This window comes from Schistocerca cancellata, chromosome 8, assembly GCF_023864275.1.
Source record: "Schistocerca cancellata isolate TAMUIC-IGC-003103 chromosome 8, iqSchCanc2.1, whole genome shotgun sequence".
In the NCBI taxonomy this organism is placed as follows: Eukaryota; Metazoa; Arthropoda; class Insecta; order Orthoptera; family Acrididae; genus Schistocerca; species Schistocerca cancellata.
Window position 1 is genome coordinate 567,042,815 of NC_064633.1, and position 72,089 is coordinate 567,114,903.

The window sequence follows — 72,089 nt, forward strand, 5'->3', positions numbered from 1 at the left end:
CTCCATTCCTGAACCGTGGTCTACGGGTGACGTACTTAATTACTAATCTAACGTGCCCGGTTCCGGATTCGAAACCTGCTACCGCTTAAATTTTTCATTAATAATTAGCATTGGTGGCTGAAAACTTCCGGCATGAGAAGTCACCATTATGCCAACGGCCTTGTGCAACACAGCGGAGGAGCGGACAGAGGTTAAGGTACTCTCTTGTCTTTGGGGTGGGAAACCACTGCACTGAAGGCAAATTGGAGGAAAGGGTCGCCTTGCGCGTCGAGCGAGCAGGCCCTATCTAACTTCCGTCTGTGCCGCAGCGCCGCTTGTGTCGAAGCTACTCAGTCTTGTTGGTGTATCGGCTGGAGTCATCGTAATAGCATAACGGAGTTTGTTGTTGTTTTTCTATTGGCAGCTGTGTTTTCTGCTCGCGCCGTGGTGTCTGTCGAGTCTCCTAAGTCTGTTCCTCGTCGAGCTACTGTTCGTTTCAGTTTTGACAAGAGTACCCGTCTTGTTCAACCTGGCTCTTTAGAAATTCACCCTTGGTTGGCTGATGTTATCCTGTTACACCTGATCAGGTAGATACTTCTTACTTTGATTCTGATATGTATGTGTTCTTTATGAAGTTTTATGATCCCGTTCAAGTAGAACGGCTTCTCTCTCGGGTTGGTTCTAAAGTGTTGTTTACACATCGAGATGGTTCCGTTAGTCAAGTTTTCCTAGAAACTGCGGCACTCGAGTGTACTCCCGTTAGTCTTTAAACGTTCCTCCTGAAGTGGACGATTTATTTCTGAAAACAGCTTTGCTTCCGTTTGGAGTCATACGGCATATCCGTTGGGATCGCTGGTCAGCACAACATCGCTTCCAGTGTTGTAATGGCCCGCCAGAGTGGCTGAGCGGTTCTAGGCGCTACAGTCTGGAACCGCGCGACTGCTACGGTCGCAGGTTCGAATCCTGCCTCGGGCATGGGTGTGTGTGATGTCTTTAGGTTAGTTAGGTCTAAGTAGTTCTAAGTTCTACGGGACTGATGACCTCAGAAGCTAAGTCCCATAGTGCTCAGAGGCATTTGAACCATTTGAACCAGTGTTATAATGGTATCCGGACTGTGGACATGTGCGTTATAAAGAATATTCCTTTTCCACTTAACTACACTCCTGGAAATGGAAAAAAGAACACATTGACACCGCTGTGTCAGACCCACCATACTTGCTCCGGACACTGCGAGAGGGCTGTACAAGCAATGATCACACGCACGGCACAGCGGACACACCAGGAACCGCGGTGTTGGCCGTCGAATGGCGATAGCTGCGCAGCATTTGTGCACCGCCGCCGTCAGTGGCAGCCAGTTTGCCGTGGCATACGGAGCTCCATCGCAGTCTTTAACACTGGTAGCATGCCGCGACAGCGTGGACGTGAACCGTATGTGCAGTTGACGGACTTTGAGCGAGGGCGGATAGTGGGCATGCGGGAGGCCGGGTGGACGTACCGCCGAATTGCTCAACACGTGGGGCGTGAGGTCTCCACAGTACATCGATGTTGTCGCCAGAGGTCGGCGGAAGGTGCACGTGCCTTCGACCTGGGACCGGACCGCAGCGACGCACGGATGCATGCCAAGACCGTAGGATCCTACGCTGTGCCGTAGGGGACCGCACCGCCACTTTCCAGCAAATTAGGGACACTGTTACTCCTGGGGTATCGGCGAGGACCATTCGCAACCGTCTCCATGAAGCTGGGCTACGGTCCCGCACACCGTTAGGCCGTCTTCCGCTCACGCCCCAACATCGTGCAGCCCGCCTCCAGTGGCGTCGCGACAGGCGTGAATGGAGGGACGAATGGAGACGTGTCGTCTTCAGCGATGAGAGTCGCTTCTGCCTTGGTGCCAATGATGGTCGTATGCGTGTTTGGCGCCGTGCAGGTGAGCGCCACAATCAGGACTGCATACGACCGAGGCACACAGGGCCAAAACCCGGCATCATGGTGTGGGGAGCGATCTCCTACACTGGCCGTACACCACTGGTGATCGTCGAGGGGACACTGAATAGTGCACGGTACATCCAAACCGTCATCGAACCCATCGTTCTACCATTCCTAGACCGGCAAGGGAACTTGCTGTTCCAACAGGACAATGCACGTCCGCATGTGTCTCGTGCCACCCAACGTGCTCTAGAAGGTGTAAGTCAACTACCCTGGCCAGCAGGATCTCCGGATCTGTCCCCCATTGAGCATGTTTGGGACTGGATGAAGCGTCGTCTCACGCGGTCTGCACTTCCAGCACGAACGCTGGTCCAACTGAGGCGCCAGGTGGAAATGGCATGGCAAGCCGTTCCACAGGACTACATCCAGCATCTCTACGATCGTCTCCATGGGAGAATAGCAGCCTGCATTGCTGCGAAAGGTGGATATACTCTGTACTAGTGCCGACATTGTGCATGCTCTGTTGCCTGTGTCTATGTGCCTGTGGTTCTGTCAGTGTGATCATGTGATGTATCTGACCCCAGGAATGTGTCAATAAAGTTTCCCCTTCCTGGGACAATGAATTCACGGTGTTCTTATTTCAATTTCCAGGAGTGTATATAGGCTTTAAAAGAGGGCAACAGCGCCACAGTTTCTGCTGTAGTGCGCAGATAAAGTGTTGCCTACTGCAGATGTCAGAACTGTGCAGGCGATCAGCGTTACAGAACTGCAGCATCAAGGCAGAAAGTGTGGCTCAGTCTAACTGTTTCATAAGATATAGTGGTTAGAGCAGTGAAACCAAGTCTGCCATCACTAACTGTGGCTCTAGTTTTTATTTCCGTTGAAAAAATGTGGATTTAACTTTTGAATGACTTAACTTTGTGTAGAAAGTGGTGTTCGTTTACTTGTAGGGGTAGTGCATTCGTACCCATTGTGTGAGGCCCTAATATCAGTGCACCTCTGGCCAACTGCATTTTTCAAATTATGTTTGGTTTCGGGAATATGCGAAGTGGCAGAGTTAGGCGGAACATCCTGAATTACAACCCCAAAGCATCGCTCCCCAAGAAGCTCGAAGACGAGTGTGGACTATATACAGCAATTATTCTTCGTGCAATCCACATGGGATGTCGTAAACAGAATGAAAGCGATTGGGCAGCACATAGTCAGAAAGCCACTCGTTTTGTTGTACGAGTGTTGATGAGTAAATTGAATATTACCCTGCGTATGCGGATATCCGTTTCATGAATGATACGGTTAACGGCAATGCACGGAGACTGCAGGCTTGTACCAAGAAAAATACCCTGCCCGAAATCAGCCCGAGAATTGATCGTTTACAAAGGAGCATCAGCACTAGAGAGAAACTGAGAGCTTTCCACATGCTTCGTGAACGTTTGGTCGGCACGAATTATTTTCCTTGAAGAAGGAGTGCTGGGAACAGTACAATACTATACAGGAATCTCAACAAGGAGACTTGCAACACAAATTCCTGGAATGAGCCATTGCTGTGTTTGGAGAATAATGCATCACCATGCAGCGTGCCCGTACCAACTGCAACAAGTCAGAGTCTTTGCGAAGCGGATTTTGGTCCTACATTAGCGTTATGACAGTGGATGGAACAAGAAGCATTAGGTAATCTTAAATTTGGCAATCAAATTTTATTTTGATATGAAGCAAGATTCACCTTTGATGGTGTGTTTAGCTATTACATTTCTTAGGTTACGACTCACCTAGGCTCAAACAGTGACATTTCATTCGATGTGGGTTTAGTACTAGTTGATGCTCTTACTGGGCCTACATGTTACCAGACAAAGTCAACGGACGAATTAGCTTCGGTTTCTGCTGCGTTTTCTGCTCTGTTGCTTGAGGATACTCCCTAAGAGCAACGCGACACGTGTAAGTAGGCTGTTTAGGTTCTTATTGGTAACGCCACGTAGCGCTATGTATGAAAATCACTGGCTGTGCTGTGTGCAGTCTGTGGCTAGTTTGCATTGTTGTCTGCCATTGTAGTGTTGGGCAGCTGGACGTGAACAGCGCGTAGCGTTGCGCAGTTGGAGGTGAGCCGCCAGCAGTGGTGGATGTGGGGAGAGAGATGGCGGAGTTTTGAAATTTGTAATACTGGATGGCATGAACTGCTATATATATTATGATTATTAAGGTAAATACATTGTTTGTTCTCTATTAAAATCTTTCATTTGCTAACTATTCCTATCAGTAGTTAGGCCCTTCCGTAGTTTGAATCTTTTATTTAGCTGGCAGTAGTGGCACTCGCTGTATTGCAGTAGTTCGAGTAACGAAGATTTTTGGTGAGGTAAGTGATTTGTGAAACGTATAGGTTAATGTTAGTCAGGGCCATTCTTTTGTAGGGATTTTTGAAAGTCAGATTGCGTTGCGCTAAAAATATTGTGTGTCAGTTTAAGTACAGTCTTGTATAATTTTTCAAAGGGGACGTTTCACACGATGTGGTGCACACGTGATGGAGAACCGGCACATTTCGCTGCTGCGATGAGACGACATCTGTCGCGCTGATATGGCCAAAGATGGACTGGGAAAGGAGGACCTGTACCATTGCCTCGAAGATCATCTGATCTGAATCCCATAGATTCCTGTCTTAGGATCCACCTCAAAGATGTAGCGTACGACTCACCGGTTAACAAAACTGTGGAGCTGGGACAGGGCCTTTTCACTTCTTGTTAAGAGCTTAGAAATGACGCAGGTGATTTTGAAAGGATTCGAAACTCATTGCGGCGAGGGGTGCGGGCCTGCATCCGGGTGACACAACTCTCTCAATTACTAATACAAGATCGTAACTGTTCCCGCGGTCATTCAAAACACGTGCACCTCCATCAATCATCTCTGATGACTTTTTTAAAAATATTTTACAGTATTGTTACCTTTTCATAACTGGGTTAACGTTTAAATACAATCAAGTCATTGGTGGCTGTTAACCACTAACTCGCTAATATCTCGCAAACGGCTCTTTTGTGAACACGCGTTTACCGAGACATTTTTGCTTCTAATATCGTGTATCTAGAACTGTATGCGTTTACACTGTTAATTATGACACACCCCGTAGGCCTAGATGCACGGAAACGAGGCAGCCAGCGTGTGCCTAGGAGAGCCTAACCAGCTATACAGTGCCGTACTGTAGTGTAAATCGCTTTAGGTGGAAGGTGCTAAAGTTCCTGTTGATGCTTTATTGCAATGTTGTTCGATTGCTGTGAAGAACTGGATGGGAATATTTTTAGAAAAGTGTACCGTATTCGCAAAAAATGGAAAGCTCTGTTGCTCTCGTACATTCGAACATGAATTATTGTCAAGAGAAGTGTCCCTTCTGCTGAGAAACAGCAGTAATATTACAAAACTAAACTGTCCTTCTTCTCTAAACGTGTTTAGCGACATTAAATAAGTAAAATAAACAAATAAATAAATAATAGTTTGAATTTAATTGCAGAATAAGATTAGTCTCACCACATGTGTGTGATTAACAATTACCAAATGTAAAGGGCAACTGATTACTTCCATTGAAGGACCTTCAGAATATACGCGAGTTGTTTTCGCGTGTGTGATACGTTACTGGGAACTGAGTATTTATGAGTAGTGCTTAGAGGGCGGCACCCGTTTTTAAATTTGTAGTCTTCGGGAAAGTGTAACTCAACATTTATTTTTTATGAACGGTGAACTTTAATGAATATTTATTTATGAAGAACAACGAACTTTAATTGTTAGAAAGTGTGCAGTAGCGTGATTATTTGCTAAAGACGGAACGCGCAATGTACCTTGTAATGGTCGCCTGGTCGTAGATATTGCTAATTGCTATAATCGCACTATTTCACTCCCATTTACGGAGCTTGTTAGCACTTGATGTTAGGTTGGCGCCATTAAAATGCATTGTAGTAATCACTGCTGCTTGCTGGATCGCTGCTGTGTCTCGATGTTGATGCTGGCTCGACATCTGGTTGTCTAGGGTTAAAAACATGAGGTCCAGTGTTTTTATGTGTTTTTGATGATAAAGTACGAGCGAAACCAACAAATATGTAAACTTCAAATATTTATTACTCTGGTGGCCATCTTAATTCCACAGTCCACCCAAGACCATGACACAACACAAAGTAGTACTTTCTTTTACATGTTATTTGCATTGTTTATCCACCTCAAACAATAACACACAAACACACTTTACCAAAGTGACATTCCGACTGCCTCTCGACACTTCTTGCTGCTGGTATTTATAGCATTGTCAAAGAACTACTAAAAAGAGATATAGTTTACAAGTCACATGTACATCTGTTATAATTTGTGCAGAAAAGTTATTAATTTGCATCGAGTGACATAATTTAACATGTTATTAAAATGACAGACAGATTTGTTGACTTGACAGAATAAGTCTTTGTTACAAAAAGGCTGTTTTTTATAAGTTTGTCAATTGACTTCTCTAATTTACATAAATAAGTAAATAACATGAATTATTAAGAATTGCATTGGTTTTAGTCTAAAATAGGATTGATTTTGTGAATACTGAGTGAAACACTCCTAGTGAACAAAGAGGTTTCACTGGGTGATTTTTATTTAAGGAGATCCAAAATACCTAAGTTGGCCACTATTTTTCGTACTTCATATTAATTATTTAAGATGAACTTAGTCTTTTTACATGATGACATTTGCTGAATCAGTGATCAAGTGATATAAACTTTTGTGTGGGTCAGTTATTCAGTATAATTTAATGGGTTGACTGTTTATGCAGACATGTTATGCAATCATTGTTAACATACACAATAACTTTTCTATAATCATAAATACTCGTTAAACTGGTTGAATTTGGAGGGTATGGCATACTTCGGTAAAGTAAAGCCTTTAATATGTTCCGTTACAACCTGCACTACAGGCTTCCGTGAACTAATCCAAAGTTTGCTGAGTAATCGTTCTGGACTACTAGTACGCGGTGTTTGTCCGCAACAAACGGAATGCAGTACAGGTGGTGGAACAGACTTCGTCTACCTGGAAAATAAGACTTCAGAATAAGTATCACTGTCCAACCAGGCTAAGATTAGGTGACAACCCACCTCGCATAAGAATACACTCCTGGAAATTGAAATAAGAACACCGTGAATTCATTGTCCTAGGAAGCGGAAACTTTATTGAGACATTCCTGGGGTCAGATACATCACATGATCACACTGACAGAACCACAGGCACATAGACACAGGCAACAGAGCATGCACAATGTCGGCACTAGTACAGTGTATATCCAACTTTCGCAGCAATGCAGGCTGCTATTCTCCCATGGAGACGATCGTAGAAATGCTGGATGTAGTCCTGTGGAACGGCTTGCCATGCCATTTCCACCTGGCGCCTCAGTTGGACCAGCGTTCGTGCTGGACGTGCAGACCGCGTGAGACGACGCTTCATCCAGTCCCAAACATGCTCAATGGGGGACAGATCCGGAGATCTTGCTGGCCAGGGTAGTTGACGTACACCTTCTAGAGCACGTTGGGTGACACGGGATACATGCGGACGTGCATTGTCCTGTTGGAACAGCAAGTTCCCTTGCCGGTCTAGGAATGGTAGAACGATGGGTTCGATGACGGTTTGGATGTACCGTGCACTATTCAGTGTCCCCTCGACGATCACCAGTGGTGTACGGCCAGTGTAGGAAATCGCTCCCCACACCATGATGCCGGGTGTTGGCCCTGTGTGCCTCGGTCGTATGCAGTCCTGATTGTGGCGCTCACCTGCACGGCGCCAAATACGCATACGACCATCAGTGGCACCAAGGCAGAAGCCACTCTCATCGCTGAAGACGACGCGTCTCCATTCGTCCCTCCATTCACGCCTGTCGCGACACCACTGGAGGCGGGCTGCACGATGTTGGGGCGTGAGCGGAAGACGGCCTAACGGTGTGCGGGACCGTAGCCCAGCTTCATGGAGACGGTTGCGAATGGTCCTCGCCGATACCCCAGGAGCAACAGTGTCCCTAATTTGCTGGGAAGTGGCGGTGCGGTCCCCTACGGCACTGCGTAGGATCCTACGGTCTTGGCGTGCATCCGTGCGTCGCTGCGGTCCGGTCCCAGGTCGACGGGCACGTGCACCTTCCGCCGACCACTGGCGACAACATCGATGTACTGTGGAGACCTGACGCCCCACGTGTTGAGCAATTCGGCGGTACGTCCACCCGGCCTCCCGCATGCCCACTATCCGCCCTCGCTCAAAGTCCGTCAACTGCACATACGGTTCACGTCCACGCTGTCGCGGCATGCTACCAGTGTTAAAGACTGCGATGGAGCTCCGTATGCCACGGCAAACTGGCTGACACTGACGGCGGCGGTGCACAAATGCTGCGCAGCTAGCGCCATTCGACGGCCAACACCGCGGTTCCTGGTGTGTCCGCTGTGCCGTGCGTGTGATCATTGCTTGTACAGCCCTCTCGCAGTGTCCGGAGCAAGTATGGTGGGTCTGACACACCGGTGTCAATGTGTTCTTTTTTCCATTTCCAGGAGTGTACATGAGAGTGCTTAACTGTAATGAACAATAATTGTACTAAATGACTACATGGGAGTTACCCGCTCATGAATTATCGGATAAAGTAATTCAGTTCGTGTTTCCCAATCATACGAAATGTTCAATTTAATGCGTGTATTTTTTTAGGAAGTAGACTTCATTGTCAGTCGCATTACGCGTATTGTGAATGCACTTTATAAATCAGTGCAAGCAACTTGTGATCTATGTTTTTCTATTCTAGTAATACCAGTATTCTATCAGCATTCTTCATGGCATTGTATTACGCTACTTATTTTGTGTGTAGCCGTGTTTGTTACTAAAACTTGATACTCTGCTCCGCGATAGGAGTCTCCCATTCGAAGTCTACAGTTTGATAGACTATTTTAACGTTTCTTACGTTTTCAAGCAGTTGTCATACTGTTGATGTGTGTTTAAAATACGACATTGCTGTCGACGTGTAAGCAGGCTAATTTCAAGGGATATTTTACCACCATTTCGTATAATTTGTGTCTGCACTGCTAATAGCTTAACAGTGGAAATGTTGTAGATCTTGATTAGGAGGACACATGAATGTCACATAGAGAAGATCGAAAAACAACAGATTCAGTTATTAGTGAGTGCAGTGTCTTTGCTAACTTTCGGAGCTCTTTGGGAGAATATTCACCTTGAATCATCAAAAACAGTTATGTCAAGACTAAGACAAAGATGATATACTAGGTATACTACTTGCACTAGTAATCGAGAGTTCTGAGAGTACCAAGTAGTTAGAGAAAATATTTGATGACCATGGTGAGAGGTTCGACGAAATGTTTGATAAAGACAACGAAAAATTGAACCAACAGAACAAAATTCTCAATAAAATTAATTCACCAGTTTCCAGTTTGAAGCGTTGTTGGAGGACACCAGTTTGCTGAACGATGAGACAAACAAGTGGAACAATTGATTACGAATCTCGATAATGTCTGTACTAGGTGATGCCAGATGCCACAAGACAATGCAGAACATCAGTAAAGCGAAACATCATGTCAACTCACTTATAGATGTCACCATCAGGATAAAGGGGAGTTACAAACCGAATTAAAAATGTCTGTAAGCAACAAGAGACAGCTGTAGAGGATGTGCCCAACTATGCTCACATAACTAAAACTGAACACAGCAGCTGCGTATATAAACTGAGCTAAGGCAAACGTATCAGTAGTTGGCGATGTTCAGCAAGATGTTTCAAATGGTTCTAAACACTATGGGACTTAACATCTGAGGTCATCAGTCCGCTAGACTTAGAACTACTTAAACCTAACTAACCTAAGGACATCACACACATCCATGCCCGAGGCAGGATTCGAACCTGCGACCGTAGCAGCAGCGGTTCAGCAAGAGCTTGTTAATTTTGTGAAATAAGTCAACAACAAAGGTAAATCGATTCTTTTGATTTCGAATACACTCTTTTCCCAGAACTGCATGGCATCCTGTATCAGTAACATATAAAATCTTTCCTGCGATAGTGAACTTAAAATTATTACCTGTCTAAACCCATGTGCGGATTGCATCCTGGTTTCCATAACATACTCGAACGCAAGAATTAGCTAATCTCTGAGGTCATATAACTGTGAACTAACAGCTTCATCAAAACTGCTGTATTAGATTGCACACGTTAAATGCTGTCTTGGTTTCCTACATCCATAGTGTGGGATATTATTAAAATTAAAATGTATCGGAAACTTAACACCTTGCACTTTGTGCATTAATTTGAATCGGCGTCTAACAAGTTGTAACTTTAAAATAAGAGAGACAGCCGCCAAATATTTTAACCGCTACTAGAAGGCCATTGAACAGGGATTTACTTGGTATCAGATGGGGTGAAAATCTACACCTTTATAAAGAAGATAACTGTGGCTCGTAACAGCTTCCCTGCAACCTCTGTTGATCTTAGTGTGTGGAAGTAATTCAGCGACTCTCACTGCGGCCGCGGACAGATCGCTGAAACTATCATGAGGCTTTATTTCTTAAGCAAGGCCGGCGGACTAGCGGGCAAAAGACATTATTCATCCAGGAAATCTGCTAAGATCTATTTTTCGTCCACTACTCCACCACCACATATAATCCACAAATCCATTAGACGTAAACGGGTCTCAATGAAGTCCAACAGCTGTGAGGAGATTGTTAAAAGAGAATAAATAAACAGCTTAAAGCTGTTTTTTATTATGTGTTTTCATCGGAGTGTCTTATGAATTTTAGAAATAACCCGAAAAGCTGTTTATTCGTTTGAGAAGATTGCAAAGCCGAACTATTCACACGTCACGTCATCTATATGAGTCGAATTTTAGAAATAACCCGAAAAGCTATTTATTCGTTTGAGAAGACTGCAAAGCGGAACTATTCACACGTCACGTCATCTGTATGAATCTAATTACCTCAGATTTATTTTGAAGGGAATCATATGGTTTAAATGGCTCTAACCACTATGGGACTTAACATCTATGGTCATCAGTCCCCTAGAACTTAGAACTACTTAAACCTAACTAACCTAAGGACAGCACACAACACCCAGCCATCACGAAGCAGAGAAAATCCCTGACCCCGCCGGGAATCGAACCCGGGAACCCGGGCGTGGGAGAAGGGAATTATATAAAAACACGTAGTGAACACGGTCAAGGTTGCCATTTGTTCAGTATTCAATAATATTCAATTTCAGTGCTACTTCTGTGATGCTATCAGCTCGTATCATCCTTGTGCCTTCGACCTTCCACAGCATTAAAGTCTTTTCCAGAGAATCATGTCTTCTCATGATGTGCCCAAAGTATATTAGTTTTGGTTTTAGTATCAGACATTACAAGGAGCAGTCTGGTTTTATAAGCTGTATTATCAACCTATTCGGTCTCTTTGCAGTTCATGGAAAGCTAAGGAGTATCCTCCAGCACCATGACTCATTAATTACTTTTAGTCTTTCTTATGGTCCAGGTATCACATTCGTACGTCACTAATGGAAAGACCATTCCCTTACTACAGGCATCGATTTTTGTTGCTAATGCTACGCTACTTCTCAGCGTTGGGAAATGCCTTTCTACCAAGTAACAAGCGTCTGTTGGTAGCGTGGCACCAGTCACCGTAAGTTATCTAGAAGCTGACATACCTGAATATTAGGAATTACCTCTTTTATTTCTCCAGTTCCTAACCAACAAACGACAGGTGTGGCTGACATAATTTTCGTTGACATTTAAAATTGATCCAGCCTTTGCAACTTCAGTAGGAGGATCTTAAACTTCCTTCACTCTCTCCCATCGGGATGGTATCATCGGCGTGCCTGAGGTTATTTATATTTCTGTCAGCCATTTTAATCCCGACTTTCGTAACTGGCAGGTATAAATACGACAGTCGCCAGATACGGAATCTTGGTGTGTGGCAATAATCCAGGCAGTCTCCAACATGGAGGCAGTTCAGTATGGCACATACCACGTGACAGAGGTGTCACACCATGAATATTTTAATTAAATTGCTGCGGGTGAAACGAGCTGTTCAGTTACCTCCCAACCTAAGCAAGCCCTCGTAATTTTTGACATATTCGGAGAAGACGGTAAAATATTTGCTCGTTTCACTCACAGCAGTTTAGACACTACTGTTAGATCCTAACCTAACCACTACCTCAGTTACGTATCTTGTTCTGTGATTGGTAGATGGCTGGCTGTATTATTTGTTCTACGTCATGAGGAGTTGACGGAACCCAGCTGAGCAACCGTCACCTTGATTTCACTGTTTGGGAGGCTATCATAAAGTTTTGGGTGGTTTAGCATTTGTATTTGCACATTACGAAAACAATCGAGTTCCAATGATACATCGCCTTAAAGACTTCCCCAAAATGCGTCATTTTGGTACGATATAAGCTGCTAAAGTGTTGGGAAATGTGAAATCGGTTTATAAAACCTTTAATTGGAATATAATGAGATTCATATGCTAAATAATCTCTTCCATCATGACTAGAGAACTTCAAAACCTTTAATAATTTGTCACTGAGAGAAAAAAACCCTAATTATACTACTGGCCACTAAAATTGCTACACCAAGAAGAAATGCAGATGATAAACGGGTATTGATTGGACAAATATATTATACTACAACTGACACGTGATTACATTTCCACGCAATTTGGGTGCATAGATCCTGAGAAATCAGTAAGAACAACCACCTCTGGCCGTAATAACGGACTTGATAGCCCAGGGCATTGAGCCAAACAGAGCTTGGATGGCGAGTACAGGTACAACTGCCCATGCAGCTTCAAAACGATACCACAGTTCATCAAGAGCAGTGACTGGCGTATTGTGACGAGCCTGTTCCTCGGCCACTATTGAACAGACGTTTTGAATTTGTGAGAGATCTGGAGAATGTGCTGGCCAGGGCAACAGTCAAACATTTTCTGTATCCAGAATGGCCCGTACAGGACCTGCAACATGCGGTCGTGCATTATCCTGCTGAAATGTAGGGTTTCAAAGGGATCGAATGAAGGGTACACCCACGGGTCGTAACACACCTGTTCGACGTTCCGTCAATGCGAACAAGAGGTGACCGAGACGTGTAACCAATGGCACCAAAAACCATCACGCTGGGTGATACGCCAGTATGGCGATGACGAATACACGTTTGCAATGTGCGTTCACCGCGATGTCGCCAAACACGGATGCGACCGTCATGATGCTGTAAACAGAACCTGGATTCATCCGAAATAATGACGTTCTGCGTTTCGTGCACCCAGGTTCGTCGTTGAGTACACCATCGCTGGCGCTCCTGTCTGTGATGCAGCGTGAAGTGTAACCGCAGCCAAGGTCTCCGAGCTGATATTCCATGCTGCTGCAAACGTCGTCGAACTGTTCGTGCAGATGGTTGTTGCCTTGCAAACGTCCCCATCTGTTGACTCAGGGATCGAGACGTGGCTGCACGATCCGTTTCAGCCATGCGGATAAGATGCCTGTCATCTTGACTGCTAGTGATACGAGGCCGTTGGGATCCAGCACGGCGTTCTCTATTACCATCCTGTACCCACCGATTCCATATTCTGCTAACAGTAATTGGATATCGACCAACGCGGGCAGCAATGTTGTGATACGATAAACCGCAATCGCGATAGGCTACAATCCAGCCCTTATCAAAGTCGGAAACGTGATGGTACGATTTTCTCCTCCATACACGAGGCATCACAACAACGTTTAACCAGGCAAAGGTGGTCAACTGCTGTTTGTGTATGAGAAATCGGTTGGAAACTTTTCTGATGTCAGCATGTTGTAGGTGTCGCCACCGGCACCAACCTTGTGTGAATGTTCTGAAAAGCTAATCATTTACGTATCACAGCATCTTCTTCCTGTCGGTTAAATTTCGCGTTAGTAGCACGTCATCGTCATGGTGTAGCAATTTTAAGGGCCAGTAGTGTATAATTACGCTTAAGGAACGGTTAATTTTGTCGTAGCTATTTAAGGCTTAAGTCTATCTTCACACGTGTACACTGACGGGAAAAAAAATCACAACAGGAAAATGCAGCTTTGCGACGTAGAAGGAAGTTGGTAGGCGTGTTTCTACATCTGAAAGGTTAAGTTTATTGAGATACCTCGCCAGTTGCATAAGAGCTGCGTTGGTAGCGCTACTGTGGGGGTGCAAGTGAGGTTTGTTTTTAATACGCTTTGTAATGATCGTCCACGTAAGTTTGAGATTGGACGCGTTGAGTTCGTGTTTCTAAAAAATACGTTTAAGACAACGAAGACGCCTTTGTCAATACATCCTTGAGTTGGAACGAGGTCGTGCAATTTGGCTACGAGGAGCTCGATGTTGATTCTGCCGTACTGCTGAAAGAATTAGCAAGAATGTAGTCACTGTACATGACTGCTGGCAGCGGTGATCACGACGATGTAGGCTCGCCAGCTCACCAGGCACCGGAGGACCATACGGGACTACCGAGAGGAAAGACCACCGTGCTCGGCGTCTGGTTGTGGCGCATCTTACTGCAGCTGCTGCAGTGATTTGAGCAGCAGTTGGCACCACAGCGACACAACGTATCTGTTACTTCAAGGACAGCTTCGAGACAGAAGGCCTGTAGCGTGCTCTCCACTGATCCGAAACCACAGCCATTTGTGACTTCAGTGGTGTTATACAAGAGCATATTGGAGGGCACGGTGGAGGTCCGTTATGCTTTCTGGTGAAAGCTGGTTCTGCCTCGTTGCCAGAGATGGATGTGTAGTGGTTACATGGAGGCCAGATGAGGGCCTGCAAATGACCTGCCCGCTTGCTAGACAGACTGGAACTATACCTGGAGTAATGGTCTGGGGCGCGATTTCTAACGACTGCAGGAACACTCTCGTGGTGGCTCCACGCACCCTGACAACAAAATTTGTAAGCTGTAACGGAACATATTAAAGGCTTTACTGTACCGAAGTATGCGATACCCTCCAAATTCAACCAGTTTAACGAGTATTTATGATTATAGAAAAGTTATTGTGTATGTTAACAATGATTGCATAACATGTCTCCATAAACAGTCAAACCATTAAATTATACTGAATAACTGATCCACACAAAAGTTTATATCACTTGATCACTGATACAGCAAATGTCATCATGTAAAAACACTAAGTTCATCTTAAATAATTAATATGAAGTACGAAAAATAGTGGCCAACTTAGGTATTTTGGATCTCCTTAAATAAAAATCACCCAGTGAAACCTCTTTGTTCACTAGGAGCGTTTTTACTCAGTATTCACGAAATCAATCCTATTTTAGATGAAAACCAATGTAATTCTTAATAATTCATGTTATTTACATATTTATGCAAATTAGAGAAGTCAATTGACAAACTTCTAAAAAGCAGCCTTTTTGTAACAAAGAATTATTCTGTCAAGGCAACAAATCTGTCTGTCATTTTAATAACATGTTAAATTATGTCACTCGATGCAAATTAATAACTTTTCTGCACAAATTATGATAACAGATGTAGATGTGACTTGTAAACTATATCTCTTTTTAGTAGTTCTTTGACAATGTTATAAATACAAGCAGCAAGAACTGTCGGGAGGCAGTAGGAATGTCACTTTGGTAAAGTGTGTTTGTGTGTTATTGTTTGAGGTGGATAAACAATGCAAAGAACATGTAAAGGAAATACTACTTTGTGTTGTGTCATGGTCTTTGGTGGACAGTGGAATTAAGATGGCCACCAGAGTAATAAATATTTGAAGTTTACATATTTGTTGGTTTCGCTCGTTCTTTATCATCAAAAGCACATAAAAAACACGGGACCTCATGGTTTTAACCCTAGACAACCAGATGTAGCATCGAGAGACAGCAGCGATTACTACAACACAATGCATTTTAATGGCGCCAACCTAACATCAAGTGCTAACAAGCTCCGTAAATGGGAGTGAAATAGTGCTATTATAGCAATTAGCAATATCTACGACCAGGCGACCATTACAATGTCAATATGGTGATTCGACTTGTTGTGCTACCTTTCGTGAACAACCATCCAGAAGGTGCTTTCTAACACCATAACGCTCGCCCACATACCGCTGTTGTAACTCAACATTGTCTACAGTGTGTCGACATGTCTCCTTGGCCTGCTCCATAAACAGATCTGTCTCCAGTCGGGCACAAATTGGACACCACCGGACGATAACTCCAGTGTTATAACAGTCTTTGTGTTGACCGACCAAGTGCAACAGGCATGGAAATTCCATCTGACAAACTGACATCCGGCACCTATACAACGCAATGCATGCTCGTTTGCATGCTCGCATTCAACACTGTCACTTTTACACAGGTTGTTAGTATATCAGCGTTTCACATTTGCAATGGCTTATCTCACGCGTACTTTAACCTGTGGTTCAAAAAATGATTCAAATGGCTCTGAGCACTATGAGACTTAACATCTGATGTCATCAGTCGCCTAGAACTTAGAACCTACCTAACCGAAGGACATCACACACATCCATGCCCGAGGGAGGATTCGAACCTGCGACCGTAGCGGTCGCGCGGTCCCAGTCTGAAGTGCCTAGAACCGCTCGTAACCTGTGGTCTGGCAATGTTAATCACTTCAATATGTTATCTAGCCACATGTATTTTATTACTCTACATTAATTACTTTTTGGAGTTGCGATATTTTTCCTTCACTGTATTTCACATTGAGAATACGTGCTCTTCATTAAATACCATTGTATATGCGTAAAGAACACATGCCGCTTTCGGAAACCTGTTACCTTCTTTGAATGAGGTTATAAGTGTAAACAGTTATCAGCTCAAATAACTAGCGCCTTCGTGGCGCGTTATAATGTCCATTGCTGTCTTCCCCTTCAGTGTCCTACCGTCATTTGTAACCACTGACTGTCGTTGGTGTGGCTAATGAACTACTGGCCGTTGCCAATGATGAGGCCGAGTGGGAATGAGTGAAAGGGAGACCTTGAAGAAATAGATTCTCAGTTTTAATCATCTAGCTTCAGGAGATGGTTTGAGTAGACATTTGTTTTGCGACAATGATAACATCGATTTATGCTTTTATTGCTTGAGATTCGTTATAATTACTCTTTGTCAATAAATGTATTGTCAGTCGAGAACAAAGACAATGTAAAATGTTATTATAATCCCTGACGGCGCTGCAGTCGTGTGATATTTTGAACCTTTGTCTGGTCGCCATTGTGGTGGTAAGCGACAGGCAAGTAGCAGCATATTTCATTTTATAAGGACACATATAGAAAATTAGAAATTAGTTGCAGGAAAAATACAGAATTTGTTAGTCGTTATATACTGTCTACACAATCCAATCTACGGGAAGAAAAATGGTGATGAACTGCATAACGTATAACTGCAAAGATAGATTCTAGAAAGTAACAAATATTGCCTTTCATCAGTGCCTGGATATTTCTAGATATTTTGTCAGTCAACGATCTGCCCTGATGAATGTGTACAAACCGTGTTATTAATACGAGAGTGGCAACTATTTGTTTACAGCTCGTACAAAATAGATACGTTTCTCAAAGTTTTACTGACCTTCGATGTAGTCACCAGCATTATGTATAACCCGTTGCCAGCGATGTGGAAGTCGTTGGATACTCTTAGCAGTTCCAGTTGTGTTGGCAGTTCGAGCGGCGCCGTCTATTGGCCGACGAATCTGTAGCAGTTCTGAAGCGAATGCTGTGAAGTGTTTCCTTCAGTTTAGAAATCGACTTGAACTTAAGAGGGCATAAGTCAGGGGAGTGCAGTAGGTAGTATAGCACTCAGCAGCCCCATCAGTCAAACAAATCAGTAACAGATTGCACTGTACGTGCTTGACCATTGTCCTGCAAACTGATGGTCAGATCCTGCATAAAGTGTCAACTCTTCAGTCTCTATGTTGTTCATTTTTGGAGCACAACCGACGACCAGGCACTTACACAATGCTGGTGACTACTCTTAAGGTCAGTGAAACTTTGAAATACGTATCTATTTTGTACGAGCTGTAAATAAATAGTTGCCACTATTAAAGTTTCAACACTCGTATAATGATCGTGTATTTATTTAGAGGTTTCCTGTTTCTAAATCATAGAATTTCACTGGAATTGATTACCAATTTCTGAATGCAGGAACATATAAAATACGCAAATTTAATGTATTTGCAAATTATCAGTAATAGTAGAGTCAATTTTAGTGTTTTGTGGGCTGTGAAACTCATTAAGAGTTATCAAATTTTTTATATTACACCATCAATTACTGTTTGACTGCCAGTGTTTATGACGTTACTCTCATCTAAGTAAGTATGATATAACCCTGCTGTTAAGAACTGAAAATATTCCTTCTCCAGCTAAAGTTTGAGAGCTTTCGTAGAGAGATAGATAATGTCTGTGGTCCGGAATTGTAGAAAGTAAAATTTGCTCTATGGGCTGTAAGTCGGGCTATCATAGGGAGGTAGATATTCCTTTCATTCGTGGATAGTAGGAAGAGTTGATCGCTTAACCTGCCGTGAGTCAAGACTGTATTAGGGACTATAAGTCACGGTACCTTTAAGGAAGTATACATTACTCACATTACATACTTTTTTAACAGTAGCTGTTATTTTTGACAGTGCTGATGGACATGAGACTCAAATCGTTTCATTTTGTGATGCTGTCAAATAATTCAAATATTGATGAAAAACCGTACAATCAGGTATATATTAAACTGTGCATCATAAAATTCATATTGTTTTCACACAGAACTCATCCGCATACAGTACATGGCTCTAAACTGTATTAATTTAGTGAACCAGATTTCGGAGAAGATATGTGATGCTAAATACATTTCACTTTATAAATTTCGACTACTAAACATCAAAATTCTACAATTCGTGCTGATGCTAACGTAATAAACTGCATTTACTTGGGAACAAACAGCTGCAACAAGTTTCTTGTAATATGTAAAATAAATCGGTGAACAGTGATTCGTTGATGCTTGTTCATTACTTTTAAATTTATCTTGCAGTTACATAATTAAATGAGACATCATGTTCTTGACCTAACGCACAGGAAGATGTGTAACAACCAAAGGAGGCCCAAATACAGGTAAGGATCGGTCGTAAATTTACCACCACAATGGTCGCCGAGGTGTATTCATTTTACCCACTTTTAGCAGTAGACTACCTACGGAACTGTACGAGGCCTTGACGGAGAAGGAAACGCCAGTTACGCATTAATCTGTCTTATTTCCAGTATACAGAGATCGTGGTGCGTTTTCGCGATGGATGAACAGTCACAATTTCTGCCCTCAACAGTGGTGGCAGGACAAACAGCTTCAGAGGAACATAACATATACGGTGCGTATGGCAAATTAACTGCGCGGCTAATCGCTAATAGCTCGATGCTAATCGTTACATGCCCGTTGTGACTAAACATAGGGCTGTTGAAAATTAGTAGTAAATTTCCTGTGCTAACCTCATTTATAATAGTTTCAAATTTGAACCGTAATGAGTCGTATGTCTGATATTGTAGACGTTTCCTCGGCCGATTGCCTCACGTGGAAGAATCTAATTCCACGCTTATGCAATGTAGAAAATTGTTTTAATTTTTGTCGGAAATGTGACCTCTACCCGTATTTTTACTTGATATTGGCAGAGTCTACCAAAGTTACGGCAAAAATGGAATGCTTCCCTTAGCATAAGTATCAAATGGACTTTCTCATGGCGACAACGCCGACGATCAGTGAGGTAAATCGTTTCCTTTGTAATTACAACTATTTTAGTAACGCTCTCCTTTTGTCGTTGCTATAGTGACAACTATAAAAATGCTCATAACGCCCGCCACCACAGTCGCATGATCGATTTAGAATTGCACGTTCGATATCTAGAGCTCGCGGCTTCGATAAGAAAACATTCTTGGAAATTACCCAGTATTTTTTGGAGACAGATGTTAGCATTGAGAAAAAATCTGACAGACGAGAGTCTAATATCCCTTCGGCGACACTCTCGTCAGAGAGAAGTCTATGTCCATATCGGATAGAATAAGGGCAGGAAATAAACTGCGGCCTTTCCACAGCCACCATTCCGGCATACGCCATAAACTATTCAGAAAATCCAAGGAATATCAGGATATGAACGACACGATCAGAGTTTGACTAAAATCCTGTATAAAACTAGTCTTGTGCCTGAACCGTTGGAAAAGGATTCATCACTTAAGTAACTCAGTGTAGTTCTAACTTCAACTAAAAAAAATAAATATTAACTACAACAGTTATTTTTACATCAACAGTCAATTTTAAGCTAATCTTCGTCTGATGAAGTAGGATGAACGCAAGTGCTATCAGCCTGGTTTTAAAGGCTGTTCTTGGGAACTGTGGACTATCTACTACGGAACTGTCCAACCCTAAATTATCTGCTACTGACAGAAGAAACGTTTTAAAGTATTTTGGCAGTTTTTGGGCTATCTTTGATCAGTTCATCATCTACGTTTGAAGCAATTTCCTCATTTCCTAGATACGTTTTTCGTGTCTGATTTTTAACTATGTTTCAAACACTTCCTTTCTTGTTACTGCAAGAACTTACTTTTTTTCTTGAAATGTACATATATTTTGTTGTTCTAATGACTTTACTTACAATTTTAGAGTACAGTTAGTAATGTGATTTAACCCTGTCATCTTCTTTAATTCTTGATGTCAAGCGGAGTTCTTAAACATACACCTCCAGATGTCAGACACCCAGATCGGTACCAAACGTTGTTTGTCGATAGAGTATCAACCAAAACACCTATTTAGTCCGTGGTGTGTGCTGTCGTCTAGTAGAACATGCGTAACTCGCAATTAAAAGTAACATTAAAGCTACGGACCATAGGAAAAGCGCATCTGTAACTGACTGCTCTGAGGCTCTCGCGTAGGTGAGTTAATAGGGCGTCAGGTCGTCTTACCAAAGATCCTACGTGCAAACCCCACTCATGACGATTTTTTAATTGTTTACGTGTGAAACTGATCTATGGGAGAACGTTTTCCTGCCACGTAAAAGGACTTTTCGGAGTTTATCGCAATGTTCTTTTGGCCGTCTGCTTTCACTTCGTCGGTTGAAAGTAGCAAACATACACAAATGTACTTAATAGGTTTGCAATTTGTACAGAAACCAGATGGCAGTTATAAGAGTCGAGGGGTATGAAAGGGAAGCAGTGGTTGGGAAGGAAGTGAGACAGGGTTGTAGCCTCTCCCCGATGTTATTCAATCTGTATATTGAGCAAGCAGTGAAGGAAACAAAAGAAAAATTCGGAGTAGGTATTAAAATCCATGGAAAAGAAATAAAAACTTTGAGGTTTGCCGATGACGTTGTAATTCTATCAGAGGCAGCAAAGGACTTGGAAGAGCAGTTGAACGCAATGGACAGTGTCTTGAAAGAAGGATATAAGATGAACATCAACAAAAGCAAAACGAGGATAATGGAATGTAGTCGAATTAAGTCGGGTGATGCTGAGGGAATTAGATTAGGAAACGAGACGCTTAAAGTTGTAAAGGAGTTTTGCTGTTTGGGGAGTAAAATAACTGATGATGGTCGAAGTAGAGAGGATATCAAATGTAGACTGGCAATGGTAAGGAAAGCGTTTCGGAAGATGAGAAATTTGTTAACATCGAGTATTGATTTAAGTGTAAGGAAGTCGTTTCTGAAAGTATTTGTATGGAGTGTAGCCATGTATGGAAGTGAAATATGGACGATAACTAGTTTGGACAAGAAGAGAATAGAAGCTTTCAAAATGTGGTGTTACAGAATAATGCTGAAGATTAGATGGGTAGATCATATAACTAATGAGGAAGTATTGAATAGGATTGGGGAGAAGAGAAGTTTGTGGTACAACTTAACTAGAAGAAGGGATCGGTTGGTAGGACATGTTCTGAGGCATCAAGGGATCACCAATTTAGTGTTGGAGGGCAGCGTGGAGGCTAAAAATCACAGAGGGAGACCAAGAGATGAATACACTAAACAGAATCAGAAGGATGTAGGTTGCAGTAGGTACTGGGAAATGAAGAAGCTTGCACAGGGTAGAGTAGCATGGAGAGCTGCATCAAACCAGTCTCAGGACTGAAGACCACAACGACAACAACAGGTTTGCTAATTTCAACTAACGAAGAGAAAGCAGACTGCCGAAAGAACATTGCTGCAAACTCCGGAAAGTCCTGTTACATGCCAGGAAAATGTTCTCCGATATAGCAGTTTCACGAGTAAACTGTTAAAAAAAATTGTATTTGGTCGGGTCTGAACGCGGGACGTTTGAAACGACAACGTCACGCTCTATACACTAACCCTCGCGAGAACTTCATAAAATCCACTCACAGATATGGTTTGCCTTTACTCCGTAGTTCTGCTGGTGCTTTTATTACAGTTTACGCATCTTCTACTGAAGGAAAGCACGCAGCACGAACTAAATCGATGTTTTGGTTGATGCTCTACCGACATACAACGTTTGGTTCCGATCTGAGTGGTTGACATCTGAAGGTTCTCACTCCATTTTTAGGCTACTATCTAGGAGCATTCAACCTATTTCCATAACTTAATTTCTTAGAAAAACTATTTACACTGCAGCACATGACTGTTACAAAATCCATTATATTTCTCATTAACACTAGTACTGTTGTCTGAAACTATCCAGTTTATATTTTGTAATTCTTCTTAAATTCATCAGTTCCTTTATTCTCGTAGCTGTTCGTTTACCTGTGTTTTGTCGTGCATCTTGATACTAAAGGTCATCAGTCGATCACCGTGGCCATTGACTAAAGGAACTGCAGTCTCGTTGCATATATGAAAATTTTTTTCAGTAGAATTGTTGCTGATTTCCGTAACTCTTGTTTGCCAATTGTATGGGCAAAGCTTGATGAGATGAAATGACAAGAGGTTCTCGTGTAGGTCTACGGTGTGTATGCTCTAAAATATCTAACTGAAACTTGCATTAATTATTACGTCACATCCTTTGGCAGAGAACAATTTTAATAACGCATCAACTTGTTTCACGAATAATGCAGTACTACCAAATGGAGCAATACACTCGTATATCATGACTACTACACTCCTGGAAATTGAAATAAGAACACCGTGAATTCATTGTCCCAGGAAGGGGAAACTTTATTGACACATTCCTGGGGTCAGATACATCACATGATCACACTGACAGAACCACAGGCACATAGACACAGGCAGCAGAGCATGCACAATATCGGCACTAGTACAGTGTATATCCACCTTTCACAGCAATGCAGGCTGCTATTCTCCCATGGAGACGATCGTAGAGATGCTGGATGTAGTCCTGTGGAACGGCTTGCCATGCCATTTCCACCTGGCGCCTCAGTTGGACCAGCGTTCGTGCTGGACGTGCAGACCGCGTGAGACGACGCTTCATCCAGTCCCAAACATGCTCAATGGGGGACAGATCCGGAGATCTTGCTGGCCAGGGTAGTTGACTTACACCTTCTAGTGCACGTTGGGTGGCACGGGATACATGCGGACGTGCATTGTCCTGTTGGAACAGCAAGTTCCCTTGCCGGTCTAGGAATGGTAGAACGATGGGTTCGATGACGGTTTGGATGTACCGTGCACTATTCAGTGTCCCCTCGACGATCACCAGTGGTGTACGGCCAGTGTAGGAGATCGCTCCCCACACCATGATGCCGGGTGTTGGCCCTGTGTGCCTCGGTCGTATGCAGTCCTGATTGTGGCGCTCACCTGCACGGCGCCAAACACGCATACGACCATCATTGGCACCAAGGCAGAAGCGACTCTCATCGCTGAAGACGACACGTCTCCATTCGTCCCTCCATTCACGCCTGTCGCGACACCACTGGAGGCGGGGTGCACGATGTTGGGGCGTGAGCGGAAGACGGCCTAACGGTGTGCGGGACCGTAGCCCAGCTTCATGGAGACGGTTGCGAATGTTCCTCGCCGATACCCCAGGAGCAACAGTGTCCCTAATTTGCTGGGAAGTGGCGGTGCGGTCCCCTACGGCACTGCGTAGGATCCTACGGTCTTGGCGTGCATCCGTGCGTCGCTGCGGTCCGGTCCCAGGTCGACGGGCACGTGTACCTTCCGCCGACCACTGGCGACAACATCGATGTACTGTGGAGACCTCACGCCCCACGTGTTGAGCAATTCGGCGGTACGTCCACCCGGCCTCCCGCATGCCCACTATACGCCCTCGCTCAAAGTCTGTCAACTGCACATACGGTTCACGTCCACGCTGTCGCGGCATGCTACCAGTGTTAAAGACTGCGATGGAGCTCCGTATGCCACGGCAAACTGGCTGACACTGACGGGGGCGGTGCACAAATGTGCGCAGCTAGCGCCATTCGACGGCCAACACCGCGGCTCCTGGTGTGTCCGCTGTGCCGTGCGTGTGATCATTGCTTATACAGCCCTCTCGCAGTGTCCGGAGCAAGTATGGTGGGTCTGACACACCGGTGTCAATGTGTTCTTTTTTCCATTTCCAGGAGTGTATTAGTCATATTCCATGGAAATCTACTTCAGCGGCACGTTCTTGTAAATACTCATCACTGCAAATTCAGTGGGCATAGATGTTTTTATTTATGTATTTTAAACCGCCAGCCATAATTGTTATAATTTTTTGCTTTTATTATCTCTTTCTTTTGAGACATTTTCAGAAGATCCGGTCTGTTCATAGTCAAAGATTTTACAACGGCAATTTCGCTTCTGAGATATTGGCTAGTTGTTCCAAGCAGATGTCACACAGTGTACTTAGAAATTCTTCGCAAGACTGTTTGCCCTGCCGATGGTAACTTATGCATAAATACGGTGCTGTACAGTTTAAAGCAACAACCAACTACTGCCATTCAGTATGACTATTTTTGCGCTATCGAGTTTACGTTACATTTCAGTGAACCTACGACCGATGCATAAACCGCAGAGCTACCCAATTATTAATCTAACTTTACTCACCCCGGTTCTCTCTCTAGACCCAATGTTCCTGCCTGTTGCTGTAAACACTGCTCGTCCTGGAAGTAAAACCCAATTTTCCTATTTACGTACCTATTATTACCTAAATTTTCCTTACTGTATAATTCTGGTTTCCACCACTCACAATTCTTAGTGTGATGTGTGTGCCCCTGTTTTCATTGCAACAGATGAGCTTCGTGACTGTGCTGCAATCACTCTGGCAGTTAATAGCTAATATTTTGAGATTAACGCCTTCTCAGTTTTGCTCAAATGGCTTAGTGAGCGCAAGGAATCCAAGTTAGCTGTAAATGGGAGCGTAAGAGCAACAAATGTTCTCAGTCTGGCTGTTGTACGGTCAGTGAGTACACATAACAGTAAAATTCGCAGCACGGAAGATGAACATCTGTGTCAGTCGTTGAAATATTGCGTCTAAATTGTGAACAGCACTTAAGCAGAACACGTCAAAGATCACAATTAATCAACCACGCTGAAAAAATCTGAAATATTATAATAGACTCAACCAATTTTCAGAACATATGCATGTATGACCAGAACCACAGATAGTGCCTCCAATTGTAATAATTGTTATAAAACCAAACCGTCAATGCTGTACGTACATAGGATTGTTCGATGTGGTCTAATACTTCATAGCCTTTCGGTGAGGGCTTTATTACTCTTGTGTTCGTCACATAAAACCATCGTATGCTGTGCCATGGCAAACAATGTGTAATTTATATAGGATAGATACATATAATAGAATACTTATAGTTAACTTGGTGAAAACTGAAGCATATGGTAAAAACCTATCCATATTCGGTAGAAATATTATTTAAAACATAATGGGTTACACTTCGTTATGTACGATATTCTACATACGCCGTCCAACTAAGGAGGGTATGCATTCTGGAATGGGATCCCTATACGTGTAGTCTACTATAACAGAGAAATCCTGTTGGTAACTGGGGGGGGGGGGGGGCAAAACGAAGTGTAGTTTTCGTGGAGTGCAACTATAATTCCATCATTCACATTTTCTCAGCACAAGAAATTTACGTTTTGACTGTGAAAGTGTAAGAAGTAACTGTTGTCAATGTATAAAAGCTTCCAAACACCAGATCGTCCAGAGACTTGCTCCCAACGTTCCCACAACCTACACCACGTACTGGTGACTTCTAGTCCCATCACCTGGTTTGGAGCTACAATAAAAGCAATGAACACTGAGAGAGATTCGTAGATTGGGCAGAAGCAAAAACGATCATAGATACGTCCTTCACGGCCTTCCCAAATCACCGCAGAGACAAGTGATCACCATAATAAATATAATTATTGCTACAATCCGCACACCTCCTGTCCCCATATGCAATTTTAATTCGAAGATGACATCAGGCGTATGGAACCAAAAGGTAATCACTATTGCAGGTGTGTTGCACTAGCCACTAGCACAGCAAAAAAAAAAAAAAAGTAAATAAATACCCTGTGGTGTTACGAAATCTTACATACAATGCTGGAGAGGGGAATGTAAGGAGCTGTACGCCGAATATGAAAGAATAGTAGACCTCGATTTTGACGAAAAACTCCCAGACATGCTACGCAACAACATAACTTCGATATGGAAGGAAACCGGTAAGAGTCTGAATTTCACACACAGCAGACGAACAACTTGGAAGTTGCTGAGAAAATTAGATTTGAGATGCACAAGCAGGATGAACTGGACTCCTTTCCCAAAGTGTAATCCATAGCCAAAAGAATGAAACAGCTCTCAAAGCCAACGAAAGATAAGAAGCTCAAAAAGCATGTCACCTACCATCTCAACAAAATGCGGCTAAGCCGGCAACAAGCACCACAAATTATGCGTCCTAACAAAGTCAAAGAACTCGACGATACTGTCAACATGTCAAGTGTCAGAAAGCTGCTGGGACGGACAACATATTCCCACAGTTCATAAAGAATACTGGCCCAAATACTCGTCAGTGACTAGTCAATTGCTGCAACGACATAATAACTACACAAAAATTTTCGTCTCTGTTTTAAAAAGAGCAAAATTATAGCTGTTACAAAACCAGGAAAGAATTCTGGTGATGATGATGTTTGGTTTGTTGGGCGCTCAACTCCGTGGTCGTCAGCGCCCGTACAAAGTCCCAATTTTTACACAGTCTAATTTTTGCACAATCTAATCTAGCCACTGTCACGAATGATCATGATGAAAAGATGAGGACTACTATACATCCAGCCCCCTGGCAGAGAAAATCTCCAATCCATCCGGGAATCGATCCCGGGACCCCGTGATACAGAGACAGCAACGCTAGCCGCTAGAACACGAGCTGCGGACAGGAAAGGATTCTGCACTCCCTGAAAGCTACAGAAAAATCGCTATATGCTACATGCCCGTATGTTGCTATATACTGGAAAGAATAATACACATGAGACTCCCATCACTGGAAAGTGTGTACCCATCGAACAAGCTAGTTTTAAGCCAGGGAGAAACTGCTACAATCAAGTCCTGACGCTTGCAACTCGCACCGAAAATGGTTTTTAGAACCAGTTAAACACGGTGTCCTAGACTTTGCCTACGACATTGTCTGGAAGGACGGCCTTTTGACAAAACCACACAATCTAGTCCTCTGCAAAGCTTTTATGCAGCATATGACTGAAAAACTAAGCGTCAAAACCTTTCAAATAATGTTAAACGAAAGGAAGAGCAACTTCCAAAGCCTGAAGAAAGGCCTTAATCGGAGTTCCATTCTGGCCCGACTTCTGTTCGACATCTACACGTTGGATGTCCCAGCGTCGATAACCCGAAAGTTCGTGTGTGCAGGTGCTAAAGACAGAGCCACACAAAATGCGACCCTACCCAAACGGAGACACTCTCACTCAGGATCACTAAATAATAAAGGGCGACTTAATCCAAATCTGAATAATACAGAGGATTCAGTCTTCCATCTAAGTAAAGAACTGCTTGCACTGTAAATTCAAAAATTCTTACAAAATGTGCTTAAATCATTTAATAATTACCTGCAGGAGTATGCCACCCACAAAATTTTTTGTGTGGCTGGAATAAATACAACTTTAAGTCTAACACTTTGTTTGTACGCCACATTATTTTGTGCCGAATCTCATCCTTTTTATTATTTACTGTTATTTATCAATTTAATTATGTTAATCATCAGTGTCTACGCTAAATACAGGTGCCTCATTAGTGATCCTCGTCTAAAGGCTTAAAGCAACATTACAAGACAGATACGCTGTCGTAGCTGAGAGATGATATAACACAGTAACTTTAGTAACACTGTCAGTCAGATTTACAGTCATATTGTAGGACATGATCTCAGTGTTCCCCGTACTACATGTGCTATGTGTAGTTAATGATTTTTTTTCTACATAAGCAAATTGTTGGGAGAATGTTCTTGTAACTACATGTGGAACCTGTAGAAAACTTGTACCCAGGGGCCTATTCCAGAGGCCACTGAGAACAGGGAATGAGATTAATTGGGGCCATAAATGCTGAGCCATGCAAGAGATCCTAGGAAACAGTGTTCTGTGGTTTTTACCTGCAGAGGGACTTCTGGCAAAAAGCACCCCCTTCGATCCGCTTAGGGTCAGACAAAAGGACGAGTTTTCGTAAAATATTTTCCTTGCGCCATGCGCCAGTCTGTCATAGAAGACATCTGGATGGCTGAAAGTGGGAGGAGAAAGCTATTTAAGAGAGACTGCTGTCAACTAAGGTTTTGTGCAAACTGTGGGAAGATCACAGAATTCGATGCATTTTCATGTTAGAAGGATGTCGCCAGGTTCTTTTAGAGAGTGAAAAAACATGTATTTCTTGAGCATGACTGTCTGGAAACTTAATAGCCTTCTTTAGACATTGGAAAGGTTAGGCCCAGAAAGAATAAATTTCTCCCTAAATGAGAGACTGGGGTCCTGTCTAGTTTTTTGCCAAAACAACGCCATGCTTTCCCTGAGAACAACACCTCCCTAGTTTAAAACCTTCCTTCCTTCAGGCAAGAGATATTTGGAGTAAGGCGAACTAAGAGCCAATAGCAGTGTCAGCTGTACCGCCAGAGGAACTGCATATCATCTCGGACATATCATGTGTCATGAGGGTGAAGTTATTAGTCCTGAGTTCGCCGTCTAACGTTTGACAATTCCAATACGTACCGTCATATCTGTGATTAAAATTGATTTGGCCAGATGAGTGCACCTCACATTGAAATGTGCTGGGATTTCAGGGCTCTAACGGGAGAGTTCCTCACGTTCTCATTATCAGAACGCCAGACCACATAATTTTCATATTTTCGTGAGCGCTTCAGAACGTGCAGCTGCCCCAGAGACCGCTCCTCGCCCCTTTCCTCTCCGATTCTGTGCAGAACCTCCTCATTCCTTACGTTACCAGAGCAACTAATTTTCAATATTCGTCAGCAGTACCTCGTCTCAAATCCTTCGATTCTCTTCTGTTCCCGTTTTCACATAGTCCATGTTTCACTACCATGCAATGCTGCGCTCCAAACGTACGTTATCCGAAATTTCTTCATCCAGTTAAGGTCTTTGTTTGATGCTAGTAGATCTCTCTTGACCAGGAATGGCCTTTCTGCCAGTCCTAGTCTGCTTTTGATATTCTCCTTGCTCCTTACCTCATTGGTCATTTTGTTGCCCAACAGGAGAGTTCCTTAACATCGTCTACTTCGTGACCATCAGTTCTGACGTTACGTGTCTCACTGTTCTCGTTTCTGCTACTTCTCGTTACTTTCTTCTACTTCGATCCATTCGGCAGATCATTCAATTCTTCTTCACCTTTACTTAGGATAGCAATGTCATCAGCGAATCGTTTCATTGATATTCTTCCACGTTGAACTTTTTTCACTCCTGAACCTCTCTTTTATTTCCAACATTACTTCTTCCATGTACAAACTGAACAGTAGGGGCGAAAGACTACATTCCTGCATGACACCGTTTTTATTCCGAGCTCATCGTTCTAGGTCGTCTCCTCTTATTATTCCCTATTGGCTCTTGTAAATATTGTCTATTACCCGTCTCTCACTATAGCTTATCCCTTTTGTTCTCAGAATATCGAACTTCTTGTACCATTTTACAGTGGCGAACGCCTATTCCAGGTGGTCAAATTCTATAAACGTGTCTTATTTTTCTTTAGTCTTGCTTCTATTATGAACGGCAATGTCGGAATTGCCTCTCTGGTGCCTTATCTTTCCTAAAGCCAAAATGATCGTCACATAACATATCTAAAATTTTCGTTTCAATTCGTCTGCATAATATTCTTGTCTCAAGCGTGGATGCATGAGATGTTAAACTGGATGCGCGACGATTCTCGCACTTGCTAGGTTTTGCAGTCCTCGGAAAAGTATGGCCGGCCGGAGTGGCAGAGCGGTTCTAGGCGCTACCGTCTGGAACCGCGCGACCGCTACGGTCGCAGGTTCGAGTCCTGCCATGGGCATGGATGTATGTGATGTCCTTAGGTTAGTTAGGTTTAAGTAGTTCTAAGTTCTAGGGGACTGATGACCTTAGAAGTTAAGTCCCATACTGCTCAGAGCCATTTTTGAAAAGTATGGATGATATGATTTCACCAAATGGTATGTCGGCTGTCTCAAATATTCTACACAACAACGTGAACAGTCGTTATGTTGCCACTTCCCACAATGATTTTAGAAATCCTGATGGAGCGTTATTTATTCCTTCTGTCTTATTTGATCTTAATTCCGCTAAAGCTCTCTTAAGTTCTAATACTGAATCCACTCTCTCTCTTGTAAATCGGTTCCTGTCTCTTCTTCTATCGTATCAGTCAAATCTTCCCCCTCACAGAGGCCTTCAATGTACTCTTTCCACCTATCCACTCTCTGCTTTGGAATTAACGAAGTACTTTCCGTTGCACTCTTAATGTTACCACCCTTGCTTTTAATTTTCACTTTCCTATATGCTGAGTCAGTCCTTCCAGCAATCATTTCTTTTGGGATTTCTTCACATTGTTCATGCTGCTATTTCATCTTAGCTTCCCTGGGCTTCCTATTTATTTCATTCCTCAGCGAATTGTGTATCTGTATTCCTTAATTTCCCTGAACATTTTGTACTTCCTTCTTTCATCGATCATCTGAAGTATTTCTTCTGTTGCCCATTGTTTTTTCATCACAGTTACCTTCTTTGTACCCACGTCTTTTTTTCTACTTCTGTGACTGCCCTTTTTTAGATATGTCCATTGCTCTTCAACTGTACTGCCTACTGAGCCATTCCTTATTGGTATACCTATAGCGTTAGAGAACTTCAAGCTTATCTCGCTATTCCTTTGTACTTCCGTATCCCACTTCTTTGCGTACTGATTCTTCCTGACAAATCTCTTAAACTTCAGCTTACTCTTCGTCACTGCTACGTTGTAATCTGAGTCTATATCTGCTCCTGGTACGCCTTACCATCCAGTACCTGATTTCGGTATCTCTGTCTGACCATGATGCAATCAATCTGAAATCTTCTTGTATCACACGGCCTTTTCCAAGTGTACCTCCTCCTCTTGTGATTCTTGAACAGAATATTCGCAATTGCTAGCTGAAATTTACTACAGAACTCAATTAGTCTTTCTCTTCTCTCATTCCCTGTTCCAGCCCTTATTCTACTGTAACCTTTTCTTCTTCTATTTCCCATTCAATTGCATTCCAATCACCCATGACTATTAGATTTTTGTCTCCCTTTACGTACTGTATTACCCTTTCAATCTCCTCATATAGTTTCTCTATCTCTTAATCTTTGGTTTACGTCGTCGGCTTGTATACATGAAGTATCGTTGTCGGTGTTGGTTGGCTGTCGATTATGATAAGGACAACCCTATCACTGAAGTGTCCACAGTAACACGTTCTCTGCCCTACCTCTCTGTTCGTAACGATTCCACTCCCGTCGCCATTTCCCGCTACTTTAGATGTTACCCCATACTCATCTGACGAGAAATACTTCTTTTCTTTCCACTGCACTTCAATGACCTCTGTTAAATCGGGATTGAGCCTTTGTATTTCTCTTTTCAGTTCTACTATCTTCCCTACCACGCTCAAGCTGACATTCCACGACCAGACTCGTAGAACGTTATCCTTCCGCTGATTATTGAATCTTTTTGTCATTGTCGCCTCCCTTTTGGCAGTCCTCTCCCGGAGATCCCAATGGGGGGCTATTCAGGGATCCTTTGCCAACGGAGAGATTGTCATGAATTTTTTCAATTACAGGCCACATGTCCTGTGGATATACGTGATGTGTTTTTAATGCAGTGGTTTCCATTGCCTTCTGCATCCTCATGCCGTTGATCATTGCCGATACTTCCGCCTTTAGGGGCAGTTTCCCACCCCAAGGGAGAAGAGTGTCCTGAACCTCTGTTCGCTCCTCGGCCCTTTTTACAATAACGGTTTGCTTAACTGACAATGAATTAATGCTAAAGACGAATAATTTCACATTTTTAAATTGCTACAGAATCCCATTATTACTGACTCCCACGGTTCATCGTCTCCAAAGGCGATGATTGAAGATTCTGTAATTCTGCACAAAAATAATCTCAAAAATTTACTCGGAATTCAGTCGGACCTTGCTGCAGATGACAGAAGAAACTTCAAGCGGCAGAAACTTAGTTTTCGAAGAATAAACAGTTAACAGGCTCTTAATCACCCCCAAAAGATATCCTTGACACTATTGTGCAAGCGTTTTCGAACGTTACGATGTTAAATTCATATTTGGATTTTATGTTTATTAACTGAGCCAACAATGTGAAATTTGGCTCCTTAGGAAACGACAGTGTTGTCAGTACAACATGTGGTTTACCACGACACTTTTAAACTTTAATTTTGTAGTTCCGTATGTTCTGGGCAGCAGCTTATGTAATGAATCATCACAAATGAAGCAAAAAGCACTCGTGGGGAACATACATTTCTGTATTCATGCACGATGTTTTGCTAATAACACTCACAGGTGAGCATTTGGAATCGGTCTTTCTATATTTTCGAAATGCATTCGAGAATGTACCATCTAGTCGACCTGTAGACAAGGTAGCATCATATGAAGTATCATTACACATATATGTTGGCTGAATCACATTTGTCAAATGCTACCCAGAACATTGTACTGGACGGCCAATGTTCAATAGAGACGAAAGCAACATCGGGTGTACGACGAGTTGTGCAGTAGGGCCAATAACGTCCTCAGTAAGCGTTAACAGTTTATCAGATAGTATAGGAGATTTATCTGATGGTGCTGCTGTCCTATTTCGATCTGAGTTAATGAATAGCAGCTTTCTTTTAAAAATGATATACGAATGGTAACGGGTATACGAAAGAAAAAAAAAACGACGGTATCCGATTAGAAGATTAGAAGTCGACAAAAGACCATATTATTACGCAGAACATTGTACTGGACGGCCGATGTTCAATAGAGACGAAAGCAACATCGGGGATAATACTAAGAAGCATTATTATATTGACAAACATGTATAATAGGTATTATGGTAGACGAATTCAGAACTTAAATCCGTTGAAATGGTCCTTGGAGCCAGCCGTATATTTGGAAAAGAAATTTCATTCAAGACACTAATGCGACAAAGCCTAGAGCATTGTTCGTGAGCTTCCCGCATCTCGTGGTCGTGCGGTAGCGTTCTCGCTTCCCACGCCCGGGTTCCCGGGTTCGATTCCCGGCGGGGTCAGGGATTTTCTCTGCCTCGTGATGGCTGGGTGTTGTGTGCTGTCCTTAGGTTAGTTAGGTTTAATTAGTTCTAAGTTCTAGGGGACTGATGACCATAGATGTTAAGTCCCATAGTGCTCAGAGCCATTTGAACCATTGTTCGTGAGTTTCGATTCCTTATCACCCAGACGTGACAACAGACAATGAACAATTCAAGGCTATGCTGTTAGGATCTCAGACGATCGACGTAACCAATGAAATGAAGTGATCGTATGGCATTGTTGGCCGGGAGGCCCCATCCAGGGAAGTTCGGTCGCCGAGTGCAAGTGTTAATTCATTGGACGCCACATTGGGCGACTTGCTTGCCAGTGATGAGTATGAAGTGATGATGATGACAACACAACACACAGTCCACAAGCGGAGAGAATCTCCAACCCGGCCGGGAATCGAACCCGGGCCTGCTGCATGGGAGGCAAGCACATTACCACTCAGCTAAGCAGGCGGACTGATGTAACCAATATGTAAGCGTAAAAAAGAAACGATCGGAGCCAGAGCGGCAAACGTTCGTGGAAAGGCGACGTTTTCCTCGAGAAGGCTGTTGGGTAAATTTGGGAACGTTTTTTCCACGAACAATACGATACCATTCTGCTAGCAGCAATATATGTCTCACGTATGGATCATGACAACAAGGTAAGAGAGATTGAATGGGTTGAGAGAATCAGCCAACTTGTTGCAAATATGAAGGTTTATTAACAGTCCCATTACCATTGTTTCTACGAATGTAAAACTGTCTTCTTCAGATGTACATGGATTCGTAAAATTACATACTGTCCATGCACTTCTGAAGACAATAATTTTACAGTTGTTGGAAGTATGCTCACGCGTTTTAATAAACACTTATACCTGTAACTCGTTGGTTGATTTTCTCAAATCACTCATTTATGTGCATTCGCCGTCGCTGAACAGCAGCTATGTTCAGAATTCTAAGAGAGTGTGATCTTGAAATGTAATGCAGTTCCTGGGCGAGAGTCTCATCATCAGTAGACAGTCGCCATCACCTGTCTTCTCGCTTCTGGCCTAATATCAGCGATAGAGTGTTTCACCAACAGGATTAAACCCTGCCACCCATATTCTAGTGCCTCTATAGCAAAGTGCGTTAATGATATCAGCCACAGAGGCTGGTTGCGTGAAACTAGGTAGATACATTTACACTGCCTGACAAAGAAAGTGAAGCGCCCAAGAGACTTCGTGGGATGTCAAGACAACTTCATACACATACACGCCATCGGCAGATTTGTAAATGACTGTACTTCCAACGGCCACCATAGTTTTTAATGTTCATCGTATGTAGTGGTGTTTTTAGACCTGGAAGGTTGTAAGTAGGCTGTTTAGGTTTATTTGTTGGTAACGCCACGTAGCGCTCTGTATGAAAATCACTGCCTGTGCTGTGTGCAGTCTGTGGCTGGTTTGCATTGTTGTTTGCTATTGTAGTGTTGGACAGCGCGTAGCGTTGCGCAGTTGGAGGTGAGCCGCCAGCAGTGGTGGATATGGAGAGTGTGATGGCGGAGTTTTGAGAGCGGATGACCTGGACAGAGACAGTAAATTTTTAAGACTGGATGTCATGAACTGATTTCATATATATATATATATATATATATATATATATATATATATATATATATATATATATATATATATATATATATATATATTCCTGGAAATTGAAATAAGAACACCGTGAATTCATTGTCCCACGAAGGGGAAACTTTATTGACACATTCCTGGGGTCAGATACATGACATGATCACACTGACAGAACCACAGGCACATAGACACAGGCAACAGAGCATGCACAATGTCGGCACTAGTACAGTGTATATCCACCTTTCGCAGCAATGCAGGCTGCTATTCTCCCATGGAGACGATCGTAGAGATGCTGGATGTAGTCCTGTGGAACGGCTTGCCATGCCATTTCCACCTGGCGCCTCAGTTGGACCAGCGTTCGTGCTGGACGTGCAGACCGCGTGAGACGACGCTTCATCCAGTCCCAAACATGCTCAATGGGGGACAGATCCGGAGATCTTGCTGGCCAGGGTAGTTGACTTACACCTTCTAGAGCACGTTGGGTGGCACGGGATACATGCGGACGTGCATTGTCCTGTTGGAACAGCAAGTTCCCTCGCCGGTCTAGGAATGGTAGAACGATGTGTTCGATGACGGTTTGGATGTACCGTGCACTATTCAGTGTCCCCTCGACGATCACCAGTGGTGTACGGCCAGTGTAGGAGATCGCTCCCCACACCATGATGCCGGGTGTTGGCCCTGTGTGCCTCGGTCGTATGCAGTCCTGATTGTGGCGCTCACCTGCACGGCGCCAAACACGCATACGACCATCATTGGCACCAAGGCAGAAGCGACTCTCATCGCTGAAGACGACACGTCTCCATTCGTCCCTCCATTCACGCCTGTCGCGACACCACTGGAGGCGGGGTGCACGATGTTGGGGCGTGAGCGGAAGACGGCCTAACGGTGTGCGGGACCGTAGCCCAGCTTCATGGAGACGGTTGCGAATGGTCCTCGCCGATACCCCAGGAGCAACAGTGTCCCTAATTTGCCGGGAAGTGGCGGTGCGGTCCCCTACGGCACTGCGTAGGATCCTACGGTCTTGGCGTGCATCCGTGCGTCGCTGCGGTCCGGTCCCAGGTCGACGGGCACGTGCACCTTCCGCCGACCACTGGCGACAACATCGATGTACTGTGGAGACCTCACGCCCCACGTGTTGAGCAATTCGGCGGTACGTCCACCCGGCCTCCCGCATGCCCACTATACGCCCTCGCTCAAAGTCCGTCAACTGCACATACGGTTCACGTCCACGCTGTCGCGGCATGCTACCAGTGTTAAAGACTGCGATGGAGCTCCGTATGCCACGGCAAACTGGCTGACACTGACGGCGGCGGTGCACAAATGCTGCGCAGCTAGCGCCATTCGACGGCCAACACCGCGGTTCCTGGTGTGTCTGCTGTGCCGTGCGTGTGATCATTGCTTGTACAGCCTTCTCGCAGTGTCCGGAGCAAGTATGGTGGGTCTGACACACCGGTGTCAATGTGTTCTTTTTTCCATTTCCAGGAGTGTATATATATATATATATATATATATATATATATATATATAATTATTATTGGTGTTTTGCCCTCAAAGAGCGCATTTTGACTAAACTACATGGCCAGTTCCTTTTGCTGCCTTCCTTGCTGCCCAAACTTCCCTCATTCGCTGGCTATGTTTCTTTTTCCGGTCCTCTGTCCAAGCTTCTTGTCGGCTTTGTGTCTTTGGCTTCATCTTGATTGCCTTTTTGGTTGCCCATATTTCTTTCATCTTCTGGCTGTGATGTTGCTTGCGTTCTTCGGTCCATTTTATGCCTGTTCGTTTGTCACATTGTATCTCATGTAGTTTACTTTTCTTAATGATGTTTCTGAACTTTATTCTGTCGTTTAAGGTGTCTGCTGTTATGTTGAGTTGGTTCAGGTCGTTTTCTACCTCTGCCACCCATTTGTTGTTTCTAGTGGTTACCCAGTCAAAGGTCTGTTTGGTCAGCCTGTGTGATGGCATTCTGTATAGGTGTCCATAGAATTGTAGTCTGCGTTTTATAATCTTTTCTGTGATTGTCTCCGTATGTTTGTACAGTTCCTCTGTTGGTTTCTTGATCCATATTCCGTTGTTGTTAGTTGCGCCAAATATTTTCCTAAGTATTTTCCGTTCTACTTTTTCTAATTGTCTGATACGTGTATGCCCTAGGATTAGTGTGGTCTCTGCTGCATATAGTGCCTCGGGGAGCACCACCGTGTCGTAATGGCGTAATTTGGCTTTTTGTGAGATAGACTTCTTGTTGTAATGATTCCACACTACTTTGTATGCCTTGTCCAGTTTAGTCTTTCTTTCCTCGTTTGAGTCTCTGTTATGTCCACTCATTTGTAGTGTTTCACCGAGGTATTTGAAGTTTGCCGTTTTGTAAATCGTGCCATACTTTGTGTTCAGAGATGAGAGTTTCTTTGTGCTCATAAACTATGTCTTTTCGTAAGAGATCTGTAGTCTAGTTTTGGAAGCGATTTCCTGCAAATTTTTAATAGCGTCTTTTGTTTCCTTTTTACCTTTCGTGACAATCGCCAAATCGTCTGCAAAAGCCAGGCATTTAATCTGTAGGTTTCCTAAGGTTATCCCCTGTTGTGATGTTTCCCATTCTTTTATGACCTTATCTAACACCAGATTGAAAAGGAGAGGTGAGAGGCCATCGCCTTGTCGGACACCTGTGCGAATTTCAAAGGGCTCTGATAGTTCCCCACAGAACTTTACTTTGGAGGTCGTGTTGGTTAAAGTTTGCTCTATGATAGCCCGTGTTTTGTTGTCTACTTTGTATTCTGCTAGAATTTTGAAGAGAGTTTTCCGGTCGATAGAGTCGTACGCCTTTTTGAAGTCAACAAAGGTACTGATCAGGTTCTGTTTGTGTTGTAAAATAATTTTCAGGTTCCAAATTTGTTCCGCACAAGACCGCCCTTTACGGAAGCCTGCTTGGTATTCCCCAATCAAGTGGTCGGTCTGGCATTCTAGTCTGTTCAGTAAAGCTTTAGAGAGGATTTTGTATGTGACCGGTAGTAGGGATATTCCTCTGTAGTTGTTCGGGTCAGTCTTGTCACCTTTTTTGTGTAGTGGGTGTATCAGGGCAGTTTTCCAGTCGTCAGGAATTTTCATGGTCTTCCAGATGTCTTCCAAGATCCTGTGGATGTCTTTGGTGAGCTCTGGGTCTTGTAACTTCCAGATTTCCGCGATGATGCCATCTTCTCCTGGTGCTCTACGATTCTTGTGTGACTTTATTATTTCTTTAACTTCTTCTAGAGTTGGAGGTTTACTATGTGGATTGTATGTGCTCGTTTCTGTCATAATTTCTTCCTTGGGGGGGGGGGGGGGGGTTTCAAAGTACTTTGCTAGAATGTCACAATTGTTTTTGGTATTGGTTTCTAGGGTTCCATCCGGTCTTCTGAAGCACAAATTGGGTGGTAGATATCCAGTCATATTTTCTCTGAAAGTTCTGTAGAAGTTTCTTGTATTGTTCTTCATGAAGTCCGATTCGATCTCTATCAGTCGCCGTTTGTCATACTGTCGTTTTTCACTGCGAATGATTTTGCTTGATTGCTTCTGTGTTTTCAAGAAGTTCATCCAATTCTCTTGGGATTTATGGCTACTAAATTTTTTCCATGCACTGATTCGTTGGTCAATAGCTTGGTCACATGTGTGGTTCCACCAACGGTGTTTCCGTGTGCGTGGTGCTTGTGCTAGTTTCATGGCCTCTCGGATTCTTCGTGAAAGTTGTGTCCAGTCTGTCGTTTTCTCCATTTTAATTTTGTGTAATATTTGTGTCTGGTTTAAAGTAACGTATTCTGGATCTGGTCTAACAATTTTGTTCTTCTGGAGCTTTTTCTTGGGCAAAATACGAATCCTGATCTGTAGTAGGTGGTGGTCTGAGTCGAAGTAGCCTTTACGGGTGTCTATGTTCAAAATTTCTTTTTGTGAGTCTTCCTGCACTATTACGTGGTCGATTTGTAGTTCTTGCTTTCCGCTGGGGAATTTCCATGTGGTAAGTTTTCGTGTTGGTTTCTTGAATTTTGTTTACATAATGGCGAGGTCGTGGCTTTTGCAAAAGTCTATCAGATGTTTTCCGTTTTTGTTGGTGTCCTTCTGTGGAGTATCTTTTCTTTTCCAAGTTTGGCGTTGAAGTCTCCCAGTATTATTTTGACTCTATGTGCAGGTATTTTTCTGATAGTTTCTTCCATTGTCGTCCAGAAGTCATCAATTTCGTCCGGGTTTTTCCTGTTGTAGTCATTAGTCGGTGCATGTGCGTTGATTATTGTGTAGGATTTATTGGCTGATTTCACTGTGATGGTGCTGATTCTTTCGTTTGGTGACGAAAAGTCAATTATGCTGTCCGTGATGGACCTATGTACTGCAAATCCTGTGCCAAAAAGCCTTAGGTTTTTCAGTTGTCTCGATGGTTTTCCTTTGTATATTCTGAAATTCTCCGTGTTGAAATGGTCTTCGTCTGTGAATCGTGTTTCTTGCAGTGCACATATTTTGATTTGAAATTTTTCGAGAGTGTCTGTCAGTTGTTTCATCTTTCCTGTTTTCATCAGTGTGTTCACGTTGAGTGTGCCGATGTAGTGTTTGCGTTTGGTCTTGAGGGAGTTTGAGAAGCTCCGATTCTTCTCATGATGTCCGTGAGCCCCCGGAATCCGATGCTCACGACAATCCCAGTCTATTGACTGGGGCCCGGGGTAATGAGATTTTTCTCGTTGTGCCATCATGATGTTTAGTAGTTGGATGTATGGCATGCTGCAGAGTACAACCTGACTTTCCAGATCAGGAGGTTGGTTGAGGCCGCCACTGACATATGGAGCAGACGCCTTTTGTAGCCGCCCACTGTGGGAACAGACGCTACTAGTAGTTTTGGTCCGCCCCGAGTATTTCATTTCCTCGTTACCACCTATATCTAGAAGGCATTCCCCTATCCGCCACCTTGGGAGGCGCTCGGTTGCGGGTCTAATAACCGCCCCGATATATATATATATATATATATATATATATATATATATATATATATATATATATATATATATATATAATGACTTTTGAACACTATTAAGGTAAATACATTGTTTGTTCTCTATAAAAATGTTTCATTTGCTAACTATGTCTATCAGTAGTTAGTATCTTTTATTTAACTGGCATTATTGGCGCTTGCTGTATTGCAGTAGTTCGAGTAACGAAGATTTTTGTGAGGTAAGAATTCATGGAAGGTATAGGTTATTGTTGGTCAGGTTCATTGTTTTGTAGGGATTACTGAAAGTCAGATTGCGTTGCACTAAAAATATTGTGTGTCAGTTTAAGAACAGTCATTTATAATTTTTCTAAGGGGACGTTTCAAGGTAATAAGAGTCACGTGTATGGCGCCAGATGTGGCGTGACCCCTGAGAAGGATACGGAGTTTCCGCTTACAAGTCTGAGACAGAGTTAGCAGCATCTGACAGAGTTTGAAAGGAGGCTTATTATGGTCCTACATTTGAAAGTCCAGTCCAGTCGTTCAAGATGCAGATCCACGGGGCGTGAACATGTGATAGTGGCTCCATGTTGGATGGCATGGGGATGTGAGGGCAGGCATAACTGCAAAGCTACAGTCGATCACTTGTGACACTGCAACGGAGAACAGCTGTGAACAGATGAAGATGCGCACCACGCACATCGTAACGCTTTCACATCTGCGCCAGGCATCCGCCAACGTGTAATGGATTCTCTCCAACATTCTCTGTCAGCCTGCAACATTGGTCGGTGTCTTGCAGCGCCCAAAATATCGTGTTACAGTTCCTTTTATTAACACGATAAAACCAGCTGCATTTGGAATGATGTCGTGACCTATGATCATGGACGTCTGACAAATGGTGTCACGTTGTCTTCAACAATGAAATGTTGTTCTGCGGGGACTGAGGGAAGGTTTCCTTTTCCGAATGTTTTTGGGAGGCATGGGGTTCTCCTTACGTCATCGTGTGGTGTCGTATATGACTTCAGGTAACAGCTCGTACTAATGTAGTGTACATCATTACCTCATGGACATCCTCTGTTCTCATGTTACCTTTCAGGCGACAACATTCTGGTGCTATTTTTCAGCCGGCCGGGGTGACCTAGCGGTTCTAGGCGCTTATGTCAAAGCGATAGGTGGATCAAAACAAAATGTCCAGACAATCTGTGACCAAAATGGCACTGAAACTCAGGACGACAGACTAAAGGCCGAAATACTAAATGTCTTTTTCCAAAGCTGTTTCACAGAGGAAGACTGCACTGTAGTTGCTTCTCTAGATTGTCGCACACATTACAAAATGGTAGATATCGAAATAGACGACAGAGGGATAGAGAAACAATTAAAATCGCTCAAAAGAGGAAAGGCTGCTGGACCTTATGGGATACCAATTCGATTTTACTCAGAGTACGTGAGGGAACTTGCCCCCCTTCTTGCAGCGGTGTACTGTAGTTCTCTAGAAGATCGTAGCGTTCCAAAGGATCGGAAAAGGACACACGTCATCCCCGTTTTCAAGAAGGGACGTCGAACAGATGTACAGAACTATAGACCTAAATCTCTAGCGTTGATCAGTTGTAGAATTTTGGAACACGTATTATGTTCGAGTATAATGACTTTTCTGGAGACTAGAAATCTACTCTGTAGGAATCAGCATGGGTTTCGAAAAAGACGGTCGTGTGAACCCCAGATCGCGCTATTCGTCCACGAGACTCAGAGGACCATAGACACGAGTTCACAGGTAGATGTGTTTCTTGACTTCCGCAAGACGTTCGATAAAGTTCCCCACAGTCGTTTAATGAACAAAGTAAGAGCATATGGATTATCAGACCAATTGTGTGATTGGATTGAAGAGTTCCTAGATAACAAAACGCAGCATGTCATTCTCAATGGAGAGAAGTCTTCCGAAGTAAGAGTGATTTCAGGTGTGCCGCAGGGGAGTGTCATAGGACCGTTGCTATTCACAATATACATAAATGACCTTGTGGATGACATCGGAAATTCACTGAGGCTTTTTTCAGACGATGCTGTGGTGTATCGAGAGGTTGTAACAATGGAAAATTGTACTGAAATGCAGGAGGATCTGCAGCGAATTGACGCATGGTGCAGGGAATAGCAATCGAATCTCAATGTAGACATGTGTAATGTGCTGCGGATACATAGAAAGATAGATCCCTTATCATTTAGCTACAAAGTAGCAGGTCAGCAACTGGAAGCAGTTAATTCCATAAATTATCTGGGAGTTCGCATTAGGAGTGATTTAAATGGAATAATCATACAAAGTTGATCGTCGGTAAAGGAGATGCCAGACTGAGATTCATTGGAAGAATCCTAAGGAAATGCAATCCGAAAACAAACTAAGTAGGTTATAGTACGCTTGTTCGCTCACTGCTTAAATACTGCTCAGCAGTGTGGGATCCGTACCAGATAGGGTTGAGATAGAGAAGATTCAACGGAGAGCAGCGCGCTTCGTTACAGGAGCATTTAGCAATCGCGAAAGTGTTACGGGGATGATAGATAAACTCCAGTGGAAGACTCTGCAGGAGAGACGCTCAGTAGCTCGGTACGGGCTTTTGTTGAAGTTTCGGGAACATACCTTCGCCGAGGAGTCAAACAGTATATTACTCCCTCCTATGTATATGTCGCGAAGAGACCATGAGGATAAAATCAGAGATATTAGAGTCCACACAGAGGCATAACGTCAATCCTTCTTTCCACGAACAATACGAGACTGAAATAGAAGAGAGAACCGATACAGGTACTTAAGGTATCTTCCACCACACATCGTCAGGTGGCTTGCGGAGTATGGATGTAGATGTGTCTATGAACTGTCTATGAACTATGTTGAGCTACGCTCGTGGACAGCAACAGCGCAGATCTGTCCCCGATACAACACGTGTTTGCTCAGCTCGGACATCATTTCCGTCCCAGAGCCAGTATCTGTGATACCAAGGAGCAGTAACAGTTTCAGCCCAGCTTGCATCACGAGATGATACACCGGCCTTATAACGCCTTTCCCAGCCGAATCTTTGCACTCATCCAGACTACAGGGAGCGGAATGTAACACTGATAAGTGGGTTCATGTAGCTATGATCGTCCTAAGTCTGATTCGATCTCGTAACCACTGAAATAGCGTCAGATATCGTACATGACCCGTGAAGTTTCATTTCGTTTCCTCCTTCTGATCTGGATACTTCGACGTTTCTGAATGGCAGTGCTGTAATTCGAAATATGTGTAGCAAAGAAAGCTACTCCATCTTGTCGTCAGCTTATTTGACATTTGCCGGCCGCTGTGGTCTAGCGGTTCTGGCGCTGCAGTCCGGAACCGCGGGACTGCTACGGTCGCAGGTTCGAATCCTGCCTCGGGCATGGGCGTGTGTGATGTTCTTAGGTTAGTTAGGTTTAAGTAGTTCTAAGTTCTAGGGGACTGATGACCTAAGATGTTGAGTCCCATAGTGCTCAGAGCCATTTATTTTTATTTGACATTTAGAGAGGAGCTGAAAACATTATCAGAAGTAACATTGACATTTCAGTGTTCAGTACATTCCTCAGTTCCTGTCCGCTTGTTGCACACCGTGTCCACATCTGCAAATGAAGCGTGCGGCAATAACACGTACCGCGCCGGCTGTAAGCGTGGCCGCCGATCCCTTTATTAACCCATTTCCTCGCGAGCGCCGCTTCCCCGTTACACGCACGCGCGAGAGAGGAAGCGAGATAAATTACCTGCCTCCAGCGCGCAGCGATACTATTTCCACACATTTGCGCCCGTCGTGTCATGCCGCTTCCCGCCGCCAATCCGCGGCACCCATTTACGCTAAAATCCCACTTCATTACGAAATTGCCGGCGGCCGCGCGACCAGCAAAACAGTCCGCATCGCGCCATTAATAACGGGTCCGCCGGCAGCGGTGGCGGCCGCTGGCGCCACCAGAGGCGGGCCCAAACAAAGCACCGGCGCCATGCATTATGCAGCGCGTCACTCATTATTTTATTACTACACGCCTCTGCCGGCCCTCCCGCGTGCCGCGCCGGCTCTGCCGACAGCTGGGCGCTGACAAGGCTCGCGTCCTCACCTCACCAAGGAATACGCGGCCCTCCCTAACAGCTGACCGGCTGAGCGACGGCACCTGCGTCCCTGCTGGTGAGAGTTCTGAGACCAGAGTACTGTCAACGTCGCCACGCTGTCCTGTGTGGCACAGGGGAATCTCTCCGCACTGTTTCAGTTTTGTGCTCATTGTTAAGGGTGGTCATACCGTGACACTCGCTGCGCAGGTGCAATGTAACGTGGTCAGGACAGACGAGATCTGCCCATCGTCAGTACGGGTCCTTAAAAGAGAAAACTAATTTTTGGACGCACATTTGAGATAGCCAAAGAGGTTCGTAAGGCCGTCCGAGTTGGTGGTTGTAAGATGATAACCTTACATATATAAGGTACACTATTTAGGATCTTCGTTCATAAAGGAGAAGCAAAGAAAACAAATGGTTCATACGGGGTGTTTCAAAAATGACCGGTATATTTGAAACGGCAATAAAAACTAAACGAGCAGCGATAGAAATACACCGTTCGTTGCTTTGGGCTATCCGAAACATACAGGAGGCGGCGTGGATTGGCCTCCCTATTCGCCAGACATGAACCCCTGTGACTTCTTTCTGTGGGGACACTTGAAAGACCAGGTGTACCGCCAGAATCCAGAAACAATTGAACAGCTGAAGCAGTACATCTCATCTGCATGTGAAGCCATTCCGCCAGACACGTTGTCAAAGGTTTCGGGTAATTTCATTCAGAGACTACGCCATATTATTGCTACGCTTGGTGGATATGTGGAAAATATCGTACTATAGAGTTTCCCAGACCGCAGCGCCATCTGTTGTTGAAAATTGTAACTACTGTAATTTCGAAAGTTTGTCCGCCTGAAAATGTACTGTTGTCCCAAGCATATTGCAACAAACGGTGTATTTCTATCGCTGCTCGTTTAGTTTTTATTGCCGTTTCAAATATACCGGTCATTTTTGAAACACCCTGTAGGAGCGTGCCAGTGGAATACGGAGTTCGTGGTATGGGCCGACGCTCTTCGACAGCGACCAGCAGGCATGAAGTAATTCCTGCTCTCCGTTCTCTAATGGCTACATACACTAAACTGCGTAGCGTCACTTTCGTTGTCAATACCTGGGAGAACAAACAGGTATTTCCTACGTCTTTTACATCGCAGTGTGATGAGACCTACGAAGACCTCTGCCGAAAACTTAGTAACGTGTAGGAACTGAGATCGACGCTACGAAGATTTGGGCAAGAGTTTAAAAAAAATTATAAATGAAAGTAATGTGAGCTCAGATCAGTATTAAGGAGTGAAGTTAAATTCTTCCTAAACGCAGAGTCAAATATCCGATTCAAAATACGCATACGCATCACTGTCATATTTGAGGCTCGCCGTACCGAGTCTTTTACAACAACATACGAACTGTCCATGTAGTCGCCGTGCCGGGCATTTGTTTCCTTTGGCGAGCCAACGGCCTTCTCCATGTCATGTGTTTGGTGCACCCTTAGGGCCCTTGCAAGAAAATAAAACTATCCACCACACAAATAATACCATCCCCATTTTCTCCGTGTCGCTTTAGCGGCGGAGTGGTTCTTATCCACCTACACTTCAACCGGTTCATGAAAGCTATAGTGCCTGGGTGAAGCTGGGATCAGAGGCTAAGAGGAAAGTCGGGAATCCCTGAAAATTGCACAACGGCAGTTTGTGTCATAGTCTGGGCCTGAGGGAATTTTTCTTCCAGGTGAGATGGGATTTAACCAGCACTGGGCACTAGTTTGTTATCCATTTGTTCCCCCATAGTCTAATGTCCATGGTGTGCTTGCGCTGCACTGGTGCTGCCATAGAGTGATTCCATGTAGACATCACATATGGCCCTGCCATGCCGATCACCTCTTCAGCTAAGTCGGGGGTTTAAAAGCAGCAGCCCACAACTGACTTTGCAGAAGGGCTGCCGATCTGTGTCAAACATAAATTCGTAGAAAAGGTTCGGTGATTGAGGTCTGGCTGTTGTCCCATGGCAGTGAGTTGAACCACAAACTCTTCTCGTATGCTGGTCGGTTTCCAGGTTGTTGACGCACGGAAGTCTAATGACGTGGAACTGGTTGTTTCTGCTTAGGTTACTGAACAGACAGGGCGTCGAACAACGTAGGTCATTCCCCTGGACCTGGTTCGTTGACCTCGGCTCTGAGCACTGCTATGGTCTATCACATTATAAATGAAAAGCACCAGTTTGCTTTTGTTCTACAGCATTACTTTTATTGTGTTAGCCAATACTGAGTATTGTCACCAAAGAAGATACAATGTTTGCAAACAACGTTGGAAGAGAAGTAACACGTCTAGAATGTAGGAGAAACATACTGTAAGTAACAACTTTGACAGTGTGGTGGTAATGCAATGGAAAAGTATAAAGTTGAACAGTATAGAAACAAAAATGGAGTAGACAGGAAAAACTTTAACACAAAATAGGAACAGCATGCCTACATAATTTTTTCTAGTAATAAACAAAACTAATAAAATAAAATAAAATTAGTACTTCACAAGGCTGCATTAGGAGGTATAAAACATTGAGAGTGATACACAAACCAATTAAAAGAAGAAAAAACTATCAATGTAACTACAGCATACATAATGAACTTAAGCAGTATAAATAAGATAAACAGAAATAAATAAATGCAAGAAACTGGAGGCATTTGAGGGAACATGCAGTAAATGTAATCTTTGACAGTGTGTTGGTACTGCATTTAACATTAACCTTATATTCAAAACAGTGGCTGTGTAACAGCGGCATTAAATAAATGAACAAAGTAAAATATGAACTATATTTGATAAGATTCCTACAAGAGGTGTTAAACATGGACAATAGCAACTACCAGTTAAAAGAAAGCCTTAATTATTGATACTACAGTATATATGGAACACATAGAAAACTTTGATAAAAAAGAGGAAAATGGGAATATGTAGGAACAGATAGTTTGGGATGTAATGAACAATAGAGATGATTATATAAAGCTTACAAGAGGCAAGTGTTGGGCTAGGATTGGATCTGGACTGTGAACAAGATGTTTGTTAATTTTCAGGGCTTCCAGCAGGTTGAGTTTATGGCCTATCATATTACTTACATTAAAGGCAATCTTGGTTGCTACTCATTCCTTTATTAACAAGACTTTTCGTCTTAGTTTGGCCTCTTCAAATTGTCTTGAAAGCTACCCTTCAGGACATATTAAAAACCATAAAACGGGTCTGTGTTAGAATGAAGCACCCGTGGAGTTAGGTGAACCCTCAGGGACATTTCCGTTTCCAACGTTTTAAAGCCATAAAATTAGTCTGTGCTAGACTCACACGTAACGTGTATCCACAGGACATGTGGCCTGTATTTGAAGAAGTGTCATGATGATCTCTCCATTGGCAAAAGATTCCGGAATAGTCCCCCATTCGGATCTCCGGGAGGGGACTGCCAAGGGGGAGGTTACCATGAGAAAAAGACTGAATAATCAACGGAAGGATAACGTTCTACGAGTCGGGGCGTGGAATGTCAGAAGCTTGAACGTGGTAGGAAAACTAGAAAATCTGAAAAGGGAAATGCAAAGGCTCAATCTACATATACTAGGGGTCAGTGAAGTGAAGTGGAAGGAAGACAAGGATTTCTGGTCAGATGAGTATCGGGTAATATCAACAGCAGCAGGAAATGGTATAACAGGTGTAGGATTCGTTATGAATACCAAGGTAGGGCAGAGGGTGTGTTACTGTGAACAGTTCAGTGACCGGGTTATTCTAATCAGAATCGACAGCAGACCAACACCGACAGCGATAGTTCAGGTATACATGCCAACGTCGCAAGCTGAAGATGAACAGATAGAGAAAGTGTATGAGGATATTGAAAGGGTAATGCAGTATGTAAAGGGGGACGAAAATCTAATAGTCATGGGCGACTGGAATGCAGTTGTAGGGGAAGGAGTAGAAGAAAAGGTTACAGGAGAATATGGGCTTGGGACAAGGAATGAAAGAGGAGAGAGACTAATTGAGTTCTGTAACAAGTTTCAGCTAGTAATAGCGAATACCCTGTTCAAGAATCACAGGAGGAGAGGTATACTTGGAAAAGGCCGGGAGATACGGGAAGATTTCAATTAGATTACATCATGGTCAGACAGGGATTCCGAAATCAGATACTGGGTGGTAAGGCGTACCCAGGAGCAGATATAGACTCAGATCACAATATAGTAGTGATGAAGAGTAGGCTGAAGTTCAAGACATTAGTCAGGAAGAATCAATACGCAAAGAAGTAGGATACGGAAGTACTAAGGAATGACGAGATACGTTTGAAGTTCTCTAACGCTTTAGATACAGCAATAAGGAATAGGGCAGTAGGCAGTACAGTTGAAGAGGAATGGACATCTCTAAAAAGGGCCATCACCGAAGTTGGGAAAGAAAACATAGGTACAAAGAAGGTAGCTGCGAAGAAACCATGGGTAGCAGAAGAAATACTTCAGTTGATTGATGAAAGGAGGAAGTACAAACATGTTCCGGGAAAATCAGGAATACAGAAATACAAGTCGCTGAGGAATGAAATAAATAAGAAGTGCAGGGAAGCTAAGACGAAATGGCTGCAGGAAAAATGTGAAGACATCGAAAAAGATATGATTGTCGGAAGGACAGACTCAGCATACAGGAAAGTCAAAACAACCTTTGGTGACGTCAAAAGCAACGGTGGTAACATTAAGAGTGCAACGGGAATTCCACTGTTAAATGCAAAGGGGAGAGCAGATAGGTGGAAAGAATACATTGAAAGCCTCTATGAGGGCGAAGATTTGTCTGATGTGATAGAAGAAGAAACAAGAGTCGATTTAGAAGAGATAGCGGAACCAGAATTAGAATCGGAATTTAAAAGAGCTTTGGCGGACTTACGGTCAAATAAGGCAGAAGGGATAGATAACATTCCATCAGAATTTCTAAAATCATTGGGGGAAGTGGCAACAAAACGAGTATTCACGTTGGTGTGTAGAATATATGAGTCTGGCGATATACCATCTGACTTTCGGAAAAGCATCATCCACACAATTCCGAAGACGGCTGACAAGTGCGAGAATTATCGCACAATCAGCTTAACAGCTCATGCATCGAAGCTGCTTACAAGAATAATATACAGAAGAATGGAAAAGAAAATTGAGAATGCGCTAGGTGACGATCAGTTTGGATTTAGGAAAAGTAAAGGGACGAGAGAGGCAATTCTGACGTTACGGCTAATAATAGAAGCAAGGCTAAAGAAAAATCAAGACCCTTTCATCGGATTTGTCGACCTGGAAAAAGCGTTCGACAATATAAAATGGTGCAAGCTGTTCGATATTCTGAAAAAAGTAGGGGTAAGCCATAGGGAGAGACGGGTCATATACAATATGTAAAACGAACAAGAGGGGATAATAAGACTGGAGGATCAAGATCGAAGTGCTCGTATTAAGAAGGGTGTAAGACAAGGCTGTAGCCTTTCGCCCCTACTCTTCAATCTGTACATCGAGGAAGCAATGATGGAAATAAAGGAAAGGTTCAGGAGTGGAATTAAAATACAAGGTGAAAGGATATCAATGATACGATTCGCTGATGACATTGCTATTCTGAGTGAAAGTGGAGAAAAATTAAATGATCTGCTGAACGGAATGAACAGTCTAATGAGTACACAATATAGTTTGAGAGTAAAGCGGAGAAAGACGAAGGTAATGAGAAGTAGTAGAAATGAGAACAGCGGGAAACTAAACATCAGGATTGATGGTCACGAAGTCAATGAAGTTAAGGAATTCTGCTACCTAGGCAGTAAAATAACCAATGACGGACGGAGCAATGAGGACATCAAAAGCAGACTCGCTATGACATAAAAGGCATTTCTGGCCAAGAGAAGTCTACTAGTATCAAATACCGGCCTTAATTTGAGGAAGAAATTTCTGAGGATGTACGTCTGGAGTACAGCATTGTATGGTAGTGAAACATGGACTGTGGGAAAACCGGAACAGAAGAGAATCGAAGCATTTGAGATGTGGTCCTATAGACGAATGTTGAAAATTAGGTGGACTGATAAGGTAAGGAATGAGGAGGTTCTACGCAGAATAGGAGAGGAAAGGAATATGTGGAAAACACTGATAAGGAGAAGGGACAGGATGATAGAACATCTGCTAAGACATGAGGGAATGACTTCCATGGTACTAGAGGGAGCTGTAGAGGGCAAAAACTGCAGAGGAAGACAGAGATTGCAATACTTCAAGCAAATAATAGAGGACGTAGGTTGCAAGTGCTACTCTGAGATGAAGAGGTTAGCACAGGAAAGCAATTCGTGGCGGGCCGCATCAAACCAGTCAGTAGACTGATGTCAAAAAAAAAAAAAAAAAAATACTGACGTATGCATCGAATCAGACGAACTCGCAGACACTCTGGGGTGGTCTCAAGGGGATACACTGTGCCGCGATCTCTGGGATATCTAATGGTCTTCCATTGACCTTGTGTTGGTAACAGAGGGACTCATGATTTCTACGTCCACAATTTGCAGACGACGCGCATCCATTTATGCTCGATGTCTTCCCGATCAGCAATGCCATCTTCTACAGGAATAACAGGATGTTTTTTGAGAAGCATGAGAGCGAACAGAGAATTCTAAATCCCACCACAAATCACTTATGCTACAGGACTGGTTCTAATCTACACTGAAGTGCCAAAGAAATTGTTATAGACGTGCGTATTCAGAAACAAGAGATATGTAAAAAGGCAGAATAAGCCATTGCGGTCGGCAACGCCTACATAAGATAATAAGTGTCTGGCGGAGTTGTTAGGTCGATTACTGCTGCTATAATGGCAGGTTATCAATATTTAAGTGTGTCTAGACGTGGTGTTATAGTCGTCGCACAAGCGATGGGACACAGCATCTCCGAGGTAGCGACGAAGTGGGTAGTTTCCCGTACGGCCATTTCACGAGTGTACCTTATGAGGAATACGGTAAAACATCAGATCACCGCTATCGCTGCGGTCGGAAAAAGATCATGTAAGAACGGGACCAACGACGCCTGAAGAAAATCGTTCAACGAGATAATAGCGCAACCCTTTCGCAAGTTGCTGCAGATTTCAATGCTGGGCCATCAACAAGTGTCAGGGTCGGAACCATTCAACGAAATTTCAACTATATGGTCTTTCGGAGCCGAACGCTCATTCGGTACCCTTGATGACTATACGACAAAAAGCTATACGACTCGCCTGGGTCCGGCAACAACGACATTGGACCGCTGATGACTGGAAACATGTTGTCTGGTTGGTCGAGTCTCGTTTCAAATTGCATCGAGCGTATGGACGTGTACGAGAATGGATGATGATAATAATGTTTCGTTTGTGGGGTGCTTAACTGCGTGTTCATCAGCGCCCGGACAAAGTACCAATTTTTATAAAGTCCACTTTTTTTTACAATCCGGTCTAATCACTCTAATACAAATGATAAAGATGAAATGATGAGGACAACACAAACACCCAGTCCCCTGGCAGAGAAAATTCGCAACACAGCCAGTGATCCAGAGGCAGCAATACGAAAATGGAACCTGCATGTCAGCAGGGGTTGTTCAAGTTGGTGAAGGCTCTGTAATAGTGTGGAGAATGTGCAGTTGGAGTGATATGGTACCCCTGATACTTCTAGACACGACTCTGGCAGGTGAAATTTGCTTAAGCATCTTGTCTAATCACCTGCATCCATTGTGCATTCCGACGGATTTTGGCAATTCCAACAGGACCATGCAACACCCCACACGTCCAGAATTGCTGCAGAGTGGCTCCAGGGACACTCTTCTGTGTTTAAACACTTCCGATAGCCACCAAACTCGTCAAACATGAACGCTATTGAGCATGTCTGGGATGCCTTGCAACGTGCTGTTCAGAAGAAATCTCCACCCAGTCGTATTCTTACGGATTTATGGATAGCCCTGCGGGGTTCCATGTATCAGCTTCCTCCAGCACTACTTCAGACATTATTCGAGTTCATTCCACGTCATGTTGCGGCACTCCTGCGTGTTCTCGGGGGCCCTAAGTGGTATTAGGCACTTGTACCAGTTTCTTTGGCTATTAAATGTACTAAAAACCATAAAAAGGCTCTGTGCTAGAAAGAAACACCTGTCGAATCAGGTGAACCCGCAGGAAAATCTTCCGTTCTCAGAATTTTAGTGCTATAAAATGACTCGGTGCTAGACTGAGGTACGCGTCGAATGAAACGAACCCGCAGAAACTCTGGGTCGACTCAAGGGGTTATTGTGTGTCATAGTTGCCATCAGTTCTCTGAAGTATTGGAGAGACAACGGCATCTTGTGCACCATCACAATTAACTCAGTCTGTGACAGAAAGACGTGTTGAGGCCGGAAATGACTTCGTCAGGTACCAAGTAGATAGGTCGACGATCGTGTCTGGATACGCCGTCAGCCAGGCAAAAGACTTCTTAAAACTTCCATTGTGCGACAATCTCTGGGCTGTGTTATAGTCTTCCACTTACCCTGTGTTGGTAATAGAGAGATCCATGACTGCTACAGACTACGTCCACAATATCGCAAATGACGTGCATCCTGATGTGTCGGCAGATTAGCCAACACAACGCACACTAATTGAGAGAGGAGGCAGAAATGCACGCGTCAACTCACGCAGGCTGGCGTTAGGTCTGAAACAGGATACGTAATGAATGCTATAAAGAAAAGTACGTAGCTGCTGGAATACTTAACTTCAATCCATCATTTGTATACAGCGTTCTTGATGATACAAGTGAGACTCTCTCTAGAAATGGTTAATGGCGCCTTGCTAGGTCGTAGCCATAGACTTAGCTGAAGGCTATTCTAACTATCTCTCGGCAAATGAGAGAAAGGCTTCGTCAGTGTAGTCGCTAGCAAAGTCGTCCGTACAACTGGGGCGAGTGCTAGTAAGTCTCAAAACCTGCCGTGTGGTGGCGCTCGGTCTGCGATCACTGACAGTGTCAACATGCGGGTCCGACATGTACTAATGGACCGCGGCCGATTTAAAGCTACCACCTAGCAAGTGTGGTGTCTGGCGGTGACACCACATGCCTCCCCCGCAAATCGGCGAACGGTCGTGTTATAAGGCTTCCGCCCGCCGTGGGGAGGGCCCCATGTTGACGTATGCGATGAGGTGAGGAGCCTAACAACAGGCGAGGCTGTGCCACCCGCACCCGGCCATTCGGTCCGAGGGGAGCTAGGAAACGCCTGAAAACCTAGTCCAGGGTGCACGTCAACATGCGGTGTATGCGCCCATAAAGAGACAGGAGGGGCCGAAGGGTCGACCTCCATTGCGTCGGGGTATCCGACGCGTGATGACGCCATGTGGTCCGGAGCGGGCAAGAGTTCCATGGCGGAGGACAGCTGGTCACGGGAAGCGATCGGCGGCGCGTGACCCAGGGAGGCGCGTGGCGGCTGCAGCGAAGCGTCCACTGCGGGCGGCGCCGGCGGGAGAACAGGCGGCGGCGGCGGCGGCGGCGGCGGCGGCGGCGGCGCGTCGTCATGGGGCAAAATGGAAGGCATCGTCGGTAACACCTGGGGATGAGGCGAGCCAGTAGAAGGGGCCCAAGGGCGCTGACCGGACGGCATCGTCGCTGAAAGCAGACGGGGAGCGGCAGAACCCAGGCGACGACAGAGGCGCAGCTGATTGAAATGCCGACGCACCTCACCAGAGGCCCCCAAAACCAGATACATCGCGCGGCCGAGGTAGCGAAGAATGCGCCCTGCGAGCCAACGCCATGAACCGCGATAGTTACGATAATAGACAACGTCGCCTGAAGCAAAAGCAGGTGTCTGCCGCTGCACAGGAACCTGATGCGGCGGATGCAGCAAAGACATCAAGGTTCTATGAGGACGACCGTGGAGCAACTCAGCTGGCGAGCGACCACCTCGGGGCTGAGAGCGATATGAAGACAAAAAGAGCAATAACTCGTCCTTCCGCGAATGCGACTCTTTCAACTTCAACATCTGTGACTTGAAAGTCGGGACCAATCGTTCAGCGGCACCGTTTGACTGAGGCGAAAACGGCGCGGATGTCAGATGTTGAATACCATTGGCCTTGCAGAATGACAAATTCTGCGGACATGAATTGTGGGCCATTGTCGGAAACAATACTCTGTGGTAGACCTTCAATGCAAAAGATAGCGGACAACGCTTGGATGGTGGCAGATGACGTCGTGGAAGACATCCGGACAACAAAAGGAAAATTACTGAAGGAATCCACCACAAACAACCATCGAGCATTCCAGAATGGACCAGCAAAATCGATGTGTAAGCGTTGCCAAGGGGAAATGGCTTTTGGCCATGCAAAGAATTTCCGCGGTGGTGCGGATTGTTGTTCGGCACACGCCATGCAAGAAGAGCACATACTCGTAATCGCAGAATCGATTCCGAACCAAGTACAGTGCCGACGAGCAAGTTGTTTCGTGCGCACTATACCCCAATGCCCTTGGTGGAGAAGCTTTAAAACAGAGGACTGTAACGAACGTGGGACCACGACCCAGGACTGATCATTATCAGAACGCAACAGCAAAACACCACGTCGTACAAAAAGTCTCTCCTTGTGAGCAACAAATCGGCGAACCAACGGATCCTCGATCCGTGACTTCGACAAGGGCCATTGCGTAGCAACAAAACGCAAAAAGGTAGCAAGGACAGGGTCGGCAGCTGTGGCTGCAGCTACACGACGAAAATAAATCGGAAACGATTCGACCACGTCATCAGTTTCCGCATCAATGAACATGCAAGCAAGTTCGGAAGAATCGAATGCTCTATCCTCAGCAACAGGCAAGCGGGACAACGCATCGGCGTTTCCGTGCTTAGAAGTGGACCGATACAAGATATCGTAGCGGTACTGCGAGAGGAAAAGAGACCAGCGAATGAATTTCTGCGCTGTACATGGAGGTACAGGCTTGTTCGGATGAAAAAGCGATGTCAAAGGTTTGTGGTCTGTGATGATGGTAAAGTGACGACCATACAAGAAATCATGAAACTTGGTAACACCAAATACGAGAGCCAAAGCTTCTTTCTCTATCTGTGAATAATTTCTTTGCGCAGACGACAGCAATTTGGACGCAAAGGCAATAGGGCGATCATGCGAACCATCTTTGTGCGCCAGCACAGCACCGATCCCGAAATCCGATGCATCTACCATCAACAAAAGGGGTTTCTGGGGATCGAATGGCGTAAGCCAAGTATTTGAAAGCAACGCCGATTTCAACTGGCGAAAGGCGCGTTCGCATTCCGTCGTCCAGACGAACGGAACACCTTTACGGCGTAAGCGATAAAGCGGAGCTGAAATGGAAGAGGCATGCGGGACAAAGTTATGATAATAGTTAGTTTTTCCCAACACACTCTGTAGATGCTTCAAATTCTGCGGCGAAGGCAAGTCCTATATGGCACGGAGGTGCTCTGGACTCGGATGTATGCCTTGGGCATTGATTACATGTCCCAGATATGGTAATTCACGAGAAAAAACAAACACACATTTGTCCTTCCGCAAGCGAAGACCATTTTGTCGCAATACCTGAAATAACGTTCGGAGATTGTCTAAATGTTCGTCTGCCGTCTTTCCGGATATCACAATATCGTCCAGATAGTTGGCAGCAGTAGGGACCGACGCACAAACAGTTTGTAAATATTGCTGAAACAACGCAGGGGCGGATGCACACCCGAATGGCAGTCTTTTGAATCGGTACAAACCAAGATGCGTGTTAACCACCAATACGCGCTGGGATTCTGCGTCCACCGGTATTTGCAAGTACGCATCTGCGAGGTCCAACTTAGAAAAGTATTTACCCGGGCACAGTTTATCAAAAAGATCTTCCGGGCGGGGTAAGGGAAAAGTGGCAATCACTAGTTGCGAATTCACAGTTGCCTTGAAGTCCACACAAAATCTCAGTTTTCCGGAAGGTTTTGGCAAAATTACTAAGGGTGAGGCCCAGAGAGAAGCCTGCACACGTTCAATTACACTTTGTGATTCTAAATCGTTTAATGTTCTTGCGACCTCATCACGCAATGCGTGGGGAATATTGCGCGCTCTGAAAAATTTCGGTTGCGCGTTTACTTTCAGTTCCAAATGTGCTTGATAGTTCTTAGCGCAACCAAGGCCCGGTGCAAAAATGTCTGCAAATTCATCACATAGACGAGAAACACTGGCTGAAGGCACAGCCTGGATCACTGATAGGACCTGATTGACTATAGACAAGTTAAACAACTGAAATAAATCTAAACCAAACAAGTTCACTACAGAAGAAGAACGAAGGACGTAAAATGACATAAGTTGTGTTTGTCCCTTGTATGTTGCAAGAAGGCTGCACTGTCCTAACACAGGGATATTCTGTCCTGAATAACTATTTAACTGAACATTTGCACATGCAAAGGAGGTTTGCCCAGTTGTTTGTACGTGTCGTGATTGATCATTGAAACTGCAGCTCCCGTATCGAGCTGGAATGGTATCACGTGGCCATGAAAGTCCAAGTCTACAAAAAGTTTATTGTCTTGCTGACGACAAGAGCGACTGTCTCGTGCAGCGTGAACTGTTTCTGGGACAGAAGCACTGGCGACTTGACGGGATTTCCGTTGACGGCGACGCACAGTATTTGTGGGATGAACACAGTCACTGTTAGAGAAAATGGCACGGGACGGAGTGGAATTAACTACATAAATGTCCATGGGCGAAGGTTCACGAGCCTCAGAGTCCTTGGTTCGATTCCGGCGCGAAGCAAAGGGCCTGGAATGGTTGTGAGTGTCCGATCTAAGCATTTTCTGGCAAACACTTTGAACATGTCCTTTTTTATTACAGAAAAAGCAAATAGCTTGGCGTGACGGGCAATTCTCACGCGAATGTCTAGTTGCACACCGCGGGCATGATTTTATCATTGCAGTGGCATGCTTACGTGGCACACGTGGCTGCGCGGAAGGGCGCGAGGGCTGTTTACGGTTCCGTGCAGCTCGCCCGGCGGGCCGGTTAATGTGACACACAGCTGGCGAAGTTTCAAACGATTCCTGAGCAAAGTCAAGTGTGTCTTGCCGATCCAATATGTCTAATCCAATATGTCTATCACTTGTTGAAGGGAGGGTTTGACTAGTTTCAAAATCTGTTCCCGTATACGAACATCAGAAACGTTCTGTGCAATTGCATCACGCACCATAGTATCTGAATAAGGGAGTCCACATTCACACTCAAAAGCACAATCCCTAGTAAGGCCTTGCAATGTTGCAACCCACTCCCTATTAGTCTGACCGGCCGTACGTTTTGTATGAAAGAATGTATACCTTTTTGCAACGACATTGACTGTTTCTTTGAAATATTCATCCAATGCCGGCAAAATTTCTTCGCAGGACAGAGTTGCTACGTCGCGTCGGGGAAACAATTTCACTATCACATGGTAGGTGGACACACCGACACAGGATAATAAGTGAGGCTGCCGCTCATTACCTTGAATTCCGTAGGCGGCGAGATGGAATCCAAATTGGCGTGACCGCTCTGTCCATGTTACCATGGCCGGATCGAAAGGCCGAAAACGTGGTGCAACAGCGTGTTGTGGCGGCGGTAGCGGTGAAGCGGCGGCGGCCGCATCGTTTTGCAGTGCACGTTGACCCTGGACGAGCTGTCCAAGGGCATCCAATAAGGCCTGCGTCTGCTGATTCTGTAAGCGATAAAATTCGGACAGTACATCTGGAGATTGTGGCGAAGCCATGACACAAGTAAATTAGGACAAAGCAAGTATAAAGAACAAGATCCTTTTTGATCCTCGTCGTTAAAATTTGTTGTGTCGGCAGATTAGCCAACACAACGCACACTAATTGAGAGAGGAGGCCAAAATGCACGCGTCAACTCACGAAGGCTGGCGTTAGGTGTGAAACAGTATACGTAATGTATGCTATAAATAAAAGTACGTAGCTGCTGGAATACCTAACTTTAATCCATCATTTGTATACAGCGTTCTTGATTATACAAGTGAGACTCTCTCTAGAAATGGTTAATGGCGCCTTGCTAGGTCGTAGCCATAGACTTAGCCGAAGGCTATTCTAACTATCTCTCGGCAAATGAGAGAAAGGCTTCGTCAGTGTAGTCGCTAGCAAAGTCGTCCGTACAACTGGGGCGAGTGCTAGTAAGTCTCTCAAGACCTGCCGTGTGGTGGCGCTCGGTCTGCAATCACTGACAGTGGCGACACGCGGGTCCGACATGTACTAATGGACCGCGGCCGATTTAATGCTGCCACCTAGCAAGTGTGGTGTCTGGCGGTGACACCACACATCCCTTTATGCTTGATGTCTTCACCATCAACAGTGACATTTTCCGGAAAAATAACAGCATGTGTTACAACAGCAAAATTGCACTTATGTTTTTTGAGAAGCCTAAGAGTGAACAGGGAATTTTAATAACAAAGCACTTTGTCTACAGGGCTGCTTCTAATCTATTTAACGAATATTGAAGTGAATACTACTGAAATATGTAGTACAATGAAAAAATGCGTTTACTTTGTTGTTGAAATTGTGTTTCACTTGTAAATAGGTAGTAACGAAGATTAAAATAATCATTTTTATTTAATTTAAAGTTCAGAGCTAGTTATCAGTTTGAAAAAACTCAGAATCCATCCATGCCCATGAATAAATCATAAATGCGTAACCTGTAAACACGTTCCAATACATTTGCATAGAAGTCGTGCAATTTCTTAGAACCTGGCGGACGCTTAAAATCATATCATTCACGGTATGAAAAGTGGGAAAAAAGTCATGAGAAATGTGTAACTGTAAGAATAGGTCGATCCTCGGTTGCTCGGTACAAAAATTGTTGCCGAAAGATGCATTTTGAGTCTCACTTCAGTACACAGTTTGAAAATTGCCTGTTAAATAGCCACTTTCAATCTTTAATTTATTTAACTCGCGAACTTTTCTTTACTGGTACTTTGAAAAGGATTTTCTGTCACCGGTATGGATATATACAGTATAGATTCTTTGAATTTGTCTCTTTGTGATGTTGTCGTGGAAGCGTGACAGCTTCCGGGAACCCGAGAATCATAAAGCTGGTAATTAAGGGGTACATGCCTGCAGTAAGCTCCAAAGCGGTTTGTTCAAGGCAACGTTATGGATGAAGGTTAGATGCGGTAGGCTGTGGTTGCACTTATTAGTCATAAGGTTTTATTTATTTGCAGTTATTCGTAGTGGTTCCTCATAGGCAAGTTTTTTCCAGTAGTTCATTCATGCGGAGTTCGGGCTCCCAGGTTTAATTTTCACTAATTCTGTGTTCTATACTCCTTATGAATTTTCTTGTCTTTGTGAATTTGTTATGATTGAAACTGGTTACGAAATTCCGTTCTTGTGAAATGAGTCACTGTCCCCAACAATTTAACTCATTTGGCGCTTGTTATGGAGTCGTACGAAAGTGTTTGAGTCTTTGAGATTGCTTGTTCATTCAATTGAATGCACGTGCTTTTCTTAATCCAGGTGGTTTGTGTACGACATTAAACCGATTACGTTGTAAGTAGGCTGTTTAGGTTTTTATTTATATTGGTAACGCCGCGTAGCGCTTTATATGAAAATCACTGGCTGTGCTGTGTGCAATCTGTGGCTGGTTTGCATTGTTGTTTGCTATTGTAGTGTTGCGCAGCTGGATGTTAACAGCGCGTAGCGTTGCGCAGTTGGAGGTGAGCCGCCAGCAGTGGTGGATGTGGGGAGAAAAATGGCGGAGTTTTGAGAGCGGATGATCTGGACGTGTGTCCATCAGAGATAGTAAATTTGTAAGACAGGTTGTCATGAACTTATATATATATATATAATGATTTTTGAACACTATTAAGGTAAATACATTGTTTGTTCTCTATCAAAATCTTTCAGTTGCTAACTGTGCCTACAGCAGTTAGTGCCTTGAGTAGTTTGAATCTTTTATTTAGCTGGCAGTAGTGGCGCTCGCTGTATTGCAGTAGTTGGGGTAACGAAGATTTTTGTGAGGTAAGTGATTCGTGAAAGGTATAGGTTAATGTTAGCCAGGGCCATTCTTTTGAAGAGATTATTGAAAGTCAGATTGCGTTGCGGTAAAAATATTGTGTGTCGGTTTAGTGTTCATCAGAATAAGTAAAGAAAGTATTGTCTGAGTACGTTCAGTTTTGCTCCGCTGTTAGAAAAGCAAATAATGTAATAGGTTTATCAGCACAGTCATTTATAAATTTTTCTAAGGGGACGTTTCATATGTCGACCCTTAGCCGAGGATATCTCACTGGAATCTTCTAACTTTTTCTTGTAGTTTGTGTAATTAGTGTAGCTGTTATTTATTGCTAGTGCGTAATTGTAGAGATAATCTCCTTTGTAGTTGCAGTCTTTCATTGTTGTACAGTAAAACAGTTGTGGCATGCATGTCGATTTGCACCAAACATTTCGCAGCTGCGCTTTCGATTAACTAGATATTATTTTCAGTGCTATGTTAATGTGTTTTCTTATTTTTTCTCTTCAAATTGGGCTTTTCTGTGTTATAGTGTGAAATATTGTGACAATTATGGCGTGTGAAAAACGTAATACTAGGCTCCAAAGTAAACTGAGAGATGACAGTGAAGAAGAAAGCAGTGTGTTAGCGCCACCGTGTAATGAATTAACTAATGTTCAACATAGTAATTTGTTAATTGTGCATAGGGAAATGGAGCGAGCGGCAAATAATGGTGTAGACAGTGAAACAATTAGTGAACAGGTTTTGGGTCTTCACCGTTTTCTGAAATGAGTCAATACACATTTTCTGCTGGTAAAAATGTGAATGTTGCCGGTGAAAATGCACTGCCAAAAAGCATAGAGAAACAGATTCCTGACACTAATACATTATTATTGCAATTAATGCAACAAATGAAACAAAATCAGAGACAAACACAGCAAAAGTTAGACACAATGGAACAAAATCTTCAAAAGTTAGATACAATGGAACAACACCAGAGACAAACACAGCAACAGCTTCAAAAGTTAGACTTAATGGAAGAAACGCTTGAACAAACACACGAAGATTTAACTGCAGAGTTACTTAAAATCGAATATAAATGTCAAAAAGTCTGTAATGACGTAAAAACACAAATTTGTGAGCATTTTCAACCTATTTTTTCGCGTCATGAAAATGCATTACAGAATCACAAAGCAGCCATAAAAGAACTGCGAAGTATTGTTCATGAAAATCACGACACCTTGCAAGCTAAAATTGACTCAGTTGCATCTACCGATTCGGTTACGCAACTTGCAAAAACTCAGGACTACTTAAAGGACGCATTAGATACGATTTCAACACAAATGGACACTCTGAAACTTGGTTCAGAAAAACACACTGAGGAAATCAGTTCACTATCGGAGAAAGTAGCCGAACTTTCGGATCAGTTCACTAACTTATCTAAAAAGGTAGATGGTGATCTGAATGACACAAGTGCCGTAGTCTTCACTGACACAGAAGAGTATGAACAAATTAGAAAATTCTAACAAAATCAAAATCAAATCAATACACGGTAAAAAAGAGAAGTCTGGGAAGTACAAGATCTTTTGGCACAAGTAATACAAGAATTACATATTTCAGAGGACACTCACGCTCCAATACAGGAAGAGTGACATAGAAATACGAAACAGCCTACTTACAACGTAAACAATTATACGATCTAAAGGCATATACGTTTCCACTTTCATAAGCCATTTATCGGATACTTATATACAGTTTGAGGTGTGTTTGGCCTGCCGCCATTTCGCGCTCACATCTAGCATGCCACTTTTGTCTAAAAAGTGTACTTATCAAAGCTCATGGAATATTTCAGTTCTCAAATTTTTATACAAATTAATATCCCGTTCTTCTCAAGTAATTCCAGTTATGAACACCATATTACAGTACCTGTGAAACCTGGTAGTCAAGGGAAGGCAGGATTCGGTTACGATTGTGAACGGGGCCGTAATCAGTTACTATTGGTTACCTCTTACAGTTACACAGAATTTATTTTAAATCAGTAATTCCAGACTCAACAATAAATAAAAATACCACATGTTCTTAATGAAGGAATAAAGAACAGTGTAAATAATAGTGTTTTCAGTGAGTTACAATTTTGCAAATCACGATTAAATACAGATAAAAAAAGATAATGTTTTAAAAGCAAGCCACTGTAATCTGGGCAGAATGCCATACACGCCCAGAATGGCCAAATTATGAATTGCTTAAAGCTCGCTGCAACTTACAAATTACAGGTACTGAAAAATTACAGGCAAGTAGCCACGAACACAGCAGACGGCATCAGACAACAGGAATGGCAGTAAATAAGGTTTTAAGGCTTAATGCTAAAATATCAATACTAAATTAGAATTTTAAAGCAAATGACCACAATCACGGCTGAAGGCCTCACACGCCAGAAACGGCAATAATATAAAACAATGTGAAAAATGTGAAACCCACTGTAAAACAGCAAATTCAATAGCAAAAATTTATTAAAAAAAAAAAAACAAGCAACTGATCGAGACAGTGCTCCAGGAATCGACCTCTGAGAAGGTCCGGCAACCAAAACTTTCGCGAGCGATGAGATAGGCAGAGATAGTCAGCCAAGGGTAGCATTCAGTTCACAAGATGGTAACTCAGACTAGTCGTAGTCTAACGAATGGCTAATGATGATCTTGCTGAAGCTACCTGACGTCCAGTAAACCAAATGCAACGGTGGATCCATACGCCAAAGTCGGAACCGGCGGCCTGCACTACATCCAGAATAGAGCGCCCAGAATGGGAAAGGAATCACTGTCACCAGAGCAGAAGAATGAGCTACCGGCCTACAATCAAGAAAGCTGGCAAAACTTCACGCCTTACCGGACAGCAGCGGCAAGGCAAGGAAACGTACACTGCCGTTTTATACACTAACCTCCAGAGAAGGTAACTGGGGCGTTAGCGGACACCAGGCAAGAAAAATTACCGCTGTTTGAACTTAACAAATTGTAACACTTGAACGTAGTAAATACACTCCTGGAAATGGAAAAAAGAACACATTGACACCGGTGTGTCAGACCCACCATACTTGCTCCGGACACTGCGAGAGGGCTGTACAAGCAATGATCACACGCACGGCACAGCGGACACACCAGGAACCGCGGTGTTGGCCGTCGAATGGCGCTAGCTGCGCAGCATTTGTGCACCGCCGCCGTCAGTGTCAGCCAGTTTGCCGTGGCATACGGAGCTCCATCGCAGTCTTTAACACTGGTAGCATGCCGCGACAGCGTGGACGTGAACCGTATGTGCAGTTGACGGACTTTGAGCGAGGGCGTATAGTGGGCATGCGGGAGGCCGGGTGGACGTACCGCCGAATTGCTCAACACTTGGGGCGTGAGGTCTCCACAGTACATCGATGTTGTCGCCAGTGGTCGGCGGAAGGTGCACGTGCCTGTCGACCTGGGACCGGACCGCAGCGACGCACGGATGCACGCCAAGACCATAGGATCCTACGCAGTGCCGCAGGGGACCGCACCGCCACTTCCCAGCAAATTAGGGACACTGTTGCTCCTGGGGTATCGGCGAGGACCATTCGCAACCGTCTCCATGAAGCTGGGCTACGGTCCCGCACACCGTTAGGCCATCTTCCGCTCACGCCCCAACATCGTGCAGCCTGCCTCCATTGGTGTCGCGACAGGCGTGAATGGAGGGACGAATGGAGACGTGTCGTCTTCAGCGATGAGAGTCGCTTCTGCCTTGGTGCCAGTGATGGTCGTATGCGTGTTTGGCGCCGTGCAGGTGAGCGCCACAATCAGGACTGCATACGACCGAGGCACACAGGGCCAACACCCGGCATCATGGTGTGGGGAGCGATCTCCTACACTGGCCTTACACCACTGGTGATCGTCGAGGGGACACTGAATAGTGCACGGTACATCCAAACCGTCATCGAACCCATCGTTCTACCATTCCTAGACCGGCAAGGGAACTTGCTGTTCCAACAGGACAATGCACGTCCGCATGTATCCCGTGCCACCCAACGTGCTCTAGAACGTGTAAGTCAACTACCCTGGCCAGCAAGATCTCCGGATCTGTCCCCCATTGAGCATGTTTGGGACTGGATGAAGCGCCGTCTCACGCGGTCTGCACGTCCAGCACGAACGCTGGTCCAACTGAGGCGCCAGGTGGAAATGGCATGGCAAGCCATCTCTACGATCGTCTCCATGGGAGAATAGCAGCCTGCATTGCTGCGAAAGGTGGATATACACTGTACTAGTGCCGACATTGTGCATGCTCTGTTGCCTGTGTCTATGAGCCTGTGGTTCTGTCAGTGTGATCATGTGATGTATCTGACCCCAGGAATGTGTCAATAAAGTTTCCCCTTCCTGGGACAATGAATTCACGGTGTTCTTATTTCAATTTCCAGGAGTGTAGTAATAAGAAGTCGGGGAAATCTAATCAGATCTGCCTTCCCCAAACACTCCTATCGCTGCTCTTCGCCCTGGCGTCACTACGAGTAGCAACACGAACCCAAGTCACTGGAGAATCGTGAGATATCACAATAGAGGCGGTTTCTCTACTTGGATTGAAATGCAATCATCTTAATGCTTGCTGGATCCAGTTTACAACTAGGTCGTACACCCTCGTGACCACAGCCCTTCCATCCGGCTGTCCATGCGTGCCATGAGTGGTCCGCCGGCCGCGGTGGTCTAGCGGTTCTAGGCGCTCAGTCCGGAACCGCGCGACTGCTACGGTCGCAGGTTCGAATCCTGCCTCGGGCATGGATGTGTGTGATGTGCTTAGGTTAGTTAGGTTTAAGTAGTTCTAAGTTCTAGGGGACTGATGACCACAGCAGTTGAGTCCCATAGTGCTCAGAGCCATTTGAACCATCAGTGGTCCCAGCGTGTTCTCACACCGCGCGGACCTTCTGAGTCCCCAACCGAACTCGCACACTCACACGACCCGGAAGAAAACGACGTCGCCCCAAAGATAACCACCGCTACTGCCACTAGCGGACAGGCAATGCTTGCGAAAACGAGTGGCGGCAGTCAACACGAGAAGAAGACAAACAACCGCAACCATGCCAACTAAACTGGCCTGCAACAGAGGGCGGAAACCTACAAACACTAACGTGAACCGCGGAACGGCTCAGCCTGTGAAGAAGAATGCCATGTCCCTTCGGACAAGCATACATGTCCGAAAGAAGAGGCACTGCGGCGACTATGGCCTTTATGAATTACATGAAATGTACTGGCTGTTGCGAATACGAGCTACCTCTATGCAGCTGATGGTTGTTCATATTACAGTTGCTGAATGAAGAAAGCTGTTGGTTGAGACTATAAAATGTACGTGTTCACGTTACGCAAACTAAATTACAGAAAGTGTTGTGTGAATGTGTGCGTTATTGCTCAGTAGGTCACGGATTCTCAAATCTTTCGAACCGCACCTTATTCAAATGTTTTTGAGAGTTATAGGTAGTAGTTTTTCAGTTCTTATTTTTGACTTTTACAGCTACAGCGAGAGGCCTCGATCACCATTGCTCAGTGGTCCACTGTAAGCTGGTCACCATTACAGTTGGTAATTTTAATAGAATCTTAAGAATGACCTTCATTTTCATGCTCTGTTTGCTATTCATTAAGTTGTACGGTTTAAATAACTGAGCTACTCTTTTAATTCTGTTTTTCAGTGTTAAAGTTTTAAGATACCTTACACTCCTTTTCTGTCTTGAAGATCGCAGTAATCGTTAAACAAATTTTCCATTCCGTCGTGGTGTGGTATAACATCAGCCTTATGATGGCTAATATTAAAAACAGTTGTAGGTTGCACAAAGTTCTTTATTAATTCAGGAAGAGTTGATATAGAACGTTATGCAACCTAACACTGTTTTTAATATTACTTTTAATTAGGTCAATATACTCCAGAAAGGAATGTTGGATCAGATTAGGGGACGACGACCCGTCACAATCACTTACGGTTTTATCTGATAGCGATAAACTTGTTAAACCACAAATATGCTGATTTATTAAAATGTAGCAATAAATGGAATACAGAGTTCGTATTTTAACATTTGATAAAGCACGTCATCAATATTGTGGCCTCTGCCATTTGATACACCTAAGTATAGTACAAACGCGCATACGCGGAAGCGAGATTTCCAACCACGTATGTGGCTTTAACAGTATATCTCACAGCCGCTGTCTCGCTGAATATCATTACGTCAGCCTATAACAAACCTCCCATAGTCAGATAGCGTTAAAAGCTGCTTGCTTGGGTCATAAATCTGATTGTAACGAGGGACGTAATGGTTCTACTTGTACTAGTAGACCATTTGCTCAAAAGAATACACAGGAAGAGAATAATTTCATCACCAAGAAGGAATTGTGAGACATACACGAAAGTTGGTAGGCGAGTTTCTACATCTGGAAGATCATATTTATACACTCCTGGAAATTGAAATAAGAACACCGTGAATTCTTTGTCCCAGGAAGGGGAAACTTTATTGACACATTCCTGGGATCAGATACATCACATGATCACACTGACAGAACCACAGGCACATAGACACAGGCAACAGAGCATGCACAATGTCGGCACTAGTACAGTGTATATCCACCTTTCGCAGCAATGCAGGCTGCTATTCTCCCATGGAGACGATCGTAGAGATGCTGGATGTAGTCCTGTGGAACGGCTTGCCATGCCATTTCCACCTGGCGCCTCAGTTGGACCAGCGTTCGTGCTGGACGTGCAGACCGCGTGAGACGACGCTTCATCCAGTCCCAAACATGCTCAATGGGGGACAGATCCGGAGATCTTGCTGGCCAGGGTAGTTGACTTACACCTTCTAGAGCACGCTGGGTGGCACGGGATACATGCGGACGTGCATTGTCCTGTTGGAACAGCAAGTTCCCTTGCCGGTCTAGGAATGGTAGAACGATGGGTTCGATGACGGTTTGGATGTACCGTGCACTATTCAGTGTCCCCTGGACGATCACCAGTGGTGTACGGCCAGTGTAGGAGATCGCTCCCCACACCATGATGCCGGGTGTTGGCCTTGTGTGCCTCGGTCGTATGCAGTCCTGATTGTGGCGCTCACCTGCACGGCGCCAAACGCGCATACGACCATCATTGGCACCAAGGCAGAAGCGACTCTCATCGCTGAAGACGACACGTCTCCATTCGTCCCTCCATTCACGCCTGTCGCGACACCACTGGAGGCGGGCTGCACGATGTTGGGGCGTGAGCGGAAGACGGCTTAACGGTGTGCGGGACCGTAGCCCAGCTTCATGGAGACGGTTGCGAATGGTCCTCGCCGATACTCCAGGAGCAACAGTGTCCCTAATTTGCTGGGAAGTGGCGGTGCGGTCCCCTACGGCACTGCGTAGGATCCTACGGTCTTGGCGTGCATCCGTGCGTCGCTGCGGTCCGGTCCCAGGTCGACGGGCACGTGCACCTTCCGCCGACCACTGGCGACAACATCGATGTACTGTGGAGACCTCACACCCCACGTGTTGAGCAATTCGGCGGTACGTCCACCCGGCCTCCCGCATGCCCACTATACGCCCTCGCTCAAAGTCCGTCAACTGCACATACGGTTCACGTCCACGCTGTCGCGGCATGCTACCAGTGTTAAAGACTGCGATGGAGCTCCGTATGCCACGGCAAACTGGCTGACACTGACGGCGGCGGTGCACAAATGCTGCGCAGTTAGCGCCATTCGACGGCCAACACCGCGGTTCCTGGTGTGTCCGCTGTGCCGTGCGTGTGATCATTGCATGTACAGCCCTCTCGCAGTGTCCGGAGCAAGTATGGTGGGTCTGACACACCGGTGTCAATGTGTTCTTTTTTCCATTTCCAGGAGTGTAGAAATCCCATACCAGTCGCATGAGAGTGGTGTTAGTAACGCCACAACGAGGATGTAAATCAGGTTTCTTTAAACACACCTTGCAACGGTCGTGGGCGTTAGTTATCTTTAAGACGCGTCGTGGTGAGTTGATGTTATTCAAGAATGCCTTTAAAGCGACAAAGGCGCTAGTATCATCACCTCACTGAGTTTGAACGAGGTTGTGTAATAGGGCTACGAGAATCTGAATGTTGCAGAAAGACTTGACAGGACTGTAGCCACTGTACATTATTGCTGGCAGCAGTGGTCACAAAAATGTCTGACTGCAAGAAGACGAGACTGTGGCCGGCCAGGCGGCAGCTCCGCGAGAGAAGACCGTCGCGGTTGGCGTACAGATCTGTTACAAATCGGTTAATTCAAGGACAGCTCCCAGCCACAGGTCCTTTAGCGTGCATTCCACATACCGCAAAACAGGCCGTGTAGTGTTCAGCAGGAGCCTAGTTGGGGGTCTGCCACCAACCTGTCTGTGTGCTGGACACACTGGACCTGCGCCTGGAGCCGGCCGGAGTGGCCGAGCGGTTCTAGGCGCTACAGTCTGGAACCGCGCGACAGCTACAGTCGCAGGTTCGAATCCTGCCTCGAGCGTGGATGTGTGTGGTGTCCTTAGTTAGGTTCAAGTAGTTCTAAGTTCTAGGGGACTGATAACCTCAGCTGTTAAGTCCCATATTGCTCAGAGGCATTTGAACCATTTTGAACCCTGCGCCTGGAGCATTGGTCTAGCGCGCTATTCCGTATGGCAGTAGGAGCTCTGTCGTTGTTGTCTCACGCACCTTAATCGCAAGTTTGTACGGTAGTCTGGTGATTCGACCTGCTGCGCTGTCAGTCATGAACGGCATAACAGGGGATGTTTTCCAACAGGATCCCAAAATGCTGTACAGCGTGTCGACATGCTGCCTTGGTCTGCTCGACCATCAGATCTCTCTCCAATCGCGCCCAGTTGGACATCATCGGACGGCAACTGCAGCGTCTTCAACTCCCAGCATTAAGAATCACTGTAATGGCCGATCAAGAGTAACAGGCATGGAACTCCATCCCCCAAACTGGCATTCGGCAACACAATGCCGCGGCGCTTGTATACTTGCACTCTACATTCTGGCGGTTGCACAGATTATTAACACACCAACAGTGCACATTTTCAATGACTTGTCTCACACTTACATTAACTTGCTACCTTGCAATGTTAATAACTTACATGTGTCACCTAGACAAATGTATTTCCGAAATTTCGTTACTCTACGTTACTTATTTTTTGATGTCGCGATTTTTTTTCCCGTTGGTGTATTTCAGGAAGTATCAAAACTTTAGGAGTATACGGTATGCAACAGCATATTCCATCCAGTCACTCACTGATCAGTCTGGCCTGGCAACGGAAGACAGCAAAACTAAAGCTAACATTTTAAATTTAGCATTTGAGAAATCTTTCACGCAGGAGGATCGTACAAACATACCACCGTTTGAGTCTCGTACAGATTCCCGTATGGAGGACATAGTGATAAACATCCTTGGGGTTGTGAAGCAGCTGAATGGGTTGAAAATAAATAAATCACCAGGTCCTGGTGGCATTGCAATCCAGTTTTACAGAGAGTACTCTACTGCATTGGCTCCTTACTTAGCTTGCATTTATCGCGAATCTCTTGCCCAACGTAAAGTCCCGAGCGACTGGAAAAAAGCGCAGGTGACGCCTGTATATTAGAAGGGCAGAAGGACGGAACCTCAAAATTACAGACCAATATCCTTAACATCGGTTTGTTGCAGGATTCTCGAACATATTCTTAGTTCGAATATAATGAATTTCCTTGAGACAGAGATGTTGCTGTCCATGCATCAGCACGGCTTTAGGAAGCATCGGTCCTGCAAAACGGAACTCGCCCTTTTTCCACATGATGTCTTTAGAACCATGAATGGAGGGTATCAGACGGATGCCATATTCCTTGACTTCTGGAAAGCGTTTGACTCGGTGCCCCACTGCAGACTCCTAACTAAGGTACGAGCACATGGGATTGGTTCCCAAATATGAGTGTGGCTCGAAGACTTCTTAAGTAATAGAACTCAGTACGTTGTCCTCGATGGTGAGTGTTCGTAGGAGGTGAGGGTATCATCTGGAGTGTCCCAGGGAAGTGTGGTAGGTCCGCTGTTGTTTTCTATCTACATAAATGATCTTTTGGATAGGGTGGATAGCAATGTGCGGCTGTTTGCTGATGATGCTGTAGTGTACGGGAAGGTGTCGTCGTTGAGTGACTGTAGGAGGATACAAGATGACTTGGACAGGATTTGTGATTGGTGTAAAGAATCACAGCTAACTCCAAATATAGATAAATGTAAATTAATGCAGATGAATAGGAAAAAGAATCCCGTGATGTTTGAATACTCCATTAGTAGTGTAGCGCTTGACACAGTCACGTGGATTAAATATTTGGGCGTAACATTGCATTGCGATATGAAGTGGGACAAGCTTGTAATGGCAGTTGTGGGGAAGGCGGATAGTCGTCTTCGGTTCATTGGTAGAATTTTGGGAAGATGCGGTTCATCTGTAAAGGAGACCGCTTATAAAACACTAATACGACCTATTCTTGAGTACTGTTCGAGCGTTTGGGATCCTTATCAGGTCGGATTGAGAGAGGACATACAAACAATTCAGAGGCGGGCTGCTAGATTTGTTACTGGTAAGTTTGATCATCACGTGAGAGTTACGGAAATGCTTCAGGAACTCGGGTGGGAGTCTCTAGAGGAAAGGACACGTTCTTTTCGTGAATCGCTACTGAGGAAATTTAGAGAACTAGCATTTGGGACTGACTGCAGTACAATTTTACTGCCGCCAACTTATATTTCGCGGAAAGACCACAAATGTAAGGTAAGAGAGATTAGGGCTCGTACAGTGGCATACAGGCAGTCATTTTTCCCTCGTTCTGTTTGGTAGTGGAACAGGGTGAGAAGATGCTAGTTGTGGTATGAGGTACCCTCCGCCACGCACCGTATGGTGGATTGCGGAGTATGTATGTAGATGTAGATTTGCCTGCTAACGTGTTACTATATAGTCTTCTTGAAATATTTCAGGGAAACATATTCGCCGCCACGACCTGTATCTTTTATTTCCCTGTTAAAGACAGTATACGGTTTGATTTTCTATCTTTCTGATAACGCAGCTGAAGAACGGGATATCGAGTTTCACAACAGTTCTCTATTTGGGAAGGGTAACCCAGCCAGCCGGGCAGGTGGGGCGCAGCAGAACAGCCCGCGCAGCCGCTGCAGCCGACCGGCGCTTTGGCAGCAAGCCAGGCCCTGCCTGCCCCCACCCGCCGTATAATCAGAGGCAGACGCTCTTCCGGCCGAGATTAATCATAGTATCCGCAGCACAACCGTTAATCAACACGGCGCGCATTCCTCACAAATCCGCATGCATTCCTTCGTCGGAAACTTTATTCAGCCGGATTTTCCCGCTTTTAATTTCGCAGTAATCCACTTGGTAACCGCTGGGATGTCTGGAATTCCACTCTTTTGTGTGTGCCCGTAATTGTAAAATTTATAACTAGGAAACGTTACTATACGGAATGTATACGCACACTGCTTTCCAGGAAGATATTTCGGGGAAATTAAACTTGGATCACGTTATGCATTCAAGTAAAAATTATGACATCATCCATCACGGTGAAAGTGGAAGTTACAATGCGATGCATAGAGAAGAAAATGCTAAAAACTTTGCTCGACAGTTTTTGCCAATTACCCAAGTGTATTCATTTGCCATGTAGACTGTTCGATCACATTTGTTTTTTCCATATTTAGTTTACAGGTACATACAATAACAATTAACGTCCCAGTACACGATAATCACTCCATGCCCTGCATTTATGGAGAGCCTTAAACACGTATATCATCGACAACACACGCTGAAATGTTTTACTGTCTGATCCTTTATTTAGCTCTACGATAAAAAAAAGAAAAAAAGAAAAGAAAAGAAAAAGAAACAAACTCAGCGATCTTTCTCGGATAAGCAGGAACACTGTTGGGATGCAGATTCGTGTGTTACATACGTCTGTAGCGTTTATTCATAAGATTAATCAACACCACAGTTACAGACTTTACTCAAGAATATTATATTCTCTTTCACTGTTTACAACAGTCTGCCAACGCTAGGGTAGCTTTTCGATTCCG